Consider the following 72,089-nt stretch of genomic DNA (forward strand, 5'->3'; position numbering starts at 1 on the left):
CGAGGCCCCGCGAAGTATGCTTGGAGTATCAAGTAAATGGATCAAGGAGGAGTGTTAAGAATTGATCCATTCACTAGAAAAATCCAGAAAAATCTTAAAATATCTAGTCCTCATACGGCGGAGGAGTAGTATAGAATAATCTAGAGTGTGTAGAAAAATCTTGGTTGACAAGTCAAAGTGTACATGGTTAGCAATAAAGACACGTGGGCCATGTATTCACCGTATGTTGATTGTAATGTCGGTGGAATCTGCCTATAAATAGGCTTGATAGTGCTCTTGTAAGTATAGAAGAAAAAAAGGAGAAAAGAACTAGTCAAACACCCAAAACCCTTGTAGTTATTTTCCACTCAATAGAAAGTGTTTCATTGTCTACTGATCTTCCCTCCTTGCCGTAAATAGACAAAACAATACACCCTCACCAAATATCAATTTACGCTTCTCCAAAAAACTAACACTAGCAATACATTGTTATCTCATTTCCTAACAGCTATTGGGGGAAAAATGGCAATCTCTCACTTGGAAATCATAGCTAGATTATGTCAAGAGCTTGGATACTATAAGACTTGGTATGATCCTACTTTCAATGCTAAAATTATTTGATTTCTTGTCGTGACTTATTGCTCCCAGCAATGCGGTAAGTGAAAGGAATGGCTCATCCACCCAGTTTAATTAAAACAAGATGAAGTAGTATAACTACCAAGAAGCTAAAGCTAGTCGCAGAAGCAAAGGCAAGCAGCAATGGAAGCACCCGAGAGAGCCAGCTCTCCCGGATGACCCACAAACATCACCGAGATCACCTGCAAACAATGTATCATTAGCTTCACTAGTACCAAAAGCACCGACAATAGCGGTTGCCACCTCATTTCCAAGAAAATGTCTTCTTTGTTAAACCTGTTCCATGATTCAGACGCCTTTTCTTGAGAAACCGCTAAAAGGCCGACTCTACCGTTTACGCCAAAAATAGGGCCAAGAAACTGTGGGACTGTGGACTAGCTGCTTCTTTTGCAAGACCCTACTGAAGTAAATAAAGCTTAACCAGTTAGGATTACCTTATTGCACCACTAAGTCCTAGAGGTATCATGTAAACCAAGGAGCAGTTGTTCTTGTTGGAAATTGTGATCCATTTTCTCTAAACTAAATCTAGAAACTACTAGTTAAATCTTGAACGTGAAAAGGCAAAGTGTGACGCAAACACCAAGTTGAAGAGTCCAAGGGGAGCTTGAAAACTCTCATGTGAAGACAAGCAATGAGAAGTCCAGAAGAGTCTTAGAAAAAAACTTAATACTTGGCGGCATAGAAATGTGTAGAGAGGACTAGAGTTTGTATTAAAAATATTCTCTAATTGCAAATAAAATCTGCCTATGTCGGTGGAATAGCTCTATAAATAGAGCTTGTACTCATTCATGTAATGTGTGTGGGGGGAGTTGAGAATAAACTCCACATCCTTGTACTCCTCCACCAACACCACCAACTCCTCCATTAACTATATTTGTACAACCATCTTCATAAGCTAGTGAAACTATCCTTTATCCCATAAACCTTGCCTATATTCCTCAAAGTATCCGACCCTTGTTCGTTCCTCTACATCAACTAGACTATATGTAACACCCTAAATTTTGGGCGATGAAAGTAGTGAAATTTAGTCTATGGAACGACTAGAAAATTTTAATTTGATGCCCAAGGTTGGATGTTAAGAAATTAGAAATCGGAAATCGGAAATTTCCGGGACCGTTACTCAAATTGGAATAAATTCCGATTAAATGAGTAATTGCATCTTAGAATTAGAAAATTTCATATTAATCCTCGTTCAGGTTATTTGACTCGAGTTCAGATTAAATAACCCTCCGTCGGGTTTCCGGACGCCCGAATTACCTAGGGTGTGAAATTACCAAAATACCCCCAGTCAAAATGCGAAATTACAAAAATGCCCCTACGGTTTTATGAGCTAAGAGACAAGGCTATTAACTCAGTGGACCCCACCTTATCAGCTCAGCCTTAGTCAAAATTTCCAGAACACTCTCTCTCTCTCTTTCCTTCTCACACGTGCACCCCCTCCCCAATGTTAACCGACTTGCTGCTGCCCTTCTTTCTTCCCTTATTTCTTCATTTTCTGGCAACAACTTCCACCATCCTAAGCCACCACGACCAACTACAACACCCACAGAACCTCCTCGAAGTGACCGGACCGCCGCCGCACCACCGGAGACGCTGGAAAGCCCGCTACAAAAGGGCTTCGCGGACTGCCCTGTTTCTCACCAGATTTGTGCTGCAGCCGCTTTTCGCCCCCATTCCGCCGTGTGTAGCCACCACCATCAAGTCCTCCGACCACCTCGACCTCTCTTTGACCTCTAGCCACCACTTTCGACCGCCGGTAGCCGCCGCGAAGCCGCCGGAGGAGCTGGAACAGCCCAAAACCGAACCTGCTCTGTTTTTGGCCCCTGGAGCACCGGTTCTGTGATCAGCCCTCATCCGCCGCCAAGCCCCCCTATTCCGCCCACCTCCAGCCACCATAAACTCCCCCACACCCCCTCGAACCATCCCCACCAGCCCCGCGACCTCCCGCCGCCGCTAGAGCCGCTGGAACAGCCCCGACCTCCTCCCCTGTTTCAGCTTTCCTGCTCTGTTTTGTTGCTGCAGCTGCTGTTTGCTGGTCGTCGACGCCACCTCCGGCCGCCGTGAGCCACCACCAGCCACCAACATCTCCCTCCGACCACCTTGCACCTCCACCACCAATCCCGAAGTCACCCACAGCCCCCAGACTCCTTGGAACACCCCCCAAGCCGTTCCCTGCACTGTTTCTGCAATTGGTTGCCCTGTTTTTGGGCTGGGCCGGGTCTGTTGAGCCCAAATCTGTGGGCCCGCGAGCTGGGCTGAGGCCCAATTAATTTGGGCAGAAAGTTGGGCCTTATATTAGGCCCGTGGACGCATTAAATCAGGAGTTGGGTCCGTAGTTCGAGGTTTTTGGTTCGCGACCCATTCGAGCCCAAAGTTCGCGTCAAGGATTTTTCCGAGGACCGTCATTGACCCAACCTCGTGCAATTAACAGTGAGTAGACCTCTAATCCTTGGCTAAGTCGTTAATTACGTTTGGATTAGTTTAATTAGATTATTGGGGTGTTTTGGTAGATTAATTAGGGCCGGTTTAGGTTAGAGACTCGGTTTAGGTTAAATGGCCCTAATTAATTGGATTAATTTGATTGTAGCTAGTTTGGTCAGAATAATTGATTAATTGATTGACATTGCTTGATCGCGAGCGAACAATAGGTCAAGGATGAGCGTATGATTGATTGATGATCCGAATTTAATTACGTACGATTGGATTGATTGTTTGTCATTGAATTACTTTTCTACGCTCGATTATAATTTATATAGATTAATTGATGAAATGCCTTGGTGGATGGCTAGTCAAATTGATTGATTGGTTGGAGTTTGATCACTCGGTTTATGGATGCGAGGTCGCATGGATAACATGTGCATTTGTGTGATTACTCAAGAGTTTATTTGTGTGAGCATATCGCGTGAGCATTTGACTAAATGAGGATTATAAATCGGCTATTTGCTGAGTATGCTTGAGTGGTCACACGATGGATTATTCCTAGCAAGTTCGTATCGTGCCAGTCGTACGGAATCATACGACTTGTCGGATGCCCGTTAGTCCGTGCCGTGCCCGTCGTACAGATCACATGGATTGTTGGATGCCGGTCGTAGCTTGTGACGGACCGAAGCCCCTACAGGGATTCCCGATAGTGCCGTGTCGTGCCGGTCGTACGAGTCACACCGGCTATCGGATGCCGTCGCCGGAAGTAAGGGACGAAGCCTGGTCCCGCCAGCAGACACCGCCGGTCGTAGTGTAAAGTCACACTGGTCGTGTGCAATTGGGCCGGATGGCCGTTAATAACCGGACCACCCGTGGTGTGTACGTATGCGATTGACATGATGTCTATGGGTTGTTATGTGTGGCATATTATGTTGGGTATTGCATACCGTGTGATTTTCGGCAGGTGAGCTGCATGTGATTGAGATATTTATATATCAATATGTAATTGACTCATAGGACCCTCTGAATGAATCAACGCCTTAGCCGGGCTTAGGCGTTGACTCACCGAGATTTATATCTCATCCCATCGTTGTTAAACTATTTTCAGGCTCTAAGTGATGGAGCTAGTAATGCTTGAAAAGCTATTAAGGACGAGAGTGACGTAGCCCTATTGAAGGAGGTACTAAGTTGATCCTTCCCCGTCCTGAAGTATGGGACCAATTAGCGTGTCATTTCAGTTGACTCACGACGTGATTGTAAATTAAATGATGTTTTTGAATTAATGTGTTTTTCCAACTTGCCTATCCCTATTTTATATTTTTGTCCGGGAATATTATACGTTTCCGCATGCGTAGTTAATCTTATGGGTTGATAGCGTGCCTGGGACGCTATCCTTTTAGCCCGAGGGACGAGATGACAGGGATACCGCGTGCTCGAGGATCGGGGCGTGACACTATACACATATACCCTTGCACCCATCAAAACACAATGAGGACCGGCATCTCAAGTTTTGGTTGGGGAAGAAATCTTGATAATAAGATCATCATTTGAATGACCACATCTCCGAGCTGTTGTAGGCAATGAACCAAACTGAAACATCATAATTGCTTCAAGCTACAGAATCATGAAGACCCATGTTGATACTGTACAAGGAATAGCGTCAGCGCCAATAAATAAGAAAATGTAATCCCTGTGAAGTCGTAAAATCACGTCACCAACATAAAATAGAATTAAATGGTTGACAGCCTATTAATGATTCTGAAGAAGGAATATGACCATCATTTGTCTCGTACACTGTCCCGCAAGTTTTTGATCTTTTATGGATTTTTTTGTGTGTGCCCAAACTGAACTAGGAGAAGCATAAAAGCTTGAGAATTACCAGAGAATAACAGCAGAAGGAATTGCCAGTAACAGCACATTTATCCAGTATGAGATAGCATTTTTCAAAGCAGCACCTTCATTTCCTAGTCCAGACTGGAACACCAGAAACCAGCATATGAAAACATGGAGCAATCTGGTGATTCCTGAACTGACCATCACTGAAACGACATTGTTATGCGTCTATAGAAACCTAACGTGGCACAGCAGGAGCACATTTGCAAAAATGCTAGGGTTCATGAACTGAGCGTTGGATCCTGCCTCTGCCATTATCTGAGGATCTTGCTAGAAGAAGAGAAGGATTTGTCTCATGTTGTCTCAAATGATAGCGAGTAGAATGCTAGATCATGGAAGAACGATCATGGCCGTCTGCTTGTGGATACCAAGCATGTGGTATTGCTTAGCTCCATAAGACTGATCGCAAAATGTATCGAATGCAGTTGCCATTGTTATCTATTATGGACCAAGCATCTATAAGATGGTCTTTGTAGCAATTCATAGATGTCCAAAAATCAAAAGTCAATAAGTTCGTCACTATAACCTAGGAACCCAAATGAGGCTTGCTTAGAGCATCAGGACTATTTTGCCACAGTTCACTCAACCTATATCCAGTGGAAGAATCTGAACATTCGTTTTCAGACTGGTGCCACCGAACAGTCTCTTTGCATTCCTGAACCTAGCTAGAGGGGTGAAAATCCCATTTAGCACACTAAGCTTATCGAGAGATAAAATGTCCAGTAGATCAATCTTTGTCAAAGTGCAATAGTCTGAAAAAGAGCTACGGTTAATAAACAAGCAATCTATTCATTGTACTTGGAAAGCAGGAGCGCAAGCAGTCTTAATTGATCCAACAATCGCTAGACTCTGTTTATTCAACAGGAAATAGAACTCCTACGTTCATGTCAACATTAGCAGTGCCTCTATACATCTTCCAAGATAAATAACAGCCTGGAAGGAGACTTTTATGGGAGTGACATAGAATGATGCTACTTTTTTATTCTTAAAAAAGATCTTTCGTCTCTTAATTGGTCCATCTGAAGATTAGAACAGGAAGAATTGTTGCGTCTTACCAACATGCTAAAGCTAGTCACAGACGCGACGGATGTGGCCATGGAAGCACCGGAAAGTGGCAGCAACAACGAAGATCACCTGCAAAAAATATATCATCAGGTTCACCATTGCTCATGGCCTGGCCAATGACAGTTGCCGCTTCATTTTCGGGAAAATCTAGTCTTTCTTGAATCCATTCCCCGATGCTGACGCCTTCTTCTCATGGGAAACTGCTAACAGGGGTGACTCCAAATGCATGTGAGGGAAGGTGAGATGAAAAAATCTCCTCGAAGTGTATATTCTGTGACGGTAAATAAACTTGCTAATAGACATACAACAACATTGAGGAGGGTGGCGACGAGGATGAGCATCATCTTTTCAAAGCCGATAGCGATAGTCGAGAGGAGCTTTTTGCCGAAAGATGTGATGTTGACCTTCTCGAAAATGCAAGGGTTGTAAACAACGATATTGTTGATGCTAAAGGCTTGTTAGAAGAAGTAGATTCTAACGACGTAAATAAGGATGTGGCAGATGGACAGGGTCGCGTGAAGGATGAAATCCTGCCACACGCCATCCCTAATGCTTCGCTCGGTGACATTAACAAATCCTACGACGACATTGTCAACGTCACCAAGCGAGGAACCGAGGAGGGTGTATGGCGGGATCTCCTCCTCCACCCGACCTCATCCGTGTGTCACATGCTCATCTGCGCCATTGGGATACACTTATACTAAAAAGCCTCCAACATCAACGTCATCGTACTCTGCAGCCCTCGCATTTTCAAGAAGGCCTACGTCACCTCCTCTGACAATAAGCTCCTCTTGATGATCGGAATCGACCTTGTAAAAATGAAGTTCATCATCATCACACTCTTCCTCATTGATCGAGTTGGGAGGCAGTTGTTGCTACGAGAATCAGCGTTGGCAACATGATCTTCTCACTTGCCTCTCTCAGAATGTGTCTAACCATCATCAGCCACCGCAGCCACACTAAACACTTGTGAGCGGTGGCCATGTGCATGGCCTCAATGTTGTCCTACGTGACCTTCTTCATCTAGATGGGGTTGATCATGTAGGTGTATAGATCAAAGATCTTCCCATTGAAGGTGCGTGCAGGGGTATGCAATTGGTGTTGACTTGGATAGGGTGATGAGTGGAGTGTCATCAATGACTTTTTTGTTGTTGCATAAGGTGTTCTTCTTCACGATAATGCCAGAAACGCAGGGGAGGACGCTACAGAAGATGTGGCAATTTTTCAGTAAGTACATCAACTGTAGGTCTGCGGCGAGGGATAGAAATGCAAAGGAATAATGGGGTTGATAATTTTTTTATCTGTCATCAATTTTTACATTTTCACGTTGAACGTGCATTCTTCTTATCACAGAGGTGATCGCTTCTTTATGCGTCTCATGACCCTCCAGAAGCGGTCCACTGTCTGCTGGAGACAAGTTTAGATGTAATGTTGAGTTGGGGATCAACAGTCCTCAATCGGCAGGAATTCTCTCAAACCCTTAACTTGCGCAACGTTGGTACTTCATAATCTTGTGCAAACTTTACATGATAAGAGGTCACCCCTAGCCTATTGCTGTTAGTTAGAAACCAAGTGGGATATGGGAGAAGAACTCACTATGAAACCAGATTTTTTACTACCTAACTTGATTGATTGTTTACTGTCTCATGCAGTGTTTGTCCAATTATGAGTCCTAACCTTTCCAATGTCAACGAACATGAATAAGAACACAAAAAATGATATCAAAGGAATCACAAACAAGCCCATCAAGAACAGTACTGAGGAGCAAATAAATGGTAAAATACAATAAAGTAACTCAATGCAATATTGGGCAAAGAACATTACAATGCCTCATTCTTAAGTACAGGGAGAGCAACCCTGTGAGCTAAAATCCAATAGAATCCTAAGTTTAATTCCAATTCTAATCTCTAATAATGATTCTATTGCTAATAAAGCCTACAAAAGAGGAAAAACAGGTATATAAACTAACCCTTAAATGCACGTCCAATGTTAATGGAATGGGATTTTTATCTTTCAGTTTTATATATTTGCCTACTTTTTTACATTTTCTCTTTTTATTTATTCATCTGGAAAAAGACCAAGTTTGGATTTATTTAACAAATCCAAAGAAAATGTCTCCCTAAACAAATGAGCGTGATCTAAACTAAAAATTCAATTAAGACTTCCACGTAAGATATATACACATATTTTATCATTTCTATTCCCTTTATTTTATTTTTCCCCCTTTTTTAGTCTTATTTGACGCCCAAACACATGTTGCACAGCTAAACTTACTCTTCCTCCTTTCTTATTTTTCACTTTTAATTTTTTTTTAATTTTCTTTCTTTCGGTCTCTTTCCAAACATCCTACAGAAACATGATCAACTCTTTGCTTTGTCCATCATTCACCTAGCTCTGTTCATCGTTGTTCTAGTTTCAAAAGCTAAATATAACGAAAAGTCTTTATCAAACAGGGAAATCATTAAAACTATAATCCATATTCTAATCATCAAATAATGTAATCAAACATGCTCAAATCACAAAAAGGATGCCATGGAAGACAATCATCAGGTAATCGGTAGTTAAGATCCCTCGTCGTTGTTTCTCAAAGAACAGATTAGAGAGGTGCTTAGCTGAAACAGAAAAAGGACAATACTATTGCCTGAAACCAAAAAAAGGAGAGTCAGAGAATGAGAGAGAACTTAGCTTTAATCCCGTCGCCGTAAGCGGATGATGAAGTGCTCGACATGATGAATCGAGTTCAATCGAGTTACGATTGTTCGATGAAGAAGCTCCTATTTATGAGAGTATTTCCTGCACTTCGTAACTGTCAAGATACACCTCCAAATATTCCCTACTTATTCAGTATGAATGTTGAATTCACCTTGATGTTGGAAGTTTTAAACCGATAACAAGTAAAAGTGGTTTGGTTTAAATTATATTTGAGGTTTGTCCAGATATATAAGTTATTGACATGGAGTTCAAATTGAACCAAAATGGACCATGAACGCCCCCGGAGAATCTCCTAGCAACTCAAATTCACATAACATGGAAAGTCCTGTCCAAGAGTACCTTCGAGATGACCGCCGACGAGATGATGCAGATCTGAAGATGTTACTATTCTGGTGCTTGTACCTCGGCTCAGTATAATGTTTCTATCAATGTCCCCCATATTCAACTTCATGATATTTCTTCCTTGCTGGAGACTCACTAATTTCAGTTGAAACCGAGCATCTATTGGCTACTCATGATGAGCTGCGCTTATTGATGGTGAGGTTCCTGAAAATGTAGTATCTTTGCGTTAGCGCAAAATCCAACTTCGAAAGAAACAAAGGCAAGAAAAGTGAGGACACATGCCGGTGTTGGCAGTTGATCCGACATGTGTTGACGGTCGCAAAACTCAACTTCATATGCATAGAATGTGAAGGAAACAATAGAGAAATATGTGCCCCGCCCGCGAGACTCTTGAAAGAGGATAGATATACCCGAACAACCGCACGAGCAAAATGAGTAACCTTGATGTGTTCGATGCCTCAAAGAGGATGGCCGGCGGTGACGATGGTTGGACTTTCACGAACAAACGATGATCGCTTGGGGTGGTGCAGGGCGCTGGAAAACCTGCGAAGGGAAAGGTCAAGTGCCGATATAAGTGGATTCGGCGAGCGATAATAGGATCAGCTAGGGATGAGATGATGATATTGTTAAGATTTCCTGGGGGATGCCAGCGGAGATAATGATGGTGAATTTGATAAGAATTGAACTCAAAAAGAAAAATATTAATAATAATCAGTCGAGTCCTTATCTATTTCACCACCGAATCTTCTCTCTCAATTCTCCAATTTTCGGTTCTTATCTATTTCACACCGAATCTGAATACATAGAACATTGTAAAATCTTCAAGAATACCACCATAACAAAGAAAGGAGGCTGTAGAGATGAGTTTTCGCTTCACAAATTGAAAGCCCAACGAATTCCATCTTCTCACAACAACTTACGAGAAGTTCCCGAGTTCCACAATCTTCTTTTGTGTAATTTATAGTTAAAAAAAATTCTTCTTTTGTGTAATTTTCAAATGTGAAAACCACTATAGGTTCTTGGCCCAGCATCAATCTTGATTCAAATCAAACTCACTCTATATGAGATGGGCATGTGAGTTGCATGACCTAAATGAAATGCGAATGTAAACTATGCATATGGCATTTTTGTTTAGGGATTGGGTTTGGTCCCTAGTTTTTATATACAATAAATGACTAAATAAACTAGACACAATTTTAGGTGTCATATGATTTGACAAGTGATTATTAGCTTATCTGTTGTGTTGTCCTTAAATATCTGTCTTTTATGTAGTCCAGAATTAAAATATATATAAAATGTTCTAGAATGATACAGTTAGTTTCTAACAAATATTTCTTCAATCAAATAATTTTTATTTTAATGAACCAGATTTACTTAACTAATAAATGATGGATCCTCACAAATTCATTTTATGGTAAGCATGTCAAATTTTTCAACGCTTGTTAGTGTTGTCACCATCATGTCCCTTATTACCCTGCTATTCCCTGTGCCTTTTACGGTTTTGACAGAGGCTTATGGCCGTTGGATTAATCAAGAGCTCCATCGTTCCTTGAGAACTTTTTTTATACTTGTAAGTCAAGATATGTCGTATGGAAATTGCAATAAACTGTTCTTCAATATGACCGCATTATAGATCTAGAAATAGTATTACGAGAATGATTTCATAAGCCAGCATTATAGATCTAGAAATAGTATTACGAGAATGATTTCATAAGCCAGATGGACTGAATTGACATATTTAACATTTATCCAACTGGGCAAGCTCGGGAAAAGAAAATGGAGTCAATTGCAATATTGGGTTTTGGGGGAGGGGGAACTATCCTTCCCTTGTCCCAAACACTGATATTGAGAAATGGTATCCTCGTTTCCTAACAGCTTTTGGGGAATAAAAATGGTATTCTCTCACTTGGAAAATAGCTTGGATACTGTAAGACTTGGTATGATCCTACTTTCAATGCTAAAATCCTTTCATTTCTTGGCATGACTTACTGCTCCCAGAAATGCAATCAGTGAACGGACTTGTCTTCTCTATAAATTGTACTCTCTGATGACTGACGATGGATGTGAAGGAAGGATGGACGGACGTCAACAGTGATCAGTGGAAGCGAAGCTTCTCGGAATCATGGACTACCGGAGGATTTTTTTCTTCTATGTCTCAGTTCTGATCTTCAATCTGCGATGGTGCTAGATCCGTCCACTGGAAATACTAAATCGAGATTGAAGGGGATCCAGACTGAATTGTCACTCTGTTCCGTGAAACTGTTGAATATTTTCCAGCGTCAATTGTCCATGAGCTTGAGGCATTTACAGGACTCTCTCCTGGCAATGCCTAAGGTTAAGTATTCATTGCGTTCGCTCCCTATTCCCATTTCTTGCCATGCATATAGTGAAGTTCACTATGTTGCTGAAATGAGTGCTTGCGGTATAGTAGTCGGTTAGGGAAAATGGCCGCCGGCAATTTTTTTAGATAGCCGGATTCAATGGCCTGAATATGTGACCGGCGGTCCATTAACTGTCATGATTGGCGCTTGATGAGGGTGAACTAACAACAGTCGCCAGCGTAGTAAATATTGATGGCAGGTGTTAGAGGAAAAGAAATTATGGTGAGCTCAAGGAAAGGTGTTCCCGATGAAGCTCTCCCTGAAGAATGGAAAATAAAAAGAAATCTGTCCACAACATTTTCCTAGACACACTGAAAATTACCTGTTTCTCCCGGTCAGTACATCCTGTTAGGACCCCAAGTAACAATGCTTGCATGAAGAGTGCAACTATAATCCAAGTCTAGAGGCCCTGCAGCTCGATAAGCTAGCCTCGAGAGAAGGAGGGGGGTTGGGGTTTGGGGGGTGAAATTATTCTCGCAAAAACCAAAGAGAACAAGTTAAAACTTGTTGCAGGGGATATATTCATGCTCTACTAATTGATCAAAAAATTAAGAAGACAAAGTAAGATCCGCTGACACGGATACTTCCTGCAAGTCTAGGAAGTCAAGAGCAAGATTATGCCAAGGAAAACACGAGCGGTGGACCGTGCATCTAACTCTTCCTAAAACTAAACACAAGTAAAATTCAGGCTGCAACATTAGATCCTCATCAAGAGATTTCTGAGATCAACCTTGATGGATTATTAATCTAACATTTGTTTCAGACCTTTGGCGTAAGCTCCATATGTGGCTCTAGCACGTCTTATTTCATCAATTCACACTAGGTTTCAATGCCAGGAACCGGAGTGTTTGCAATCTACTATCTGATTCCAACCGCAATATTTTTTCACCGGAGCTTTACAATAACAATCCAGCGGCAGGACTCATGGCGCTATGTACTCTGTTAGTGGCTTCCTTTGCCTGCAACAATGTCAAATGTCAAGTACCAACCATAGATCGAATAATACTTTACACGGTAACAACGTTCGATTTATCGATTTACTGTAAATTACCTCTTTCTGCCAGTCGATACATCCTATTCGGACTGCAAGTAACAATGCTTGTGCAAAGATGTGCAACTATAATCCTAGTTCAGAGGCCCTATAGCTCGATAAGAAGAACAAGAAATTATAGGAATATCGTACTGGCTACTAGTTACGATGAAAGCAAAGGACGAATTGCAATAGAATGGTGGGGCGACTGTGATTTACAGGTTTGTCTTCAATGAGATCTTTACAAAGCAGGCTTTGTCGGAGAAGACTTGGGGGCAGGGTGATGTGGCATCACGGCAAAGGGATTGGGAAAGGGATTGGGCTCCTGAAAGAAGTGAGAGATCGTGTAAACCACTAATATTAAGAAGAGGGACGATTTTCAGTTTGATTCGGTTTACCTAAAATTAATCAAATCGGAAAAATGAAATGATATTTTTCATTCTCCAAAACGAAAACCGAATCAAACCAAATAAAACATATACACACGAAATTTTCAGTTCGATTAGGTTTTCGTTTCATATTTTTGGTTTGGTTGTGTCATTCCTAGCTGTGATCATGACGTAGGTAATTAGTTCCCAAAATAAGAATATAACATAATAGAAACAATTCAAAATTTTGTAGAATGCTAATAGTAGATTCAATATAGCCAAAACTTTTCTCAAAGCCAAAGTTGCAGGTACAGCCAATGAAAAATGTTTATTTCCCAAACCACCCTAAACGTCTCTTAAATCATCTCCCTGTATTTCTACTTCTCAAAAACAGCAAGCAATTGATATCAAGCGGACCTTATCTCAAAATCTGACGAAAGGGTTTGATGTGAAGCCTTCTAACTTATTTCCATTTTCATCATTAATTCCTTCAGAAGTGCAAACATACTGCACTGCCTGAAGAAGCCTCTCAAACCATTCATCAACAACGCGTTCTCCAGTTAGTTCATTGGACCCGACTAATATGGCATAGTATTCGGAGGCTGTACTTGTACAACTTCCTCTTGATTCAGCTTTGAGTGCCGTTCTAACTTGGCTGTTCAATCTTCCTCTCTGGAGAAACTCAAAGGTGACACATTCCTTATTCCGAAGCTCCTTTTTCTCTTCAACTGATCTTCTTGGTAAGCATGAGCATCCTCTATATCGAAATCTGGGAGATCTCCCAAGCATTGCATGGTTTTCTGAAAGAGAATATATATCTCAAGTTGTTTGTGGCCTTCATAATTCTTGTCGGCCGACTTCCATACCTTCTTTTCAATAATGTCGTAAACCTTTTGCACTACAAAACCAGGATTCTCTTTTCCATTAGGGAGTTGCTTGTGAATTGGAATAAAGTGTACCACACACTCGTGCATCACAAATTCTGTGGGAATCTCATCTCGACGGAAACTATAAAAGAGCTCTTTGGGGTCACACGGCTGCCAACTCCCACCTCCCTTTTTCTCTACCTCGCAGGTCTGTAGAACCATTGCCGAGTAACCATGATGCTTCCATTACTGGTTTGGGCAATATCCTATATATAATAAGATGATGAGTACCTAACTGAATAAATCATAATACCAACAAATGGTACAAACTTTCTACGACAGTTATCAAAGAAACGGAGTTTTCGCAAGGTAATAAAGAGAGAAGGCCAACTTCAAGTGATAAAAAAGTGAAAAATCAAGGAATGAAATGTGGAAATAGTTGCCTTGATAATAGCCACATTTGGTTTTTGATATGTTTCATCGGGGATCACAAGAACAGTATCCTCCCGAATGACAGCCGCAACGGGAAAAGAAGAAAAGTTAAACAAAAATTTGAGGAAGAAGGAAAGTAAAGACTTCCAACTTTGCAAAAAAATACTTACAAGTGCGTATTGAATTCCTTCGGATTCGAAGGCCTCGTAATGGCACCTCCGCCCCCTCCCCTCGCCGTAAAACCTAAATGGCACGCCGATCGGCTTGACATCCTGGTCAGCGTCCTCCACTCTCTCTAGCATCCGATACTTGACCCAAATCCAATGACGAGAGGAAGATCACGACTTATTGATATTAGCACAGCGGAGGCATGTCAATGATACAAGGGGAGATAGACGGGAAGAAGAAACGAGATTGTGGTTCTTGGGTATGTTGCACCGACACGACACGGGACACGATACGACACGACATGACACGCCGACATGTGATTTTTCAAAAAAATAGAGAATTTCGACATGCTGGGACACGTTATATATTAAATATATATTTTTATAAATACATATTAAATTATCATTTTTATGAAGCACAAATAAATAAATAAATAAATAATAAGAGTCCTAGAATGAATTTACATAATAATTTATTTCGACATTGAGTTCTGCTTATGCGTGGATTGCATGACTTCATTGCTTCTTCTTACTCTAAACAAGAGGTGGCCGGTTCCTTGGAATCGCCAATTCCGGTTCCTAAAAAAGGTGGAACCACCAGTTCCGGGCCGGTTCTCGTGCCGGGGTTCCTAGGCCCAAATTGCTCTTTTCCCCCGTGCCTCTTTTTTTTTTTAATAAAAAAAAGCGGGTTGGAACCGGCTCGGAACCGGCCCTTGAGAGCCGCTTCCGGGCCCATGGTTCCATTTGGCCATGTTTACTCTACGCTATCACTAGCATCAAGCATATGTTTACGTAAGTGAAAGAGTACAAAGATTTACTTTGATTGGCCGGTTCCGGGCCCACGATTTCATTTGGCCATGTCTACTCTAAGCTGTCACTAGCATTAAGCATATGTTTACGTAGGTGAAAGAGTACAAAGATTTACTCTGAAGTAATTTCTTTTTGTCATTTTTTGCTTTAAGAGCTAGTCATTTACTTCTTGCCTTGCACATTTCTATTTTCACGCATTAAGTTTTTTCTCTTCTTTTATCTTTCGGCGGTACCTCTCTTCTTCCTCCCTGGTATGGTCCATGTCCCACATTGATTGAGAAATAGAAGAAGAGAGGGACAACTCCTTATAAAATGGGGATCCCAATATCTTAGGTTGGGCACAACGCTAGGCTATCAAGAAGGCCCATGGTGTTTGGGCTGGATTTCAAGTATAAAATTTGTCCGGGACGAGAGTGTATCCCTCTAGGCGTGTCAGACGCGTGTCCGTGTAACATAGGTTCTTGGTTGGCCACTTTCTAGAAATCAAGGAAGCCATATAAAATTGTGGTTCACTTTTCAATTTAATAAAGTAATGGGATATGATGGAGGAAAACCACCTTTTCTGTGAATTTTCAAAAAATCAAAAATAAAAAACTAGTGTCCCCATCCGTTGCTAAATTGTGCATATCTTTTGGATGTAGTTTTCAAGAAATTCAGGATACTAAAATTATAGACAATCCCATGTGAAGAGAATCAAACTCTTTCAAAGTTTTTTTATATTCAGTAAAGTCTGTAATATGTTTTGTCAGCCATACTTCTTTTCCACTTTGCTCATAAAAATGTCTTTACTCAGCTATATAAAGTGCAGTGATGTCTGAGTAAAAGGCAGATTCTAGAGAAGAGAAAATTTTACAAACTTCCACTATGTTCTCTCCGATGTCCTTATAAATCTTTCTCCTTGGAGCGTGGTCATTGGAAAGATGGACTGAATAAGATGAGTGGATTCAAATAGACTTTACATTTGTCACTTGTCGCAACCCTCCCAAAGGGCGAAAAAAAGTATGCCCAAGGAAGGGTTAATGGATTACAATGCCAAAAGGCTTAGCTCGAGCTCTCCCAAACCCATACCAATTCGTAGCCTTAGAAGTGTCTAACGTGCAAAAGCAATCGCCACTAGCCTATTTGGGCCGGCAAGAAACCAAGTAAAGTGTGCAAGCGTTCCTCTAGAACCAAAGATTTATAAGGTCTGAGCACTTGATTACACTAGCCAATCGGCTAATGCTTTTTCGGTACTTAAACTTGATTATTCATTTTTTAAAGTGTTTTCATGCTGTTTTTCTATCAATTTATTTCCAAAATTCTTGTTCGCTAAGTGTCCCTGCAACATCTCTAACTGCTAAAAAAGAACAAACAATATAAGAAATGCACAATCAGGTAAAAATTGAAACATATGTAAAATGCACAATTAACAACCTAGCATTTTTCTAAAAGAAACGATCAAGATCCTAAAGTAAAGCACTAAAGGCTTATTCAATTTTTTGAATCACTAAAATCTAGTAAAACTAGTCTAAATCTAATTTCTAATTTTTTTTTTTTTTGGAATTTTCTAATTTTTAATTTTAATTTTATATGAATATTTTATTATATATTATTTTAATTATTTCTTTTATTTCTTTTTATTTCCTTTCTAGATTTTTTTAATCCTTTTATTCTTTATTTTATCCAAATCGGGTCAGATGACCCGACCCACTCCACTAGCATCCGACCTCGACCTTAAGGGTCCGAGTTGGTCTAAAGCTTGGACCTGCCTTAAGGCCCGGCTCGAAAATGAACCTGTTTTAGCCCCAAATTCATTCAATCTATTCACAATAGGAAGCACAAACTCCGAGGGCCTCCGTGTCTGATTGCTCCACCACGCGATCGACATGTGATGTGCGAGACATCCGACAAACAATGAATGATATTAACAAACGGTAGATTAATGTTTTTAGCGTAAATTCGTTCTAGGCTCTTTCCTTCTTATTAATTTATTTGTGGATTTAAATCAAATTAATATGATTGAAATAATCATAAAGATGATAGTAAAATATATACAGTTAATATACGTGTCTCAACTTATCGGAATTCTCTATTTCTTAAGTCGGCGTGTTGTGTCATGTTGCTATCACGTGTCTATGTTACTTAGTTATTAACTCTTTAGCCCAATTACTACCCGACTCAATTCTTGAGTAGGCGTGCCGTGTCGTGTCGCTATCGCGTGTGGGTGCTACTTAGCTATTAACTCTTTAGCACAATTACTACCCAACCCAATTCTTCAGTAGGCATGCTGTGTCATATCGCTATCGCGTGTGGCCGCTACTTAGCTATTAACTCTTTAGCCCAATTACTCCACTAAATAGACCCCGACCCAATTCTCAGCCTCTTTTATTCCTTTTTATTTCTCTATTTTTTATTTGTTTTTATTTTTTTCTAATTTTTTTTTAATTTTCTGGATCATCTTCTTCCTCGCACACCTTTTTCCTACGTAGCATTTCCGGACTAATTAGCTACAAATCAGTTTCATCGATCAATCTATGAGTACTCGGTTTCCGAGAAAAAGAAGAAAACATATTATAAAGGGAAGCGTTACCTGATTCGATGGCGAGGAAAGGTCGCCGGAATCACTGACGGCGGTGGACCTTGGCTTGGCTACCGTCTCGGTCGCCGACACTCTCTCGCTCGCTTCAGCAACAACAAAAGACCAACCTCTCCTTTCATTCGGGCCTAAAACAAAACAAAACGTTGGAGAAAACCGGCCCAAATGTGGGCAATTCAATGGGCTTACGAGGCTTATATCTTGTTTTTTTGGTAGCATCGCCTAAGTAGATCTTGCCGATAAGAATGCAGGACAAAGAGTCTTAGGAAAAAGCTAATGGTATTTGGAGATAAACAGACAATCCAATTTAACGGTAGCGAAGGGTAGGTGTATGAAGATAACATACTTGTATCGAACATAACTCACTGCCAAATGCAATATGTATACCTGTGCATGCGGTGTATATATAAATAACATGTGATAATTCAGAACATAACCAACCAAGCACAATATACAAAACTTGTCGACGGCTCAACTAGAGAAGCACTGAAAGTGATTGTTTTCTTCTTTTTCTAAAAGCTGAACTTTTTAGGTGAAAAATGCACGAACCTCGACGGACGAATTTGGTGGATCCTATATATAAAAAAAAGGGAAAGGGGGACAAGAGGGCATGTGTTTGACTCAAACTTTCAATCTGCATATACTATTTTTTGAGTCCTCATTTGCGTTAAAGTTGAAGCATACAAAATTATAACGACATAATCAAGTGAAAGTTTAGGAGTGACGATTGAAAGTTCAGAACAAAATACTTATTAATTTCAGAATTTAGAATGTTTATACAATTTTCCCTAAACTGAAAGTAGACATAAAGGATGACTATCGGGAATGTGAGTCCCATGAATATAGGTCCTACCTTGGACTCATCAAATGTGATAAATTCAGTTTAGGACATGTGTAACGTTCACCGGATATTTACAGGTGGAAGATACTGTCATTATTGTTATCATCGATTATTTTTCACAATTAAGGAGGATAAGATACAAGAGAAAAACAAATCAAATCAAACCACTGAAATCCACACGATGAGGCCGCTATTACTATAGTTGCTTTCCTCCAATTTTTTTTTTCAAACTTGTAGAAAACGTTGACTTTTCTTTAATGTCATGAGGCCAGAATTTCCTGTTGATATCGTGTCGTTGAGATTTTATGACAGAGTTTAAATAATACGTGGTTTATGATCTCCAGCAATCTTATAAATAGTCAAATTAGGGTGCCATACACGGAATCTAATAACGCAGTCAGTGGAGTAGAAGAACTAGTCACGAGCGGCTTTAATAGCCATGTAAGCTTCAGTTTTTAAAGCAGGTTAATAGCCATGCATACTCGTAGGATAGTCGAAGGGTTAATTCCCTAAAAAAAAAAACCATCAATTTTAGGTTTAATTCAATTCTATTCCGATTTTTTTTTGTCTAGCAAAATCCACAACCTTCACTTTAGTCCTAAATCTGGATGCGTAAAAAAATCACTACTACTTCTTCTTTTTTTTCTTTTTTTTTTTTCGGTACCTATGTGTATATGCATAAAAGACATGCATCCTCAATCAATCCCAAACCCACAAGCGAGTTGATCAAGGAGATCGAGGAATTCAATCATCATAAATCAAACTATAACTCTCTATAGCAGCTACGTCACTGATTATTTGTACTCTCTTTTCAGGTTTATTTTCAATGAAATCTTTACAAAGCAAGCATTGTCGAGAGAAGAGTTGGGGGCGTGGTGATGTGGCATCACGGCAAAGGGATTGGTATCCTGAAAGTACAGAGAGATCATCTAAATCGCTAATATTACGACGAGGGGCCATTTCAGTTTGGTTTGGTTTAACCAAAATGAGCCGAACCGGAAAAAAGAAATGTTATTTTTTCATTATCTCAATCGAAAACTGAACCGAATCAAACATGTGTTTGGTTTGATTAGGTTTCCATTTCTGATTTTCAATTTGGTTTTGACACCGGTAGCTGTGACAATGATGTAGGTTAATAGTTCATGAAATAAGAATCATAAGATAAACAAAACAATTCGACAATTTGTAGAATGCCAATAGTAAATTTACTCAAGCCAAAGCTTTTCCCAAAGCCAAAGTTACAGGTACAGCCAAGGAAAAAGTGTTTATTTCCTAAACTCTCTTAAATTGATAAAAGTGTTTATTGGATAAGCACCAGAAGCAAACTTCCTCCATAACGAAATCTCCCCATATTTCTACTTGTCAAAAACAGCAAGCGAGCAAACATATCAAGCGGACCTTATCCGACAATCCGGCCAAAGGGTTTGATGTGAAGCCTTCTCCAGTTAGTTCATTATACCCAACTAAAATGGCATAGTGCTTGATCTAATTTGGCTGTTGAATATTCCTCTCTGAGAGTCCCAAAGGTTACACATTCCTTCTTCTACAGCTATTTTTTCTCTTCAACTGATCTTCCTGAACAGGATGAGCATCCTCTATATCTAAATCTTGGAGATCTCCCAAACGTTGAAAATAGGGAATTCCAGCATTATAGGAAAATACCACACGCATGGATGAGGAATAAATTCCAGCTCGCACATTGAATTAGTTATAATGCAGATCTTCTCAAATCTTCTCAAATCAGTCAAGATTGATTGATATTAGCAGCGATGGCACGTCAATGACAGACGGGGAGGAGAAGAGAGATTGGAAGGTGTAAAATCAGTAAGGAGAAGAGGAAGGATTCGAGAAGATTTGAGCTCTAGTGAAGAGGACGGATTTCGTTTTCTCTTTGAACTGATTTGAGAAGATTTGAGAAGATATGCATTATAACTAATTCAACGTGCGAGCTGGAATTTATTCCTCGTCCACGCGTGCGGTATTTTCCTATAATGCTGGAATTTCCTATTTTCAAGCCCAAAGAACCTAACCTTCGAGGCCAGGTCAGTACCTAGAATTGGTTAGTCGAATGCTGCTTCACTGGCCTTTCTCTTTTCTTGGTTGTAGAGCAAACATCGCAGCGTCACACGTTGCACTAACCTCTACTCTAGCTTGAACTCAATCTTTATGATGCAATCCCCAACTACAGATCGGTCGGTGAAGCAACATTCGACTAACCTCTTCTCCGAAATAGAAGAATATCGCGTAGAATTGAAGGCACGATCCCTGTGCTTTGGTTGAGTTACTCAAACATCATAGCGTCAAAATTATTGCTTATTACTCCAATTTGTTTTGTTTCCCTAATCCCTTGGATTCAATTTGGATTAGGAGAATTACCGGAAAATTTAAAAAAAGGGCCATGGTTGTATGGGAACAAAAAGTGGGCTTTTATGGTTGATTTGGTCTATTAATGTGAAAATCACGACAATCATACAGTCTAAGTTCCTCTCACTCAGTGACCTCGTTGTGATGTGACGTTGCCTGCTGTTCAAATCATTTTAGAACTTTCAGTTCTATAAAAAATTTAGCCCCTTTGGGATAGGATGTTGTCCTTGTTAGGTTTATATCTTTCTAGTCAACGAATTTACTTATAATTGTGATCATTTTGATTCTATTAGGAGTTTAAAAAGTTTTTAGCACGGTGGTGGGGATGAACATAAACAAAGAAGGAATCGCGAAACACAATGTGCAGGAAACTACGAGGAAATCATTTTAGCAAAAAGCAAAGCTACTTGAACATAGAAGCGAGACACACCCCTGCGGTCCTTTCCGTCGCAATCAAGTCTCGTAGAGGAGAAAGAGATTCTTCACTGGATCAAACAGATATGTGTGTCTCACTTCGAATTTCGAGCAGCTACGCTTTCCGTGAAAATAATTTCGTCGTAGTTTCCCTCACGTTGCATTTCACAATTCCTTTTTTCTTTATACATATCTTGCTAGTTAACTTCGCCTTTGAAGAGGCCAAAGACCGTGAAGAATCTCCATCTCTCCTCTGCAAGAATTGATTGCGACAAAAAGGACAGCAGGTGTGCGTCTCGCTTCCAAGTCGGGGCAGCTTCGCTTTTCGCCAAAATGATTTCCTTGTAGTCCCCCACACGTCGCGTTTCGCAATTCCTTCTTTGTTTATGTTCATCCTCGCCATTGTGCTAAAAAGTTTTTAAAGTTCTAATAGAATCTAAATGATCACAATTATAAGTAAATTCGTTGCCTTGAAAGCTATAAACCTCACAAGAACAACATTCAATCGCAAAGGAGCTAAACTTGTTAAGATTTTAAAGTTTTAAAATGATTCAAACAGCAGCAACCTCACTTCACCGCGGGGTCACTAAGTTAACAACATATCAGGGACTTAGACCGTCTAATCGTCGTGATTGTCACATTAATAGGCCATGCATCCATAAAAGCACACATTTTTGTTCCCATACAGCTATCACTTTTTTTTCCACAAATTCTCCTAAAGCAAATTCAATCCAAGTAGTTGGGAAACAAATTATGGAGTAACAAGCACTGATTTTGACTCTATGGATGTTCATGTAACTCAACCAAAGCACAGGGGTCGTGCCTTCAATTCTGCGCGATATCTTTATATTTCAAAGAAGAGATTAATCGAATACTACTTTATTGACCTGCCGGTAGTTGAGGATCGCAGCATAAGGATTGAGTTCGAGCTTGGAATAGCGAGTGAGAGCTCCTCAAGAGAACTTCTTGCCATCATTGCACTTCACTATGTACACAGATTTGGTCAGGATCAGATTGAATCTCATCTTGGCCCTATCGACATCGGCATATGCTTGTTCACCACTGTTGTACTAAAAAAAACCTGCAGTTACATAACATCAGGATGAGCAATATCACTTTCTGAATCTACAAAACAAATTTATAGGATCACCTCTCTATGACTGCCGCGGTATAAGACTGCATCTTTTGATAATATAAGCACCTGAATCAAACAATGGATAGAATACCTTCAACTCACTGGGCAACATGTCCAGTGTCTTGGAAGGTTCTCGGTAAAATTTATACAGCAGAAGGCACGGACAAACCGCCGAGCTTTTGGCAAGAATATTTTTCCATAACCCAAACAATTTCTTACCTTCAGATTGAACAATAACTGCCCCCATGAGGCGATCTCTGCGATTTCGATGGCTGGATCAAGTTCACGCTCTCCCTTCCCCTCGTAATCCCTCTGATGCTATCTCTATCTCCTGAGAGCTCAGCTGGTGCTTGCGGAAGCACCGTGTCTGCGGAGAAGGGCGTCAACCGGGAATCAGAAAGCTTGGCGTCCACTTGAAGAAGGGAGGCTCCAGTGGGTGGACATGTTGGGACTCAAAGTTCCTTGGCCACCGGAACTCGCCCATCGTTGCTCACCTCTGCTGATTGTTCCTCTCTTTTCCTCGGTCTGCAACTGCGGAGGTGAGCAACCATGGGCGAGTTCCGGTGGCTGAGGAACTTTGAGTCCCAACATGCCCACCCACTGGCACCGGATAGGCGCTACCGCCAAAGCCACCCTTCTGCACATGGACGCCAAGCTTTCTTGTTTCCCAGATGACTCATCCGGTCTTCTCCCCGAAACACAGCGCTGCTGTAAGCGCTAGCCGAGATCTCAGGAGATGGAGACGGCAGGGAAAGGGAATCGCAGGGATCGCCTCGTTAATCGGATGGTGATGCCCAAGCGCTTCTTTTCCTTTCCAGCAGATGTACGTTGTAGAACCTCGAGCACGTCATCTAGGTCCACATTTCATCATGCGACCTATCGAGTCAAAGCTTAGAATGTCAGGATCATTTTTCTTGTTGAACATTGTTTAAGATTCTGATGTTATCTAGTTCAAAACAGGCAAGAACCGAGACAGGCTTAATGGTCTACGAGAAACACAGATCAAACATGTAGTGATCTATCTTCTATTGGCTTCTAAGAAAACAATAATCAAAGCATTCATTCATCAACGTATGAGCATCTTATCCACCATGATGTCCTATATGTATTTGACTTCATCACAGTTCAAACTACATAAGTTAGAGATGAACTCTTTGACCAAAAAAAAAAAAATTAGAGATGAACTCACCAATCCGACGATTAAACTAGCGATCCGGCCACCATTTCCCACCTTGGGAACTGGACGGATTGGCCAAGGAAACCTCACCACGACTCAGAGGGTGCGCACTCGAGTCAATGATTCCAGATTACATCCTCTCCAGTACCGCCATTGAACATCGACAGATCTTGGTTACCTAATGGAAGCGAAGCGGCGATGATGGTAATGGTGCAAGATGAAGCCGCGATTCCCACCTCTCAGTTGCGAAGCAAGGGACAACAGAGTACCTCGGACGATCCTTCAAGACGGCGTTCAATGGCGAGCGAATACCAGGACCCAGGGAAAACACACCTCCGCATCGTCTAACGACAACCAGTGAGACTTTTATAGGTTTTACTTAGGGTTTCGCGGGATCGTGCCAAATGGCGAGATTTTGAAAGGTAAGTGCTCAAATCCTCCTATGTCAAGCATGATATTCTAAATGATCAATCGGCTCTTGAAATTTAATTTTTTTGATCAAGATCTGATGTCTTTTAAAATTTGTAGTCCCTGAACTTAAAATGATAGTGGAAACCAATGGGATTCTACTTTTAAATTGTCATTTTCCAACCAAAGGTTAAATTCCTCAATTTGGCCAAAAGATTAGGCTTCGACCAATTTTGTGAAAAATGTGTGATTTAAAGGCCTAATTCTATTTGTGCCGTCGAGATACTACGGATTGTAACACCCTTTTTTTTTGGGGGGAGGGGGGGTGTTTGAGAAGTGAGACCGTGATAGGGATCTCGAATCTCGAAGTTTATAATTTTTAACCATTGGAAAAATTCAAGTGTAAACAATCTCAAGAAAAATCTCAGTTCTGTGTATATATCCCTCTTTCCTATCCCTCATTCCACGCGTTTCTGTGCCAAAACTGCGTCAAAAAACCTGTTAGAGTTTTTTTAACCGAATTGATCCCCTTTTATTTGCATATTATTTTTTTATTTACTTACTTTTTTAATTATCTATCTTTTTTCTCTATTTTACAATAACAAAAATTTATTTTTTATTTTTATATTATATATTTTTCGACTAACTAGTGACACATGCACTGTTGGTCAAGTTGTATTCGCAATTTTGTGTTTCTTATAAAAAAATTTTATTATCTTATATTGTATCAATTTTTTTTTATTAATTTCTCTTGAGTTGCACAAAGTGTAAAATTTGGTCAAAACTCGTGATCAGTAATATAATATGGACATATCATGAAAGTATTGGAGAAGAGATACGGCACAACAACATTAGTCTCAAATTTCATCTAATTAGCTAAGAAGATTGAATATGGTAGGTCATTTGCTCTCTCACTCTAATAAATGAAGAGGCTTATAATAGAATTTTTTATGGTCCCCCACCTACCTCCAAAACTATTTTTCACGGCCTTTTGATGTACTTCTATCTTGTGTTGAATTTGTGTGCACAACTATTTAGACTAAAAGTTTAAGAGAATATAATATAACCAGAATTAAGATTAATATACATGCATGTCATACAAAGAAAACTGTAATTTGTATGAGCAAACCAGGACATTTCTGTTTACAAGGTAGTTTTAATCATTGTAATGTAATTAGGAATTTTGATTGATCACATTAGAATAATAATCTGTTTCTTTTAAACTTAGATATTCAGTTCTCCGCATGCAAGGCGACATTTTTGAGCTTTGACTTTTAAGGGCGTCCGATTTGTTAGACCTCGAGGACTTTCTCAAGAAAATCTATTGCTGTTGGTAAATTTTTTTAATGAACTTCGTAAAATCCTGGTTAGAACAGTAACTTCCAATAAATGAAGTAAGTAACATCTACTTAGCACCCGTAAATCTCAGTGTTCGCATTTCATTTTCTCTAACTGCATTATTGATTTCAATTCAAGTATAGCTTCCCTATTCTATTTTCACCTGTTGCCAATGGTGAAAAATTTAATGTAATTCGGGAAAAAATCGATCACGCTGCTAATGTCATTATCATGTTAATTTTCCCCAATCAGTCTCATTGAATTTGTATAGAAAATAAAATTGGAAATCTCACCATGCTCCCTTTATTTGGAGTTGTCCCTTCCACTCTTCCACAAGGTGATATGCTTCAATTGCTTCCTTCATTGTTGCACTCAATGCATCCTTCATTGTTGCACTCAATCCATCATCAAACTCAGCAAAAATGGTGACTAAAATTCATATGTCAACAAAGACCGATAAAAGCTTCATGATTTCATCCTCATTTTTTCTTTTTCTCTGTTTTTTTGACAAGTTGCATTGTCTAGAGAAAGCGACAGGACTTCAAGACTAGCCTTTTGAACCGGGCTCAGCCGAACTTTTAGATCAGAAGCCGCATTGCTCGCGGCCATGGCTCCAGATGTGGAACTCATGGCCAAAAGCTGCTGGAGTGCCGCGAGCAACATGGCTCGTTAGTCGCCAACGACCGTGGACGACCAGATCTTAAGAAACGGTCAAAAAGACGTCTGAACATGGGGACCGATGGGCAAGATCCGGAGAAAAGAGTGGGTGGAGATGAATAAGAGAAAAGTCAGATTTTTATCTTTTAAATCCAACTCAGTAATCAAATTTCAACCAAAAAAATGCACGCCACCTCAGCAATTAACGTGCCCCTTTGCACTCTACAAATTTAAGGAGGGGGTGGTTATAACTGATGACCTATTAATTCGTGGGTCCTTCAAATGCGTAGAAGGGATTAGCACCTCACTTTGGACTTGGGAAATATTTGGGCACTTGCATTTGGATAAGAAGAAATTATAAAGACAGGAGGATTCACTTGACCGACACCTTTACACAGTAATTTTTTAAAAAAAGGCGGGTCTATTCGAATTATGTCGAGAAAGAAAGTTGTGCAATAGAAAAAATTAGAAGAAATTCTTAGTATGTTATATTAAAACCAGTTGGATTACAACAAAAGTATAATTGCCATTTACAAAACTATTCCCCACATTTCCGTTCGGAAACATAACTTTTGGCAAAGCAATGGCGGTGATTATTTAACTGAATAATGAATAATTGCCAAGTCGATAATATCAACAAAGCTTGCATGTGGAAGTACAAAAATATATTCTTTAGCAATTGTTTTCAATTTTAAGTTTGCACCAAATGAAAATATTTAAATATCTAATAGATAATAAGAATTTCTCCTAATAAGTAGTGCCTGAACTTTGACTCAATATGCATTATCATGTATGAACTTTTAATTTGTTCAATACGATCCTAAAGTTTTGTTATAATTCAATGTAGTGTCTACTCAATCAATATTATCCTTCCATTAAACCAAGTTGACGGATTTTATTGATTTGGCTTCCAATATGGTTCGTTTGAATGGTGAATACGTAAATAATGTTACGTGTAATGTAATATTCAACTCAAATCAGGAAATAATAATCCACGTCATCAAAAACATGGATAATGTAGAATATTTTAATAATTTACATGTAATGTTATTTTTTTGTTCACCGTCCAAACTTATCCGATTAAAAGCCAAGTCAACAAATTCTTTTGACTTGAAATAATGGATGGATAATTTCGACTAAAAAACAAAGATAATGGATGGATAACATTAGATAAATTATAGCTTAGGGACTAGATCGAATAAACATTTACCTCGCCATGTTGAACAAATAAAAAGTTCAGAGATAATTTTGCACATTAGTTTAAAGTTCGTAGACCACATTGAATAAACTTAAAGTTCAGGTACTATATTATACATTGGTTCAAAGATCACTTGTGTCATTTTCCCTTCTCTAATTAGATTTGCATGAAAGAAATATTTATTGCAAAACAATGTCTATGTTTGCAAAATCGGAATAATTAAGAAGTTCCCATAATTCGGCTCTCGAAGTTAATAAGTAATTATAATGTTTCATCTCTGACATGAATTATTATTGTTAACAGCAATTTAGGATCATGCTAGTGTTGTAATTACTTATATTACCAATAAAAATATGGTGTAATCTGCACCAATAAACTTAAACTCATAGTATTATTTTATGGTGTTTGTTCTTTGGTAATAATATTACTATCGCAATTCAGAACATATGCACTTCAATCCCGACATCCACGTCATTGTCTTAGCAAATGAACATCAGCACGATGGGAAACAAAAAGGAGAGAGAGAGAGAGAGAGAGAGAGAGAGAGAGAGAGAGAGAGATTTGGGTGCTGCCCCCCTTATTCTTTACCTTCTTGTTGAATCTCCTTTTTGGGTGCAAATCTTCTTTGTTCAGTTTTTTGTTTTGTCAAATGTCAAAGAGAGTAGTTCAAAACCCTTACAAGAATTTTCTCTTTTAGGTCGTCTTCAATGTCGAGAAACCAGTTGAATTTATCTAGAACCAAAAACGCACACCAATGTAAGGCAATGCAGTGCATTTTTTTTTGCAGAAACGAAGGTGTCGCTCGTGTCGGTTGTCCGCTCGCTTAAAAGAGTTCGATGAAGCCCCACAATAAATGGCGATAATAACTTATGATGATTCTTGATATTTATTTTTACATATCAATATGCAATATGTTATATGAGAGAATCAATATGAATTAATCGAAGATTAATTCGAAATGTAGGATGAAATTTCAAAAAGTAACTACGTAATTATTTGACTTAAATGAAAAAAATTGGGAAGAACAATTGTTCCTGGGAACATAAATTTGTGCAATCATTAAACGCATTTATTTTTGGATAGTTATTAAACGCGTTCTGATTCTCTAAAACTCATCTAAATAACAGAATAAAAAAATCATTTTAATCAGAATCACTTTTTTTGAATCGGAATGGTTACCATACCGGCCTTAAATGCTCCGGGCTCATTTCCTGTGCTGACATTCTTGCAATCGCTGCCGGGGACTTCATCCACTTGGTACTTCAATCAACCTCTCTTCCTTAGCTTGTGTTTTTTTTTTAAATAATTTTATTTTGGGATTTACTCGTCTTTAAATTGTGAATATGTGATGATTCATGTCCAAGATATTCATGGTATGGAAATGAGAATCAGTGCCCCCCACATGCTCGTCCCAGTCGGACTATCCATTTGGTGGTATTTCGGATCCAGTTTCCTAAAGTACAGGTCCCCCCCAAGTATTATTTATTTTATAATGACAATCAATATCTCCAGAATATTTTGACTATTATGAATTATTTAACATTTTTATTTAAACATACGACATATTAAGAAAATTTAGAGAAGGCTCCCTTTTGGGTCGTTGGCAATATTTATTGATAGTGCGAAGAACAAGGTTGTAATAGAACATAGTTTGAGCAATACTTTATTAATATGAACATAACTTTGCCTTTATTAATCTGCGATTTGCTTTAACAGCCGAGACTATCGTAATAGGTTGTCGTCTTGTTGACTTTGTTTTTCTGTCCAAGTTGGAGCGAACCAAGAGCTTAGAAGCAAGACAAAAGGTTTTCTCTTTTCATTTTAATTTAAGAAAGAAAAAATTAAGGCATCATAAGGACAAGACCAATGAATTTTTGTAAGTTACCCCATATGGCATCATAAAGACAAGGCCAATCAATTTTGTTTTATTTTTGTTTAGCTTTTAGCAAATCTTAAATCTTATATAAAGTAAATATGCATTTCACATCATTTTCTAACAATTTAAACTTTTAGACAATATGACTGTGCATTCAACTTTAATACGAGATTAGCCATTAGAGCCAATAAACTTTTAGAGAAGCTTGTTGCGCAGAGCCCATGTTAACTCGACATAATAGAGGTTTCTTCATGATCGAAAGAATAGTTTAGGAGGAATCGAATTAAAACATTTTATTTACTTGCTCAATTTTAGACTAATGTATCTAAGAAGATGATTTGATGTCGAGTGATACTGCACGGAATGCAGTATGGCGGTCCATATTACCAAGTGAAGAAAGGGAGGTGGGAGGGGAGGATCTCAATAGCCGCCTGAGTGCCACCTAATATCCCGCGAGCAAACTCGACCGTCAATAAGCTCCTCAAGCCCTGCAACTCCAATGGCCTAACCCTAGAGGACATGGTGGTCCTCTCCAGCGCGCACACGATCGGGTTCGCGCACTGCAAGCAGTTCTTGAGCCGCCTTTACAACTACAATGGCATGAAGCAGCCCAACCCGATGATTGACCCGAGGCTCTGAAGGCCCTGAAGATGTCATGCTCGCACTTCGGGGGGAACAAGGACATTGTCGCGCCTTTCGACGTGACCGCGCCGTTCTTGTTCGACCATGCATAGTATGCGAATCTGGAGGCCAAGCTGGCCTCGGACCAGGCCTTGTTCGCGGATGCGAGGACGAGGCCCGCGGTGCAGGACTTGGCAAAGGATAAGCAGAAGTTCTTTCAAGCTTTTGGAGCTGCGATGGAGAAGATGGGGTTGACTGGGGTCAAGAGGGGGAGGAAGCATGGGGAGAGGAGGAAAGATTGGAGCTTCCATGAGTGAACGTGAATGCTTTTCTTTCTTGGTTTTTCAAATTTCATATTGTTTTATTTTGTCATTGGATTTGGGTTTTGCATATGTTGAGTTTGACGGGTTGAAGTTTGATGTAGAGTTGTAGGCGAGGCCTTGCGAATGGATGAGAGTTGCAGGAACTTAGTCTGGAGAGTTTGTGCATACTTTATGCACATTCACTTGTTAACTCCAAGGACAAGATCATGCACTTGTTAACTTCCCACTTATTTCAAGTTTAGATTTCAGACCACACAAATTTAACATCTACATTCAGTTTTCGTTTAGATGAATATTAACCTCGTTTTTTCATACTGAATATGCATTACAAATGGAGTAGTTCCGTGAATATAGTAAAACCAACCGTATATTTTATACAAGCTTTGTATAAGATAAAGAGTGTTGCAAAAATAGAAAACGATCCAAAATACCGAAAAAAAAAATAGAGATTGAGTGGACTAATGTATGTCACGACCTAAAAATCAGGTTAACGGATTACCGGGTTAATTAAATCAACTAACCTAATTCGGACCCTCCCAAGTCCTACCGAATCGCAACTTAGGTTTATTCATGAGAAAATATTTAATCGGAGCCGCCACTAATCATTTACGGTAGGTTGATTAGAAACCTATATAAAATAGCGGGAGAACTATTTTATCTCTACGAACGGGAGAGAATAAGTCCGAGGACTTGGTTACGCTAATTGAAAAAAATTAATGCCCTTTCGGTACCAATTTCATGAAAAAAGTCTTTCCGATTGATCGATGTGAATTTGATTAATTGGAAAAATGTGACATGAAGACCATATATTAAGCGCCCAGAGGATGATTTTTTTTTGGTATTTTCGGCAATAAAAGAAAGCATTCAAAAGCATTCAAAAATCTGAACAAAAATAAACAAAAATGCCCATAATATACCTTTAATTTCCGATTTTTTTCGAAAATCCTTTCATTCCCAAAGATCTGGGCTAGAGCGAGATTTTATCCGCTACATCCTCAAGGATTCGAGCTAGTATGCGGATACGCGTATAGAAAAACAACATCCCTTTTGCCAAAGGGTAGAACACGAATTTCTATACTAAATCACCATCCCATTCCACGAGATCGTGGCTAAAGCGTGTGATTTATTTTTCCGACGGGTCTAGGCACAAAGGGGAGCATATATTATGGGCATGTTTGTTTAAAGATGTGCAAATTTTATAACAATCAAAAGCAAACAATCAGCACGACAAAAATAAAATAAAAATGAGTCAATTGAGATTGAATTTTCGAAAATTAAAAGAGGGGCGGCCGAAATTATGACATTGGGGTCCACCTTTCCTCATCCAAATTACAAATGTTAATTTGAGGAAATTATCTTTAAGGATCAGAGAAATTATTTCAGATAATTCTCAAAATTTAAGACGTTATCCAATGAATTCAAATCTTATCGCTAACCAAATAATTTGAGAAAAATTCAGGAGAGATAAGATAAGATAATAGCCAAAAACCAATCAACCAACTCGATGATCATGAGATAACAATTTCAACATAAAGTTCAAGTTACTATCTAGTTAAGCACGATTCTTATCCGTAACATGAAATTATCATCGGATAATCAAAGATAGTGTAACTCAACCAACCAAAGATCAAAATTCAAGGCAATGCTCATCCACATCATGCATAATTCGGCCAAGGTGACTCATAAGCACTGAAAATCAATTTTTTAATTCAACAAAATCCACGATTTTTTCAACCAATTCAATTTGATCTTTGGAAATTGTTCGAATAAATTTTACTTTGAGAAAAGATAAATTTCCAATCAAATTTCAATCTATTCCCAAAAGAATCACAATTTGACCAAATTCGTGAACAAGTTTAGAAAAGTCAGAATTTTGTTTCAAATACTCAATTTTCTACACTTGTGGTTGAAATTGACAAAAATATGCAATTTTTCAACTTTGATTGCAAATCAGCATACCTTCATTGGCGTTTATGAACGTATATGCATGTTACCAATTTAAACAAGCATAGATAGCAACCAAAAAAGTTGAGAAAATTACCTTTTTCCGAGCTAAATTGCAGCACACGTGCAGCCTTGAAATTGCGCCTTTTCGAGCTCAATTCGTCGCCAAACCTCTTCCGAATGATCAAGCAGCAATAATAAGGAGATTAGAGCCTTAAATAATGATGAAACAAAGACTAAACGACCTTGAATAAGGGCTGATCAGCGGCGAAACAGTAGTGGGCAGCAGCTCTTGGTCAGCAATTTTGGTGGTTCGGGTGCGCCGGCGGCGAGACGGATTGGCGAGCGGATGAGTGGGGCTAGCGGCAACCGATCAAGGCTGAATGTTGGACTATGGTGGATGCACAACAGCTGCTGGACGGGGGTTACGGCAGCTGTGATGAATAGGGGCAATAGGACCCGGCGATGAGGAGGGGTCGCTCGGCTTGGGGCACCTTCGGCTAGGGGATTATCTCAAGCACGGGGAGACAATCATCTCACAAGAAAGCTCTGAATTTTCTGCTCTCAAGGCTCTCTCTCTTAGGTGCCGAAAATTTGATAATGGCCTCCTCCTTTGAACGTGAATGAGCTCTTGTTTATATAGAGTCCTGAGCCAGAGTCCTAGTAGGAGTAGGAGTTGTCGGAAACCGTCGGATTATCAACCCTAGTTAGAATAGGATTTATTATGAACCGTTAGATTTAGGTTTCTGAATCCGATAAAACTCTAGCTAGATAGGATTCCCAAATCATTAGAACTCTTGAATTATTTGAACTTCGAGGAGTCCTAATCCACTAGGACTCTATGAATCTCGGCCAAAGGGGGTAATGATGAAAGAAATGGCTGAAAATGGCCTCTTTTGTGGGTTTAGAATGCAATTTTAGGCCTAATTGGGTTCTAGATGATTAATGGCTAATTAACTGGGGGCTTCACTTCACGATGGGCTAATTTGGAGTCAAATTAAGGACCGAACCCATCATGGAATTTCAGCCAGCCTTTGTAATGCCTCATTCGAATTTTCTAATCAATCCATGGGCTCGTCTCGCATTCTTGAACTCAACTAAGGCTTTTCTAAATAACGGACATTTAACCGAAAGCCTTATTTGGATAATTTAAGCTTGAACCAAATAAAATTGGCTTGAAGTTAAGTTCAATTAGCTTAATAAATTCGGCACACCCTCTGCCTGAACAAAAATTTTCAAACTGAATATGATCTTGGTGAACGCTAAAACTAAGCTCAATTGACTTACCTCCGATTCTAAATGTAATGACTGACAAAAATTGAATATGCAATGCATGAGAAATCATTTTTGTGAGAACAATATCTAATTCTCATTTTATACTTATGTGAATGATTTTCTAAAAATCAAAATTTAGGTGTTAACAATGTAGAATAATTAGGATTTTCTAACACAAATTAGGAAATAATAGGACGACTAATGTGTCGAAATATTTAATCTTTAAGAGACTATAAAGTGAAATTCATAATAAGTGGTGGAATGATTTAATTGCAAATATCAACATTTGCCAGAAAAATAGGATGATATTATATTGAAAGAAGCACAAAATTTATAGAATTGCAATCAACCAATAACATATAGAAAATTTAACATGAAAAAAGAAAAAGAAAAGAATTGTAAAAGGGAAGCAAAGTACTCTCTCCCCGCGCTCACCCTCCACTCTTCCGGCACTCTCCCCGGTTGCGTGCGGTTCACTCAGCCGCTGCGTTCCGCAACCACGAAACGGCGGTGCCTTCCAATCAGAGCCATGAGAGCCGCCGTTCAGAGGGTTGCCTCCGCCAGCGTCGAGGTCTCTCTCCCTCTCTCCACCCCCCAACCACACACAACGGAACACATCATCTTAACGCTTCATCGGCTCATGTGAGCTGCTGCATCGCGGGTCGAAGGCCGTATAGTGTCGGAGATTGGCCCTGGCCTCCTTGTTCTCGTCGGAATCCGACACCGACTCCAATGCCGATTATATGTACGGAATTCTCGTCTTCTTATCCAAAATCCTTTCTTTTTACTTCGCTGATCATCATTTCTCTTGCTCTGTTTCGTGGTTGAAACGTTAACTCTTAGAGATACGAGTACGAGAGAAAACAACTTGAGGGTCTTTTCTGTTTTTCGAAATTGGTTGCAGATGTCGGAAGGTCTTGAACATGATGAGATTGTTCACGAACGAAAGTACAGGGAGAGGGTGGGACCAAAATGTAGTTTCTTCCCTCAAGTTGCTCTTGCGTGCACCATAGAGAAACGAATTTTGCTGTGCTTCCTTCTAATTTGTGCTTCATCTGCTGTTGCATCGCAGGTAATGCAGAAGAATTATGGGGTTCTTTTAGGTAAGCAATTGGTGGATTTCGTTGTTCTCTGTTCAACCGTTGTCATATCTCGTTGCAGATAAATTCTGAGGTTTCAGGGGTTTTCTGCAACCGAGGTAGAATTAGCAAGTAATCTCATGTTGGTTAACTTGTGGATGCTACAGTCAGTCAATTTACATGTTGCGATGCCACCTCAGAAGGGGAAGCCCTTCTACGAGTCTCTGGTTGAGAGATTACGAAAGGCTTACAGCCCTGATGCCATTAAAGGTAAAACCTTTTTGATTCTTTGGTTGTCTTGCTTAGCTTGGATGTACCATTTCATAATTCAGATCAATGAAAAGCATGAAAGTAGATTCGAGATCCGGTAAACGTACATCTCGGTGTCATCAAGAAAACAGTTAGTGTTAGCAGTTGTCAATGTTAATGACCTCTGCCTCAGAATGCCAAATTTGTATGTCTCCGAGTCTCCAATGTTACACCGTGGAAATGACTCGTGGTCGTTGCTCTGGGTTTTCTATGACTTTCTTTGGGACTATTGTGGGTCAACCTAGTTAACGATGGACCAGTCACCATGCAGCTCGATTCATTGCAATCAACCAGGTGATGCGATGTAATTATTGGTGATTTAAACGGCATTAGTAGAGAACCCTTCAAAGTATGTGCTGTTAAAGCTGACAAGACATTGTCATCATCAATCATTTTCAGGAATGCTCAGTCTGCAGCCGAAGAGTAGGGAAAGTTGTTATGGTGTATGATATCCACGAACCTCACAAATCTCAAATTGTAGAATTCTTTGGACGTAATGCCAGTAACGATGTGATCAGTGAAAATATACCCTCACTGAACTTACTGGGTTTTGTCTGGCATTGCCTGAACTCTTTCTGTATGATCTAGTAGAATAGGTGAAGTGTATGACGCACTCGATAATACAATAAGCTTCATTCGTGGCAATGGGCTGTACCGGGTGACTTCTGTCCTCAGTAGCTTTCTCGACTCAAAAGTTTAAGACCCTTGCCCGGGCACTAAAGTTATGCCCCTTGGTTTTCCAAAAAAAAGGACTAAAGATGTATGCAATAATAGGTCATGCACCCCCATAATATTGTATGGTGGCCGCCGTCCAGTTTACCAGGATTTGGTTCCTCTGAGCCTGGGGTCCTGGCCCCCGGTCCAAGGTGGCCCCAATTGCGGACTCCTCGAAATGTAATTTATATCTTCTGTAGTATACTCGTTTGTCGACTCAAAAGGTTTGAGAAGGGACAAACTGAAGCATCAAAGTGATGCTTTTCATTTCTTGAAACAGGACTTCACAAGTGCGTGACCACTCATAGATCATAACAAGGTACAATATCTGCATGTACCAGTTGCCTGACCATGCATGGGCCCCCCATGGCCAGACCTGGGTCTTGGCTCCTGGACCAAAATTGCCTGACGGCTGGACCTGGGTCACTGCTTGCCGGACCGGAGACTTGCCTGTGGACCTGTGCACGTAAGGTTGATCCCACTTTAAAAGCATATCATGAAATTTCTCCGCTACATATGCCGACGAACAGACTCATGCTGGGACTTATTTTCTGTAAAAAATTTGTTCGATGAGAATGTTTTTCATTGGAAAGCAATTTTATGGGTACAAGAAGGCAATATCACCAAGATTCCATTTCAATTTTGTACACCTATTTCAGGACTTTTAGACTTTTAGAACATGGGATGGAAGGACCAAATTAGGTGGAAAAGAAAGAAAAATTAATAAGCTTGAACGAGGGAACACAATTTAGTATGAGGACCATATTCCAAATTGTTGCTAGATAAGGGACAAATTTGTTACTTCATCCTTAAACCTGTCAACTGAAAAAATGTATAGACTGAAACGCAAAAACCATCGTTTGAGATTCTTCTCTAAACTGCAACAATAAGGCAATTCAAAGGGAAAGAGACTGTTCAGGCAAAATGCCAACATGAGAGGTAATTTGTATGAATTTGTCCAAGTTGAGAATATAGTAAAAATGACGAGATCACCTGTTGATAGAACTCTTCAGAAAGTCTTGAGGAGTGATACAGGGCAATTCTGTTCATTGCTACGACTTGATTGACAGGATGGCAGTGGCTACAAACAAGGCTTCTTTTCCAGTTGGTAAGATGTCCATCTGCCTGTCCACGAAAGTTGCGCAGTTGACAATGAGGATGACTGTAGCATTTAGAGAGCGATAACTGTGGTGCTATAGTCATTTCACTTTGACTGTTCATTTATAATGAGATGCATGCAGATGAAAATTGAAATGGTAGCTATTTCAGCTAAACCTAAGGAGATGCTTACTCATCCATTTTTTTTAAGCCATCAAAAGCAGAGATCATATGCTTGCATATTTCCATCAAGGAGCAGTCTACAACATCTCTGTTGGACTTCGAAACATCCTCAGCAGAATGAGACTTGCATGAAAGAGCCAACTGGGCCTGAAGGATATCCATGAAAAGAAAGAAAAATAATCAATATAATGCAAGACCTCAAGACATCTGTAGTGCGTATTTAGATCATATCCTTCACCTGGAAAGCATGAGCTAGGAGCAACTGGACTGTTTCTGCACCAATCTTCTTCATAATGCTTCTCAAGCTACTCCCGTTTGAGAGGCACTTCAAAACTCCACCAAATGTTGGATCATCAGTATAATCGCTTGCTCTTCGAGTACGAACAGAAGGCTGTTGATCAGGGGAAAGAAAAAGGGCATGCAGCTACCATGGATGACAGGAGTAATTCATCCCTTAATTTGCCCATGTATAAAGCATGTCTAAATGAAAATTTCCATTGAGGAAAGATAGAAACACTTCATCAAAGAATTGGCAGCAATCCTATGGTCTAAATCAAACCTTGGCAGTGTACTTAGAGAGATACTGCAAGATAAGCTCCAGCTTCCATTTTGGTTGATTAAAAACCTGAAATCAATTTTGTGAAATTAAACTCAATCTTCTAACAACCACTAAATTTAAAACGTCGCAATAGAGACATATGGACTGTCGTAATATCAGAACACAAAATATTGGGATATTCAGATAAACCATCCTCAAGTTTCTTCTAACCATACTTTGCATCCTCTAGTTTTGAGATTTACATTTCGCACCTTAGTTTCAATATCCTAAACTTTGCATTTCAATGTTTCAGCAAACCTACTCTGCACCTCACATTTGCCTATGGTGTTAAGACCACAAGGTGTCAAGTATTAGGTCCTTTCAAAACTCTAGTGTGCAAAGAGTAAATATTGAAACTAGAGGGTGCAACATGTAGATTTAAAATTAGGAAGTTCATAATTGTTTTTTCAATTGTCCTTAGAACTTTTCATGAATGTGAGTCAATATACATCCACTAAAGAAGAAATATAACAATATTTGCCTCACTGCAAGCTTTATGATTTTCCTTTTACCAGATAAGAAAAGTTCGGATGGTTTTTTCGAAGGTCTTGCTAACGAGTGCCCCCAAACACTTATTAAACATGCTCAATAAGGAAAAAGTCGATTCTCAGGACATTGATTGTGCATATCATGAGGATAGTCACTGCATCGGAAAGTGAAATATTTCTATATCTAATTGCTTTCTGACAAAATCCTTCTTCAGAAAGTTTGAGAGCTCTAGCATCCCAACTCTGCACACACCCCACCCCCTCCCCCAACCAAAAGAAAGAAAAGAACAAGCAACACCCACAATACCACCCCAAATATGTCCATCCCTATGTGAGAGGTAGAGACAGTCCTATATTGGTACCTGAAGATATGGAGACAGGATCTCATTATTGTATACCAGTTCATCTAGTATTATCTCCAGCAATGGAGTTCTGCACTGAATCCAACTGTTAATGCATTCTTAAAGGGTAAATGGAATTACCATACCAAGGTGGTTTATAAGGTGATTAAAACTAGGAAACATGTACCTAAAACCATCAGCTCTTGTCGTACAGCCATTCTTATCTGCTTGGTTTTTCAACACGTCAAGCTCCATAATCTAAAAGAACACAAGTCAGCACCTCATGTAGAAAGCATTTCTCTAAGTCCCCATACAGTAAAAAACAATTACCATTGTCATAAGTTTCTGCATAGCCGTGCAAGTGTTGTCCACAGCTTCAAGTGATGCAATTACCAACGAATTGTCACAAACTTTGGATGACTTGGCCTCTGAAAACTCTGGAAGCATAAGATCATTACCAAATCCAGTGCAAAGTTGCCGCAACTCGCACAAAACAGATGGGCAATCCTTCATCAAGTTCCTGTAGCTGAATCTTCTTGAGCACTACACAGACGGCAATGCATAATAATTGACTGTCCTTGCACAAGATTTTACGAGATAATATCCCTTCCCCTACCAATACTGCATTGTCGAACAGAGGATTTTTTTCTCTCTCTAAAAGACAAATTAGAACATGCGCAAATGAAGACATTGCTATTGTTGCCATAAGAAGAAGTAATTTAGCAGATCTAGAAAATACCAAAAGCATGCTCAGCAAAGACTCCCTTATGACAGTCCAATCCATGGTTTCTGCAATAGCGTCTAGTCTCTTAAGCCTTCACTGTGGGGCACAAATGCACAAATTATCGGGATTACGATGAGACAGGACATCTTACCTCTATAAAAATAGCTGCGAGATGAAAAATCTCCTTCAAGAAAATTGATGAGATACTGGAGCAATAACATATTTCTCAGAGACTGCAGTCAAAAAGACAAGGAAAACCAATATTTTTAAAGCTATAGAGAACCTGTTATCGCATTAGACACAAAAATTACACTTGGAGTAGAGCCATAGAGAACAACAATAAATTGGTCTCTGGCATAAACAGCAAAGAGGACTGAGGAGTCAGGATACTGGAACAGATATAAGTATTTAAGATCAGATAACAGTGAAGTGTGACTGTTATCAAATAAATTCTAGAGTAGGAGACATTAACCAGAAAGAGTATACTGTGTCATTAAAGATCGTGTTGGACTAATTACCTCCATTTTCCCTTTTTAACCAGAGTTTCTAAATAGTGACTAGCATAATTTTCCGACGATAGAAGAGGAAAGAACTTCTTGATCATTTGTAAATTTATCTTTAGCTCAACTTACAGCTTCAGCTTTTAATTTTGTACAAAAAAAGTTCCACCAGAAAGAGGGTTTCAAGAAGATGCCTAAAGAATTAACAAGTAAGATACATGATGTGAAATAGATCAAGCTTTTCCTTTTTGTTCCTTTTGTTTTCCAGCTTTATGGAACTAAACCAATTTATTATGAGCAGCAGATGGTTATACTTCACAGTTCACACTCTTCCCAGGATGGATTGGTTGGTAGACATATTACTAAATGCAACTTTGTAAGCATGATTTACCAACATGGCATACCATCTATTCACCAAAGCAAGAGAGTTCGGTTTAGTTGACATAGCACTGAAAATAAAACAGATAAGCAGACCTCCATGTCAACTACTTGATGATTTGTCCCCTCCACCAGTGTAAATAGGCCTCGTATCAGAAGCTCAAAACCCTGCAGTGATGGATCGAAGAGCTTTGATTAACTATGGCAAGGTTTATGGACCACTTAAGAAGGAAAAACACCAGAAGGTTAACCAAGAACAAGGTCAATCACCAACAAGAGCCGTGAGAAAAGAACTCACATTTGCAATCATGAAAGTGCAAAGAACTCACATTTGCGATCATGCAGCACTTTCTATCATCTACATGAAGTATGAAAAAAATGCTTTATTCTACTTAGTTTGTCCTACGATATAGAAAGAGTAAAAGAAAAACAGAAGGAGAGATTGCCACTATGTCCATCCAACCAGAACCTGGTTTTTTTGAGAAATTGGAACATAATCATATATCTGTAGCCGGCTAGCATTTTTAATCTATCACATTCATATGCATGTTTACATGATTCAAGGTCTAGATATATCTACCGTTAAATGCATTTCAGTTCACAACTATCAGCGCCTCAAACCTACGGAAAGTGTTGAGAGCAACAAAACAAAAGGAATGTTACTACTGCAACAGAAGATATCGCATAACTTTCAAATCAATCAATTCCAAAGAAATGAAAACGGAACAGATTAGCCAGCATACACAAATTCAATCAGTTTAAAGTACTATAAAATGAATGTCACGAAGCATGTCTTAAATTCAACTCACGGAGGGGTCAAGAGGGCCACAAGGGTTTTTGTTAACTGCTGCTCTCCCACTAGTAGCACTGTCTGAAGCGAGAGACAATGGAGACCAAGCCTGTTACAGAGGTGTTGCTTTAGCAATTGAGGGGAGAGAGACAGAGAGACAGAGAGACAGAGAGACAGAGTACTAATACCTCCTTTAGCACTTCAAGCTCAGGTTGAGCAGCTGAAGATGATTCAGATGTGCGTCCAACAGATGAGAACACGCGAGGATAGCGCTTCAAACAGAGCAAATTCAGAACTTTGGTCATCCAAAATGAGTACGTCAATATACAGAGAAGCCATTTACCTTTTCCAACTCGTTAAGAAGTTGGAAACTCGCCATGATAGATTGCAGTGATTCTCCGGTCCTGAGAATCCGAAAGATAGCCTCCAGCATTTTGCTGTCGCCACCAAATGAAAAGAAACTCACAATCAACTTAATGGGCAGCCAAAAACAAAGCATTAAATCGACAGAAAACCTCTGGTACTCATGAAAGGTAACAAGCGACGCAAATGTAGTGAAAGAAAGAAACCAAGCTGAACGACACACCAGACAGAATCAACAGGTGATTGCAAAGCACTAAAGTCTTGACAGCCGAGCTTAGCTTAAGATTAACACGTTCGAGATCTCAATTTCAACATCCAGCACAACGACAATCACAGAGAGAGAGAGAGAGAGAGAGAGAGAGAGAGAGAGAGAGAGAGAGAGAGAGAGAGATCAATGGGGGATTACTTGGTCGGAGGAGTTCCATTTTCTGCAACGACTGAGGCACCGCGAACTGCTTCGAGGAAAGCAATGCCTAAAATTTTTCAATTTCCCAGAAACGACCAATCACAATCATCAATACTCAAGCTCGCACGCCAAGTCGAAAAAAAAACGCCGCCGATTTTCAAAGCATGCAGGTGGAATCGTCAATCCAACGAAAGAAAGGCGTGAACTTTTCGGGAAGAGAACACACGTACGATCGTCGTGAGAGTAGCGAGGGTCGCTGGACTCGAAAGCATCGAGGATCGCCAAGGTGTTCTCTTCGACGCCCGCTTTTAGTCTGACCCCCCCTTTGACGCTACCATCAGTGGCCTCGTCTCTCGCCATTGCCCGTTTCCCCGAAGCTTCTGGTCTTCTTGCTTGCAGAGAACTTTCAAACCCTAAAAATTGCCGAGAGATGGGGACTGGAACTGATGACTGAAGCTTTTATGGTTCTCCCGCCATTGTTGTGTTGGACGTAGGAGAGGGCGGAATCGGATCGACCCGATCCAACCAGATTGGTGCCCCGAATTTAAAAATAATAAAAAAAAAAAAAAAGAAAGGAAATTTCGCCTGTCGAATGCCCCCTGATCTCAAGCTTGTATTAAGACACACGTACCTATGATTCGGTCGTCACGAATATTCAGTACCAACAGGCACGACGAGTTCTTGTGTCTTAGGTGAGTCTGTACTCCGATAGGCATCGCACGTAAGAAACGATTTCATTTGTGACAGATTCATGTCAATGCATGGAAATTTTGAAATCTGATGTACAAGGTTATTATGTGAATAGCGCGATACGACCCACAAAATTAATAATGGAGATGGACTCGATCTATTTGTTTCTAGATCATGCAATAATTTCTCGTTATCCTACCTTGCTCTTCTTCTTATTTTCTATTTGCATAATCCCATGCCAATCCCTAGGCTATTAGTCCAAGAGAGGAGTCCACTAGGCCATTGGGCCTAAGACTTATTTCATGATCATTTAGTGCTAATTGAAGTTGAAAGAACATTTGCTATGAGATGGCACTAGTTGTTATTTCGAACAAATGTCAATTGTTGAAGATAAGTAAAATTTTTCAGAAGGTACATTCCTCATGTGAGGTTGAGTAAGGACCAAATCCTCTCGGTTTGGCATTTGATAATATAGAAAATCCAATCTTTCGCACCGAGCGTAATCCACATTTCAATACAAGCTCCTTAACCACTAAGCCAACCCCGGGTTACGACTCCAAAACTTCTCCAACTTGCGAGAATCTGATCTCATCCTGGCACTTAAGCATAAGTCGAACACGTGAAAGTCCACAAACTTTTTACGGCCGTGATGGCGACATGTTTCAATACAGATGATAATATTTGGATTGATGGTCACACACTTCCCTTCATCCCGATCCGTTATACATTGAATATGTGTCGCCACATACATGGATTGTGATGACTTCTTGAGCAACAAGCAAATCGGCTCCATCCATTTCTCTCAGCGATTCTATCGTTTAAGGTTTCATAAAGCGTGTACGCTTATTCTATGTGCCAGGAAGATACCTCAGCTTAACAGCAATTAACTTCCTTGAATGTTGAAATTACAAAACACAAAAATAAGCTAGAATGTCTGTTCCATTAAATGTTAAAGGAAGATGCATAATAAGATATTGGAACCTTAAGAAGGAAAGCATCATTTAAGAAACCGCAAAACATGCTTATCACTCATCTCTCGGCCGTGTACTTCCCCCACGGGTGGCGCCAGACCCTTCGATAGTGCTTCTTCGCGATGCCACGAGACAGCTCGAGGGTGCCACTGCCGCCCGACGCGGAACCGGACCGGTTCGGGTGCAGGAGGGACGAGTTGCTTTGGGACGTGGCCTCGTTTAGGACGTGGTAGATGACCATGTCCTGGGAATCATTCTTGTTGAGAGGGAGTTCTTCAATCTGGAATGGCGGAACCATGGAAGTCAGCGAAAGCTGTTAGAGTGAGTTCGTGTGTGTGTGTGTCCAATATGTTGCTGAGGATTGAAAGTTGTTGTAACAAAAATATCTCGAAATTTAATTTTTTTTAATCGGATTTGAGATCTTTTAAAATTTATGATCCCTAAAATCAAACGCTTATTAAAATGAGAGTGGAAACTAACAGGATTCTAATTTTAAAATTTTTATTTTTCCGATCAAAGGCTAAATTCTTCGGTTTGGCACAACTCACTCTTACCTCATTATTGAACATTCGTACGAGTCTAACTTTTATTCTTTGGCTTTTGCTGTCCGTCCCTCATATCGATCGAAGTTCTTGTCCCATTCTTGCCATTCTCCCCTCAAAACATATTAAGGTACACATGCACCTCAAAATTCAGGCAAAAAAATTTCCCCAAACTTATCAGTTTCAGCTTTGCGTTTGACACCAAACCGTCATGTGGCCAAAGTTCTCCACTCGATACTGTATGTAGTGAGTATGAGCCAAAGTTTTTTAGCGGTTCATATTATTACACTGGAAAAATTACCAAAAAATCATAAACCTATTGCAATTATGCCAATTCATTTATTTATTTTTTCAATTAAGTCCTAAACCTTTTGCATTTGTGCCAACACAGTCCTTCCACCCAGTCTTGACGTGGCACTTTTAATAATAGTTAAGTATTTTTTTATAAAAAATATTATTTTTTTTTCCTTTTTTCTTTTCTTTTTCTTTCCTTCTCCTTCTCTTAGAGGCCTCGCCTCTGGCTGGTCGCCGAACAAAATAACTAATAATTCGAATATATATTAGAATATATTGTTAAAAATTGTTCACGTAAGCATCAACAAGCCCACTGAATTGGCACAAAAATAAAAGGTTTATGACTAAATTGGTTAAAACAGTTTGTGATTAAATTGACACAATTGCAGTAGATTTATGAATTTTTTTTATAATTTTTCTTATTGCACTACTAAACTTGATAAGAAGCTGGTTGCTCTCTATCGGGATCGCCATATTTTGCGTTCTATATAGTAACCAATTATAAATCGGGGCAAAAGATTAGTCTTGTAGAGGGAGCAATACATAGTAATATGATAAGGTTCTCTAATAAATATGATTGCTGAAAAGAATGCATGACTGTACACAATAGCAAACAAAAGGAGGATCGGCTAGTCAGTTTCAAGAGAGAATCCAAAGCATCTGCAAATAATTTTGCCAGAGAGATAGCGAGCGTGATCTTTTTTTTTTTTTTTTCAAAACGACCAACTTCGTTTCATAAAGAGAAAGTAGTACATAACTTCAAGATAGATGCAAATCCTACAAAGCAAGTGAAACAAATCTGAAAAATGAATCAACTTGCTACTGCCTGCAAAGACTAGCTCATTCCTCAAAGATGGATCTGTTGTAGCATCAGAGCTCGTACGGCCCGAATCTCGCACCATCATTGATGAGCACACACCAAGAATTTCTCTCTAGCAACAATGGCTATGCCAAAAGACAAAGCGTGCCAAAATTTGGTGTTCCCAGCACCATCACCATATATATAACACAATAATACTAATAAGTTGTATGAATACGGAACACGTCTTGAAAATCCCAGATCTATCTCAAGATTAGGATAGAAGAGCGTCCAAATCTAGACCTAGCTCTAGATCGGGAGAGAAAAGCTGCAAACTATATAGCAGTTGATCACAAAATCAGATAAGCCGTCCACGAAATCGACGGAGAACCCAACATAAACAAACAGCTCCTGCTCGCGTCAAGCAAAGCTGGTGAGGCTAAGTAGATCGCGGGAGCAGCTGTAGGCAGCACCGGTGGAAAAATAGGGACCATTGAGGCTGGCGTCAGGACTGCAACAGGCTGTACCGGGAGGAAAACCAGGGACAAGAGAAACCCTGAGAGAAAATCGGAGACTGAAACCCTGAAAAGAGAGCACCCCATTCTCTAGATGCTTCTCGAAGGTAGGGGGAATGGAGAGAGAAGGAGAACATCATATGAGGGGAAGGAGGGGGGAGGAAGAGAGAGGGAGAGCCCTCTCTATCTCCCTCAATAGTATGCTTCATATGTGTTGTATCCTAAACCGAATCAGAAGAATCACATAGAAAATAGAAGAAACAGATGACGCACGAGTTTATTCAGGTTCACCCCGGAATAGGGCTACGTCCTACAAAGAGATTTCACTATGATGTTTAGGTTTATAGCCGTAAAAACCGGTTATAATGATCTTTCATACGAGCACAATATATATGATTTAAAATGGGTCCAAAACCTAGGCCTATCCGAAACCCCTTTAATCCCACAACGAACGAGCCAGCTTAAACACAAGCCCAAAACACAAGTGGAACCCCTACTCGCTGACCGGGTAGCGGGACCCTCGTCATTCCAAGCGTAGATGTCATATGTCGTCGGTTCATACTTCAGTTTTTCTAAGTTTACGTGGGCGTGTCCGATATGAGAAACAAGGGTCCCTGGAGTATTCGCCAATTCCAACAAAAAAGCGGGGAAGGTTGGGCGGTGGGTTGCAGTGAGAAACCCTAGCGAACTTTCAATTCAAAAAAGAGTTAAAGTTTCAAAGTTGACAGTCGAGGAAAACGTTCCATCATGATCTTCATATGTCATGTTTTTTCCGTGTTCTTTTGTTGAAATGACCCATGAAATTCACCTCCTCCGGCCGCACGGCCGTTAATTACCATCTTAACTACAATTAGTTTTTCACCATTGAAGACGGTTATAGTGGTAAAAACCAAAAAACAGCCATAATTACTATCTTAACTACAATTAGTCAATCTGAATTATGGTGGTCATTGAACAAAGGACTTGTATCGTATATGTTCATCTCATGAGACTTAGTCAAGGACTCAAAAGTACATTAAGAAGGATATCCATATGGAGATAAATGTGCTATATGTTTTAAGAAAGCGTACTCTTGCAAAATAATGTGGTGGACATCTCATCTCTACTGCCTTTTTCCTCATGGAATCCCACGATGATATAGATGCGAATGGGTTCTTGGACGTACCCGATGAGCAGAAGCTTGAAGTGGCCAATAAATCAACGCAAAGTGATGAATACGAGTGTAATCGAGTCAAGCCCAGTCCATACACTGTCAAGTTCGAGCTGGAAGTGCATATGCGACGCGGAAACTCAACTCGAGCTTGGTCGACTGTTATAATTTATGCTCGAGCTCTACTCGACTATAATTAAATTGAGATACACGTGAAAGTCAAACTCAAGCTCGAGCTCGGTCTCAATCTTTTAGAGACTCTGATAATGTGGGTATTGTTATGTAATCTTGAGGAAATATATGCTTACTTTGACTAATTAAAAAAAAATTAAAGAGAACAATAGAAACTCGATTGGTCATGTGGACCTATCAAGCTAAGAACCAGTAGGCTCGAACTCGATAGGGAAGCTCAAGTTATTACCTAACTCAGTTTCTGGTCTCTCATCTGTTGAACCCTCCTCCGTGCCAGTGCACGTGCATGGCGGAGGATATCTCCTCATCCAGTTGATGATTTTCTTTTTTGATTTTTTTTTTTGGGTTTAAATGCTGTCTTGTTCGTTTCTTCTCACTGGGGTAAGCCAAGAAAATCATTCACGTTAAAAAAAAAAAACTTTGAAATGCTAAATGAGTGTATTTAGCGCCTAGTGGTTAATGCATTGCGAAATGGAAAACGTTAATGAAAGCATCTACTGGGAAAATTAAGAGAAGTGTGGATTCCTTAATTATTGGTAAAATCATCACCCAAATAAACCAATTCAGATATGTTTCGCAACTTCTTATTCCATTCTGTTTCTCACAAATCAAGCACCATCCCAAAACTCATTTATATATGCCGTTGATATATACACACACAAAGATAGAATTCGTGGCAAACGTACATGCATGATCACAAGATGTGTGACATCAATGGCCACCATCTTGCTGTTGCGGTCATTGTCAGCCACAACGGAAGAATGTGTGCATAGAGCTCCACCTTTCTAAAATCTAACCCTTGCACGTTGCAATTTCTGGTCTAGATTCGATTGCCTTTTACTGGCAAAGGACTTGATCGTGTTTAACCGGTTCACCGATTATGAAAGCCTGAGCAATGAGATCTAGATGCGTTCGTGGTCCGATCTCATGTTGACGGCGCTCTCAAATTGGGTTGATCCATACATATGTGTCATTTTGGTCAACAAGTGGAAGCAACGTTTTATCGCCATTTACGTTTGATCTCGACAATTTTGCTTCATTGCGAGATTATTGGATGACTCGATGCTTGTTATACTCCCTTTTTAGCTGGGGTTAACAGAAGAGGAGCATTTGGCTTCTTTATCGTACAAACGTAATAGACAGAAAAGGGTTCAGCGCAGCTTAATTTCTTGTTGCAGAAAAGGAGTTCTTAAGTCGCCTAGATAATGCGACTGAACTAAGTAATTTCTCTAAATCGAGATGTCGGGTCATCCCTCTTTCTTGTTTCTTCCGGTTTCAAGCCGGAAGAGATTTTGCTGCCATGAAAAGCTTTTGATGAGCCTGGCTCGCTTGCTCCAAAGGGGCAACACCTTGGTAGCACAAAACATGTGGTTATCCACGGAAAGCCCGGAACTGTTATTAGCAGGAATAAGGTATGTAGTAGGTGTCTTTTTGTTTATATAACAATAGGATAATTTGAGAATGCAAGTAGTGTTTGTCTCAAAAATTAAACTGAACAAGGGATAATGCCTGGAATTGAAGGAAATTGATCCGTCATGCTATAACTTGTTATTGGATAAGGGGGGCATCACGCCTATTGATTTATTCCGCATGGTACTTCAAACCCTGTTCCACTTCTAAACCATTCGTTCACTGTGTTGAACAATTCATTCATCGTCGATACTTGAAAACCAAAGTAAAGTTTGAAATAGAAGATATGCATGGCCAGAAAACGATCTCAAGTGCATTTCGACGACCCATTGTTGCCAACTTCAAGTTAAAGTTGAAAATTAATTTGTAAATTTTGATGCTTATTTTACTAGAGGACTTGTACTTGAGAAGTGTAAATATGCAAACGCCTTGCTTCGAGCAGTGAGGACCGAAGTGATCGTGGGCATATTCCTTCTCGACAATCTCTGCCCTTCGTTCTCCACTCATGATTTGCTTCTTCTTGGCCTTGACCACTTCTTCTGAATCCGAGGTTATATCATCAATTGAACCTTGGGTTTCCGCTTAACGACAGCAGCTTTCGCCGCTGCCGCTACTCTGCTTCGCTCTTTTGCCTAATCGAGGTCTAGCAAGAATGAAATGCACGGCACTCAACTCACGTTAATTATAGCTTGTTTCTGCAGAATTTTATTAAAGAAAGTAGGTCAGTCATAGGTCTAAATTATGAAGAACAAGAACATCCTGTTTAAAGAGGTAACCTTGTTGTTTTCGGCAGCGGCAGCAACTTGTGCATTTGGCAGTAAATGTGCACTGGACTTCTGAGGTAAAGAATCACAATAATGCCATTTGGCAGTAAATGGCAGTAAATGTGCACTGGACTGCTCATGTGCACACTGGATCTGACATTTGAGAGAAAGAGGAGAGAGAGCAACCTCGTAATGGGGAGAGAAATCTAAGGCTGAACCTTGCCTTCGACTCCTCGAACAGTAACAAGATTGCTGATGTCTCCGAGGGCTTTGCGATTTCTTCCTTAGGGTGCGCTCTTGCTACTTTTGTCCTCCTCCTATCAAGGCCTCGCCTGTATCATGTTCACACTAAGAATGTAATCAGAAAGAACATCCAGCGTTAATTGGATGGAGTACATGCATGAAACAAAAATTATAAACGCCTCATGCTGTTTCCTAGAAAATCTTTTGCCCGCTCCTCAGTTTGGTCTCGACTCTCGGCCAGAGAAAGATGCGACTCCTTGTTTTACAGTCACAGATTTGTGACCTGATGATTGGATGCTTCATTTCCTCTTATCTGAGGTTTATTTTAGGAGTGAGCAAACTGGACCGGACTGATGGTCCGATTCCTAGATCTTGGCTCTTAATATTGGAATCAGTGGCTGGGCGGTTCGGTTTCTGGTTCTAGGGATATAAGACCTATCGGATCCGTCGAATTTAAAAAAAAAAAAACCATAATGTAACTTCGCACTTCGCAGCCCTTTTTTTCAAAAGAAGAAAGAAGAAGCAGTAATATGGTCTTGGCCTTTTTTCCAAACGTATTCCTGCAAGCAATCTAAGTAGAGGTTAATATGTACCCTGTTTGATACGTTGCCTTAGTTTTCCCTTTTAGTGTGATGGGCATAACAGTTGATAGCTTGCAGAGGATGTATAGGATAGAGATGATGAGGCTATTTTATATCTGACTAGTCACATTAAGTCCTTATTTGTTCATTCATTGTATCCACTGATGTTAATACAAACTGCATATGGAAGAGGGCAAGTTGATGCTAGGAATTTTTTTTTTCCTGGATACGTGCAGAAATTTGAAATATTATTGGTTCCTCAGAACGGACCGGAAATCGGACCGGACTCTAGGACGGCCAGTCCGGTCCCCGATTCCAGAAAATGGAAACCAGGACTACCGGTCCGGTCTTCGGTTCTTGAGGGGAACCGGACCGGGAACCTATCACCTCTAGTTTATTTTATTCGTTGGCGGAAAGATGGAATGATGCTATTGTACAATTTGGGAACCAATAGATTGAGTTCCAATAGCACTAAGTTTGGCCTGCAGGTTCTTGAGTAAATGTTGCTTTTTTTTTTTTTTGTATCTTCATTTCTCTATTGAAAGGGGAACTCTAACTAGGTTAAGTTGGGTGTCTAGCTTTTATTTCGAGCAACTAAAACTGAACCTCGAACAGAGATAAATCAACCTCTAGGGTTTGACAAACCAAGAGAAATTTTGGAAGCATAACCATACTATGGATTATGGGAAAAGATCACTTACAATAGCTTTTGAGGACTACTTATAATGACTCAAAGCAACCCTCATAATCTGACCCCCTAATCTAATTTAAGATCCCTTAATCTGAACAATCAAATGTCTATCACGATCTCTTAATCTCTAAAAGACATTAAATATTGAAATTAAACAAACGATTCACTCCAACAACACAAAAAAAGAGAAAAAAAAAAATTTGATTAGCCTGGTTAAACTTCAAGTAACTCGATGTTCCTGCATCACTAAACCTAATAAACTTATTCAATCTTGACTAGGGTCTAAATTCGCTAGAAACTTTAAAGCATTCTAAGATTGATTGATCTCATGATCGCTACAAACTGAAAGAATATCGTGATAAGTACAACTGGGTGCCATTAAGTGATTGAAATGACAGAATCTCATCTTCAGTGCAACCGTAATGATATAAAGTGATTTGACTTCCTTTTATGATAAGTTACCTTAACTAACCAAGGGGGACAAAGCCTGATACAAGCCCTAGATAACCATGAAATCCCCTGCACACCCCCAAAAAGGCTGCGTTTGGAAAAGCTTTTGGGAAAACCTTTGAGAAAATGCAAGTGTCTTTGGACTAAAGACATTTGGTGAAATGCAAATGTTGTTTGGTAAACTAAAATTGAAAAGTGCATTGAGATGTGACTTTGGGAAAAATGCTGTTTGATGAACTCACATTTAGAAAATCCTTTGATGTGCTCATTTATTTTTTTTAACTTTAAATCGTTTAAAATTATGAAAAAATAATAACGGCAATTTTTATATGTTCACGTTGAGAGTAACTTGCGTGCCATGATATGAAAAAAAAAATAAAAGGCACATATTAGCAAATTAATAAGATACAAAAGTTAAAATATAATTACTTGCGTGCATGATATGAAAAGATCATAATAATGAATACGATCACGTGAATCATGAGGATGGAAATAAGTTCGCCTTAATATTACAAACTTCCTTAAATATTAATTTAACCCATAAATCATGATCAACTGAATATCCACACTTACAAGCATCCTTAACTATTTACTAAACTCATTGCTATTTGATCACGTAAACATTCCATGTCAAAAGATAAATTATCAGTTGAAGCACTAGTCCCCTCATTTGCATCGTTAAGGTTAAGTGAATATCCATAATCGAGATCCAAATCAGCTCTTGCAAAATGTCTATCATTGACGGCGTATCTCCGTATATAATTGTGCAAAGTCATTGCCGCTATCACAATTTTCACTCGCTTTTCAAACGGGTAACTTGACATTTGCTTTAGAATCTTCCATTTCTTTTTCAACACACCAAAGGCTCGCTCAATTTCTGATTGTAGCGAGGAATGAGCACGATTGAATACCTCCCGATAACCTGTAGGTCCGGGACCTTGTTGAAATTCTGGCAAATGATATCTAGCTTCTTTGTATGGCCCCAAATAACCTGTTCGATTTGGATATCCGGCATCTACTAAATAATATTTACCTACACAAATATAATGTAAATTCAATCAACATAGACACATGTATACGCATTACTCTACAAAAATCAATAATTCATGAACTTGGAAGAGGATGAGGAAATTGTAAATCATGTCTCCCAATGGCTTCATAGAAGATACGAGTGTCATGAGCTTGTCCTTTCCAACCAGCCCAAACATAAATAAATTCCATGTTAAAATTACACACCGCCAATACATTTTGAGTCGTTGTTCCTTTTCAACCAATAAAACGAATCTGATCGTGCGTACGTACCACTGCTGGAATATGTGTGCCATCAATAGCCCCAATACAATCCCGACACGAAAATGAAAATATTATTGTGCAATCAAAATATATATTTAGTGCTACATTTATATTGTATAAGCGGAACATACCTTAAAATAAGGATAAAATCTTTGATTATTCCTGATCTTCTCTGGAACTTCCCTAAATTGCCGATCAGATGGTTGGATCAAATCTTTTCCCATTGCACATACTTTGTCTAATACTAAGCTAAAGTACCTACTTATGGTTTCCCCGGAGCGCTGAAAGCGCTCTTGTACTAATCTATTACCCACACCATGTCCTAAAATAAGAAGAAATATTGCAAGCATTTCTATTATATTAATATTCCTACTTTCTTGAAGACCGTAGCTTGCCACTAAATCATGCATTAAACTATTGAATACATTTTTATCCATTCTGAACATTTGATAGCACCTTATCGGATTAGCATTTTCGCCCATCAATTCTTTCAACCATTCATTTCCTGTATATGAAGATGTCATAAAAGGTTCTTTGTAATCGTATATTGCATGATAAGCCACTGCGGCCCGAGCGACTCCCACTATTTGCCAATATTCTTCTTCCTCTTCGTCGTGATTTCCTCCTTCGGGAGAATCATCCATAACTGGTTAAAGTAACAAATATAGAGTTACGGTCAAAAGATAGATGAATAATTTAAATCATCCATAAATAAAAATCATCCATCATATGTATATGCGCAAACTCCACCCAATCAAAAGAATATCAAATGAAAATAGATCTCACATTAGAACATAAATAGGAATAGAGTTCATACATAGTGCGAATAGAGTACGAATAGAGTGCAAATCATACCAACTGCATATAGGTCTCACATTACAACAATATAGCACACGAAAGAGCTCAAACAAGTAGCTAACATCCTAGTGACGACTATTGTGCTCTTCCAACTTATATTTGAGCCACTCGAGTTTTTCTTCATCTCCATCCAAGTTCATGAAGATCTGCCGATTATCTTTCTTTTCAGCAAAGTGGGAGAGTGCAAAAAAGTATAACTTTCGATCTTGCTTAATCTCGGGTATGGCTCTCAATGTTTGCATAATTTCCTTGTAAGGATCAAACTCCCTTGCAAGAGATGATACATTGCTCTTACTTTCAACAGCTGAAACAAGTCCGTTAATCTGCGATGCTAACTTAGAAGGTCCAGTCAACTTTTTTCGTTTCTTTCCTCCATCTTGCCTTTGCGCTGCTCTTTTGTGGCTCTTACTTGGACTTGGGTGAACATCTTTTACCGCATTACCCTCTAAATTATCATTAGTAGATCCTGCACCATCACCCATATCATCTTGTGGGGCCTCAATATCATCATTATTGATTAAACCTTCTGCGGGGTTCCATGTGACACTTCCAGTTGCAACCGTGCCCCCGAACATTCTATCCAATAAAACTTCAAGATCCGAATGTATGCCTTTCGTTCGAAAAGCCTTAAACTTAGGATCCTCCTGTTATAATGGAACATTTTTGTGAGTTCTATCATAAAAAGATGAATCTAGAAAAAAAGTAACAAGAAAAGAGATAAACACCTTAATTTTTCTCTCCCACCATTCATCATTTTCATCGATGGTCTTCTTCCTTGCATCCCAACCCAATCCTGTTTCATGTAGAAGCAATTTCCTCCATCTTTTGTATTCTTCCTTAAGATTATCCCATTTACTCTTCATTTGATTTTTGTCATACTTTTTTCCTCTCAGTTCCTCAAACTTGTTAATTATGACAGTCCACCCAACCTTTTTGTTATTTCCAGGACGATTGCCTAGTTCAATTTGTTCATTGCACAATTTACAAAACGTTTCTACATCTTCTGGGCCCCAATATGCCTTTTCCTTCGATGAACTTGCCGCCATCTTCCAATAAAATGAAGACAAACATTTCAAAGATGCAAACAAATTACATTTCTAGTAGTGTGCTTTAAAAAATAAACACAAAAATTAGCACCGAAATGCATCGATTGAAATGTACATTAAACATTGCAATATCCAAGATATACCAACTGCATATAGGTCTATGAAGTACTATTCTAATCACCACCAACATTCACAACAACTAAAAGCAACATGAGTCAGCCTTGGACTTAAGAGGGACAATTGGCCTGAAATTAATCTAGCATAAATTTGGTCTAAATAAACTTTAAAATATCCCGAAGGAAAAAGGCACTCAATTACTTTTCCCTTTCATTCATCTAAATTTCTCACTTCTCGAATGCTACCATGTACAACAAGACTTTCAATAACAAAATGAAACTAGTCCTTCCACAAATAGAAAAGGACAGAATCCTATTGCCATGGAAGCACCTTCCAGAATGCATATCCTCTTAAAATAAGCTTAACAACAATTTGTCGTCGGTTGAAGACCATTATCAATATTCCTACTTAACGGATAACCCAATGAACTAAAATTACGAAACTAAGTACATTCAAGTTCAACAATGTGCTTGACAAATCTCACATAGATAAGGTTTCTGAAGCATTTCCATCAGCAAGATCGAAGCTGCAATCAGAGCAGCCTATGCAATATGAATAGTTATGACCGTATTCACTAAAGAGTGGCAATCGCCTAAAGTTAGACCATCTCCAAAACCACAACTCCCAACACTTCCATCCTTAAAGAGTCGCCACTGACCTAAACCCTCCCAAAGCTAAATCGAAATGGGTCGAACGGCCAAACGACAAAAATACGAAAAAAGCTCACGCTCATTTCGACGGAACAAAAGCTTCTCCGACAAAAAAAAAAAAAAAAAAATCGACCTTGGCGAAATCGGGCTGGTGCCCGAGGTTGTGCTGCCACTCGAGCCGAATCTCGATGTTGGCCGACTCGTTGATGATTTCTTGCATCATGTTCTGGATGAACTTGTCGAAGGAGTTCAAGCTCGAGAGCGAGCTTCGGGATTCCAGAGAAAATCCAGCCAAAATGACACTAATAAAGGCCTAAAAGTGAAGTATTTCGCTGATTGTGCCAGGAAATTGAAGGAATCTACTTCGAACGCTAAAGGGAAACAGTGGCGACATGAGAGAAGATGAAAGTCCTAAAACTTTTTTTGGTGCCTGTTCAGTCCTAAAACTTTTTCATTTATGTCAATTAAGTCCTAAACCTTTTATTGATGCTAATTCAGTCATAAAACTTTTGCATTAGTACCAATTTAATCCTAAATCTTTGTATTTATACCACTTGATTCGGTTCGGCCAATTTTGACAGAAAATCACTTACGTGAACATCGATTGTCCTACATGGCACTGTTGGCACCGACGTGGATATTTTTTAAATATTTTTATATTTTAAATAATTTTAAAAAATATTTTCTACAATAACCAAAAATTGCTTAAAAATTATTTAAAATATTAGAATAATATGAAAAAATGTCCAAGTCAACGCCAACCATGCCACGTAGGACAATCAATGTCCACGTTAATAGATTTTCGGCCAAAATTAGCCGGATTAAAGCAATTGGCATAAATACAAAAGATTTAGAACTAAATTGGCACCAATAAAAGGTTTAGGACTTAATTGGCACTAATGCAAAAATTTTAGGACTGAATTGGTACCAAAAAAAGGTTTAAGACTCCTTACCAAAAAAAAAAAAAAAAGGTTTAAAACTTAATTGGCACTAATGCAATAGGTTTAGGACTTTTTGATACTTCTCCCTTTAATTGCCATCGGAATCATCATTTATTTGTACGACTATTATCATAATTTTAGGGCATCGCATTAAGAGAGTTTGAGTTTTTTTTTTTTAAGGATATTCCTCGGTTAAATATACTTATAAAATGTTTATCTTTATTCTTCGTATCTTCCCAGATTGGACATATATATCTTTTTGATTGTGCATAACTTTGATTGATACAATATCTTAGATAGCCATTTAATTACGTTTATAAGAAATACGATCTACTCTTTATCAAGATGCAAAAATATATAAAAATTTCATTTTTGCCTCATATTTTCTTATCCTAGAAATGGTTAAATATCTCATCTCGTTAATTACAGGATTATATGCTCTTTATATACGTGAGGCTTCTACCTCTCAATTTTAAATACATTTTGTTCAACTTTCAAATATAGTATCAAAATCAGGATTTGTCCCAGCTCACTTGGCGTGGGTCGACGATTTTTTGAGCCATTTTAGTCAATGCCAAATAAGATGATACAAGAAGAACACGAATTGGATATACGTCGTTCGAGAAGATTCAACAAAAATGAAATGTCTATGTGATACCTTGGAGAAGATAGTTGATGCTTAAACATATACATCGGATCATGTCGATGGAGAAGATTTAGAATAAGAAAAAGAGATGTAGAACTTTCTTGGAGAGGATATCTCGAAGTTTTAACGCCACTTTACAACGCTCGGAAAAGGCCTCTTTCTAGTCTAAGGGCAAGCCTTCCCAAGACTTCCTCCTAGGCAATGTGGGACTCACGCGGTCGAAGGTCCTGCGACACTTTGCAAGATATTGTCCGCTTTGGACACACAGTCCTCATGGTTTTGTTCCTCCGAGCGTCGCTCATACAACACTCGGAAAATGCCTCTTGCAAGTCTAAGGGGCACCCAAGTCCTTATAAACCAACCCAAGGCTCTCATCCTAGGCGATGTGGGATGGGGATGTCACATTTAAGACAAAAACGAGATGTATGCGTGGTACCTTGGAGAAGATAGCTCGAGGTTTTGAAGTACTCACCGAAACATATTGTGGGAAAAGATTTAGACAAAAAAAGATGTAGGACTTTCTCAGAGAGTATATCTCGAAGTTTTAACGAGTGCTCAAGTAGAAGATACCTCGTCGGGGAAAATTAAGGTAAAAACAAAATGTCTACGTGATACCTCGAAGAAAATTGTTCAAGCTTTTAACGTACACACCGAAACACATATCGTGAGAAAAGATTTACACAAAAAAAAAAGATGTATAACTTTCTCGGTGAGGATATCTCGAAGGTTTAACACGTGCTCGAACAGAAGATACATTGTTGGGGAAAATTCAAGCAAAAATGAAATATCTACATAATACCTAAGGGAAGATAGCTCGAGGTTTTAACTATCATCGTTGACATGATTTTTTGGGGAAGCTGCTCTGCTACACTTTTGAGGTTGACATGATTTTTGTAAGGCTAAGGCTATGTACCATTTAATTTCAATCGCACTTTAATTCCTCGCAATAGAGAGCTCAAGGATTTATGAACTGAGAACTTGATGGGATAATTATCAAAATAGTCATCCCTGCTATTCCTATGAAAACGTAGGGCTTGCTCCGAAGGGAGTTTGGTACACCATTTCTCAGATTTTACATGACGTTGAATCGAAATTTGTAGATTCATAGTACTTCTGTGCTGGTGCATGAAAAAAGGGCCGTGTCCATGACCTACCTATCAATAACAGGTTTCCTATTCTTTCACTCCCCCATGCACGATTCAAGAAGCATTGCCGTGGACGAGGAAGTGGTGGCCTTCATGGGATACGACGATGAAGCTGAATTGCTTACAAACATGCATTGGCAGTGCAAAGCTTACAGAGAGGATCCAGAAGGCCCTTGAACCTAATGATGGTGAGTTGCAGCCTCCTCTGAAGATCCAAAAATATGTGCTTCATGAATGCCGCAAGTGGAAGCTCGTCTGGGTGGGAACGAAAATGTTGGCTCCGTTGGAGCTGATGAACTGCAAACGAGTTTATTTTTCCCGAAAAATCACGCCAAAGGAGGTGGGATAAGCAGATCCCATAGATAGAAATCGCTCAAGATTTAACAGGTCTTATTCGTAGGGATGGGTTGGAAGAGGCAACCCGAGAAAGGGGACTTGTTTCTTAGTTTCTTTGTGAGATGACAGTAAATCATTTCTTGCTTATTCTACAAGCAATGTGCAGCATCTTAACAAAAATGACAGCACTCAATAGTGAATAAATCAAACTACATATAAAATAGTAACCCTGTAGAATACGTACACAAGCAGAATTATTCAAATTTGATGAAAATCAAAATTTCCCACGCTCTACTAAAGATAATATCTCCAATGAGATCCCTCATGGTGTAAGGCTCCCTTACAGGCTCGAAACACTCGTGCATCACATCAACGGCAACATTCAGCTTGGAGTTAGTATCTATCGAATTAATTGGTATCAGTAGACTTTTATAGGGTCCATGTCAAGTTCCCCACGCCCACGAGAATTGGCTTCCTCAAGAGTTTATTGAGCCAAAGAAAGATCTGCAAAAGTGGTTCCTTATTCAGTAGATGCTATAGCTAAGACTCCATCCTACAACTGCCATACAATTGTGTAGCATGGTTTTCTAAATTAAAATTTGTAAAATAATTCTTAGTTTCCCATATAGGAAATCAAATTTTGACTTTCTTGTTCCAAAGGAAAACAAACGGCTCTACCCTTCGTTTAGCCATCCCTACGAATAATAAGGCTGCGCATGGCTAAGTTCAAAGCGTTCCACAACATGACATTACCAAGACAAGTCGGTCATACATTTGGGACAACTTGTGCTCTTCGTGATAAAGATATGGCCATCAAACGGAAAAAGCAACCCATAAAGAGAGAGTAGGTGAATTAAAAGAGGAATTGTATGATGAACAAGTCAACAGCCCCCCTCAACCTCAGCTAGACTCGTGCAAAGAAGTCGGATTCGGTTCCGCAAAGAGTGGGGTCTTCCGAGGCTCCTCCAACAACCCCTACTCATTCAAATCAAAGCTTATCTTACCTTAACCGATTCTGTTAAATCCGCGAAGATCAAGCGGAATAGGCTGCGAGGTTCTCTCTCCCTATTTCCCTTTGCTCCTTGCTGCTCGCTTGACATTAAATCATAGTAGAGAGCCAATTCGTTCACGCGTGCGTTTCAGAACAATTCAGGCTCTTCTCTCTTGCGTTCTCTGACCCACCGATGCCTTCCTCTCCTCCCTTCGCCGCGACAACCTCGACACTTACTGGCAGTACTCTCTCTCTCTCGCTCTCTCTCTCTCTCTGCTTTGGGAAGAATTTCGAGAATTGATCATCAGGTTTGTTTTTTTGGTGCTTTTCTTAGGAGGACTCAAATCCGACGGCGCACAACCTCATCTTGTGAACATTCAGTTCCAGAAGAAAGTGAAGCTCCAGGTTTGATTCTTCATCAATTTCTGATTTTTATTGATTGAAATTTTCTGCTCGTTGTCATTGGCGATACATTGCTTTTGAAGGTTACAAGTGTAAATTGTGCTCTTTGGATCCGTGGATTTTAAGCTTGATGAGATTTATACGCCCAGCAAATTCCAAAATCTGAATTTTTTTTTTTTTTTGTGGGAGAGGAGATTTTGAGCTTGTCATAATTGATTATGGGTAGTTACTTCGATGAGATGTTATTTTGATTATGAATATGCTTTGCTGGTAAATATTTTCGCTCTATCCGGCAGTTAGTTCCGAAAGCACTGTCATGTTCCTCTAATTATGCAATGCTAGTCAATAATTCACTACTTTTTATGTATGATTTGATATTAGTACGACATCATGAGACGAAAGCATTTTCAAATAAATTTTATATTGGAAGATAGGGTGTAATGTCCTGGAACACCTTTCTGCTGGTGGTTGTTGTTGGTGCCAATCGTTGCCATGTAGAACTATTTGACCATAGTCTCTTTTACTGGCATGTGATGTACAACTATCCCATGATGAGCCTGGCTGCACATAATAGTCATGAACTTGTGGAAGCTTAGATACTTACAACGCCGATGATGAATGTGACCGATTCGGGTGAATTATGATGCCATTTTCTCGTGTTTTAAATTCTGATATCGCGTGCCATTTACTCATGGTGCCTAAATTCGAAACTCATCATTTCATTGCCATCCCTATTATATATTGAATTTGGTGTTTGACATGTATGCTATCTTCTCATTGAATTTTGAATTTATCAATGCCGTTCTCTCGTCATGTGTGCATTATTGCCATGCCATTTTAGTGTCACGTTTTTTCCTTATCATATTGAACCTGAATTTGCTATGTCCTTGCCACATTTGGACATACTTAGATTGAATTTCTATGTTGCATCTGGAGTTGACATTTTATTTGCATCAACAGTCTCTCACGCACAAATCCAACACCACAAACTAGAAAATGGCCTTGTGATCGACAACGATGTTAAATAAGTGTTTTGGCAACGCCTGAAAATTTAGAACAAAATCGATGCCTGCTTGGGAAATTACATCATGAATAAATTTAGTACATTAGAGAAAATAGAGCTTCGATACTTAAAGAACGCCATGAAGTACATCTTACAGTTAACCAAATCCTCAATTTACAATATCTAGTTCTTTTTTTTAGAGATATCTGACTTGTCAATTATCGCCTAAGCATGGTCATGTCTTTTATGATTACCTAATGGTTATAGGTAGCCAGGGCAGTTAGGAATTAGTTCTCCGAACAGCCCGACTTCGACTAAACCATCTCGAACATGTTCTTCCATATTTATCTCTTTCAATTTTGATCTTTCATTGATTTTGAATTATAGAAAGGGGGGCGATGTTTCTACTATTAAACGGTTTCATCCACCCCTAAACATTTAAAAGGACAGAATTACCCAAATAATGGGTCCCACTGGCCTCACCCCGGCTTCATGTTTTTCTTCCTCGTGACGTCTCTCTATCTCTGTCCTCACTACTGTCTTCTATAGTCAAATATCACTCTTGCCACATCTTTTTCTTTAACCTCAACTTAAAGAACAACATGTGCGGTTCTAGGATTGTCCTATTTTTGGCACAAATAGGGACAAAATGTGTGGTTTCCAAATTGTCCTATTTTGGCAGAAAAATGTGAGGTTGCCATGTCATGATGCTTGCATTAAATAGGAAACCTAACTTTTTCAATTTAGCTAAAGAGAGAGGGAGGCAGGGCTGTTTTAGCCTGAAACAAAGCGAAATGAATCCCAATACAGCTTCTCTGCTTGTTCATCGGGATGATCCTCGTGCTGGCGAGATCCTGAACTAGTGGAAAAAACCTATATAAACTCTTTTCTCAAAATTTCCTCACATCACGTCCCACCTGGATGTTGACCACATGTTGAGGAGGAAATAAAGGGGGGCTGGTAGAATTGGAGGCTGCTGTTAACATAAAAAACCCTGAATTTCAGGAGAAATACGAAGAGTTCAAATTTCTCTTCGATCGTAGCCCACGAACCTTTAGGTCCAACATTGAGCAAATCGCCTCCATTTCTAGTCTTACACGGGAAGCAAGAAATGCAAAAGTCTAAAATTGTGGGTGATAGGTCGGTGAAGCTTGCTTATAAATAGTAGCTCTTCCTTCCATTTTTAAGAACGATTGATGTCTCCAAACTCAAATAAAGAGGTGTCAAATCTAAAATAAGTACATGAAGAAGTCGTAAATACGAACTAACATAGATTATTAAAGGCGAGTTGCGCAATACATCGATCATCCTTAGGGACAATGCCAAATTAAGTTGTCTTGAAAATTTGCTCCTAATAGTAGACAATGTTCATGTCGCTAGCAAAGCTCTGTGCTTTTCACACGTGTAGAGCCGTAGCTGTAGTGTTGTAGCTGACACTTTCTAATTTCATAACTATTAAGTCATGTAAGATGGCATTTGTTCCCGGCTTAGTGTTCACTGCTATCATTAGAGCTACCCTTAGATTCGGAAATGCAGTATTCTCCGAAGATTTCAATGTTTAGAATCTTGTTCTTGTGGGCATTCTAGTACGTTCTCTCAATTAGGTCAACATCTTACTGTAAAAATTTTCTTGCATAAATAGAGTAATCTTAATTTGCATAACAATCAAGATGATTACTCTATTTATGCAAGAAATTTTTACTACAAGATGTTGAGCTACTTGAGAGTGCATACCAGAATGCCCACAAAAAGAACATGCTAAACATGGACATCTTCTGATAATACTGCACTTCCGAATTTGAGGGCAACTTGAACGATTGTAGCGAGCACCTGGCCGAGAACAAACCCCATCTACATGATTTAATAGTTGTGAAAATTAGAATGCCTAGCAACCAGCAAGTGTTAGCTACGATACTGTAGCTATGGCACTGCATATGTGAAAAGCATAGCGCTAATGATCTGAACATTGTGTCCACCGACCACTATGCCCGAAGAGGAGCAAGTCCGATATTATTAGAAATTGTAAGCTTGAACTACCCCACTTGCAGCCATATCTCATGAACATTCATGAGAGACAGCTCACTGCTTCCCTTTCAACAATCTAAAATATTGATCTCAAAGTGGCGTGACTTCTAATAAAAGAACAGTCGATTCAATTAATTCCGATGAAAGAATTCAGTACTAACTATTGAGGACAAACCATACAAACCTGCTAAGAATTTCATTATCTACTTTGCCTAGCGTGGCAACTACGCCGATGACAACCTTGGATTAATGCAAGAACGGGAGCCTGAGTGCCGTCCGCAGATTTATCATGCTTCGGGATTCGCTCCTTTGTTTCCTCCTCACCTCCATTGGAAAGGCTATTAGCTTCAGTGCTAGATGTTGCAGAAGAATGATACTACCCAAGAATGACTGAGAAATGACTAGTCAGCAATAAGCATGTTGGAGGATGACATGACAAATCAAAGAAGTGGGCACTGTGCTTGCTATTCCTTTGAGAAAATCTAAGATCTCCACCTCATGATGTGCATATTATGCTAACTGCCACGGATGAGGCTGCCTTCAAGGTCTAGCCTTCTGATTTATTTTTACTTGTATACTGTGCCATAAATGACCATGTTGCAAGGAAAGACGCCCAGATTTCAACCTCCGTTTAAAAAGCTCTGCAAGGTGTCATAGGCATTCACGGGCAAGACTCTGATTCCAGATAACATACCTTGCTTATCAATAATAGAGTCCTCTAACATGCTTTTCAGAGCCTTCAGAAATCCTGTCTTGTCCGCATGCCATCTGATGTTTAGACCAAGAAAATGTAGATAACCTTGAAGTTTCTACAGAAATACAGGGGAATGTCAGTTGGATTGCCCAGTCCAATCTAAAATAAGATCTCATCCCTGTATTGATATGTTCAGAAAGAGATCTCTATAACCTCCTCTGCCCTTTTTTGTCGACGTCCACAAACATTTTTGGACCAAAGCGAAGGACGCCCTCCATCTCCCCTCTCTTGCCTTGCAGCCGCCAGCCCCTTTTCTTCTTCTTGCCCAAAAGTTAGAAAACCTAGGATTTACTCGGGTTTTGTGTGGTCACGCCAAGTGGCACGATCTTGAATGGCAAAAGCTCAAATCCTACGATATCAAGCATTTAAATGATCGATCGACTTTTGAAATGAAATTTTTTTAGTTGGACCCCGGATTCTAATTTAAATTTTTATTTTACAACCAAAGGTTGAATTCTTCGGTTTGGCCAAAAGATTAGCCTTCGACCAATTTTGTGAAAAATACGATATTAAAGGCCTGATTCTTATACCTATACTAAATCGACACATTCATGCAGTTGAGATGCTAAGTATGCTAACCTAATTTTTTTGGGTCAAGAAGCGAGATCGTGATCAAGGATCTTGAAGTTGCTAATTTTGAACCATTTGGAAAATTTAGGTGTCTAACGGTTTCAAGAGAAAAATCTCAGTTCTGTGTGTATATCCTCCTCTCCCGTCGTTCATCTCAGGCTTTATGCAAAAGGAATTTTTTTCGACTATGGATTGACTTTTCAGTCAAAATCGGCCATAAAAGTCAACTCAAAAGACAATATTTTAGATTTTCTTGAAATTTAAATGCAAAAGAAGTGCCAAAGATAATTTTAAAGCTAAATGACACCTTTTGGCAAGAAAACATTTTGGATTTTCTTGAATTTAAATGCAAATGAGATGCAAAAGAAGTGCTAAGGCTAATTTTAAAGCTAAGTGACAATTTTTGGCAAGAAATGGGTTCTGCGCCCCAACTGCATCGAAAAACCAATTCTGTTAGAGTCTCCTTGACCGAATTGATCCCGTTTTATTTGCTTATTACTTGTTTATTTATTTATTTCTTATTTTTACAATAGCAAAAAATTGCTTTGTTGTTTTTCTATTATTTATTTTTTGACTAACTAGTTACACACGGATCGTCGATCAAGTCGTATTCCCGATTTTGTGTTTCTTATAAAAAAAAATTGTCATTATCTTATGTTGTATCTATTTCTTCTTTTATTGATCTATCTTTAGTTGGACAAAGTATAAAATTTGGTCAAAACCGGTGATCGGTAAAATAATGTCGACATATCATGAAAATATTGGAGAAGAGGTACACAACAAGTCAATATCGACATATAATATGATTTATGATGGTCTCTCCCCTACCTCCAAAGCGTATTGTCACGGCCCTTTGATGTACTTCTAACTTGTGTTCAAATTGCTTGAACAACTATTTAGACTAAAAGTTTAAGAGACTATGATATAACGGGAATTAAGATTAATATACATGCATGTCATACAAAGAAAAACGTAATTTGTATGATGAAACCAGCACATTTTTGTTTTTTGTTCTTTTATTTTGGTCGTGAGGAAATTTTCATTTCACATAAAAGAAAGGTACATAACATATCAAGACGCAACGTATCACAAAGCGTTATAATCCAATGCAAATCTAAAAAATAGATCAACTTGGTATAAGTTGCAGCAACTCCCTCCTTTTACAAGAATGTATTTGTCATAGTATCATAGCAGAATCGGTAGCCGATCATGAAACTCACATCGTCAAAACCAGGACATTGTAGTTTTAGTCCTAGTAATGTAAGTAGGAATTTTAATTGACCGTATTAAAATAATAATCTGTTTCTTTTAAAGTTAGTCATTCAGTTCTCCTCATGCATGGTGATATTTTCGAGCTTTGACTGTCAAGCGCAGTCGATTTTGTTATACCTCAAGGTTTTTCCCGAGAAAATCGTTTGTTGTTGGCAATTTTTTTTTAATGGACTTGGTAAAATCTTAGTTAGAACAATAACTTCAAATAAATGAAGTAAGTAAATTCTACTTAGCATTCATAAATCTCAGTGTTCACCTTTCGTTTTCTCTAACTACATTGTTGATTGCAATTGAAGTCTAGCTTCCCTATTCGATTTCTACCGTTTGCGGTTGGTGAAAAATTTCATTTAATTTTGCAAAAAAAAAAATCATGCAGCTAATGTCTTGATCATGTTAATTTTCCCTAATTATTTTCGTTGAATTTGTATAAAAAATCAAATTAGAATTCTTAACTTGCTCCCTTTTTTCGGAGTTGTCCCTTCACATTTTTCCATCAGGTTATATGTTTCGATTGCTTCATTCACTATTCACTCAATGTATCATCAAACTCAGAAAAAATGGTGACTACAATTGCTATGTCAACAAAGCTGCTGGAGTGCCGCGAGCAACATGGCTCGTTGCTCGCCAGCTGCCGTGGACGGCCAGATCTCAAGAGCCGGTCAAAAAGACGTCTGAACACGAGACCGCCGGGCAGATCCGGAGAAAAGAGTGGTTGGAGAGGAAGAAGAGAAAAATTAGATTTTTATTTTTTTAAGGCCAACTCAGTAAACACATGTCACTCAAATATTGGACTTGAGCAAAAAATGTAGTCCACGTCAATTACTGTGTGGCTTTGCATTCTACAAATTTAAGGAGAGGGGTGGTTATGACTGATGACCGTTTAATTCATGGGTCCTTCACTTGCGTTGAAGGGATCAGCACCTCATTTTGGACTTGGGAAATATTTGGACCCTTGAAGTTCCACATTATATACGGAATTCGAACTTCGAACTCTATTTACAATTCATTATTTTTATCTCATTGGCCCTTTTGGACAAGAAGAAATTATAAAAACAGGAGGATTCACTCGGCCGACACCTTTGCACAGTAATTTTTTTCAAAAAAAGCGAGTCAATTGGAATTATGTCGAGAAAGAAGAGTTGTGCAATCGAAAATATTAGAAAAAATTTGTAGTATCTTATACTGAAACAGATTGGATTACAATGGAAATATAATAAATATTTGCAAACTTTTTATAATCAATTTTTCCAAAATTATTCCCCATATTTCCGTTCAGTTCAAATGTCAAAGAGAGTAGTTCAAAGCCTTTACAAGGATTTTCTCTTTTAGGTTGTTTTCAATGTCGAGAAACCAGCTCAATTTGTCCCATAATGAAGCCGTAATGATAAATTTATGATACTAGCCACAATTTTCAATAGAGGAAAATGGGAGATTGATTTGACCGGATTCAAAATTTTCTTTTTTTCACTTAGCATTCTTTCTTTGGGATTCAAAACACCACCTCCACGACCAAAAATAAAATTTTTGCAAGATTTAGCAAAGCTCCAACAAAATCAAGAGCCCATAAAAATCAAGAATCTAGCAAACAAATTAAAAAAAAAAAAAACAAAATTCAAGTGCACCCGAAGAGTTCTAGAAGGTTTGAAAGCAACAGTGGAGGATAGAGTGTAAGCCATGGTGGAATAGAGGCGATCGGCAACAGCTCGTCTTGGCAGCTCGGTCGGCTTCTTCACTGAGGAAGATCTTAGTCATGAAACGCCCACAACTGAGGCATTGTTAACACCGCCATCGAGTTGCGGGTGCCTCGAGATATTTGTTGACGGGGGCTGAAGAAGGAGAACATGAATGCGCTTTGTTGGAAAAATTGTAGAGAAAGTTCTAAACTTATTATGTGGCGACCAATTCAATTTTATACGTTTCAATTCAGCCAACTAAATTCAAATTTTTTCTTTTACAATTTTTCAATATAGTCATTTCGACAAATTTTACCCGAAAATCGCTACCATTACAGTCTAGTTAGCGATGACTATCCAATGTGGTATGGTTGGAGCTGAAGTGGATGATTTTTGCAATTTCTGAAAAAAAAAAATCCGAGATATCTTCTTTTTTTCCTTTTATTAGAAAATAATTATCGGCCGATTGTAAAGGCTGGCCTTGACAATGATTGGCGACTAGCCATAGTCGAAAAGGAAAAGATTAAGAGAAAAAATATAAAAATAAAATAAAAGAATGAAAATGGAAGGGAAACGAAAGAAAAATGAATCAATAAAATAACTTAAAGAATTACAAAAATTTTACACATCAGCGCCTTTAGTCGTGTTATGTATTGGACAATGCCCGCATTAGTGATTTTCAGCCTAAATTTTACACATCAGCTCCTTCGGTCCCGTCGGAACCCTCATTCGGTCGAAGCCCTAATTCACATGAACCCTAAATCAATTAGATGCAGACACGGAGGAGATGCATACCTTCTCAGGAAGCGTTGATGACGATCGACCAATGACTAATGATGGCGAAGGAGCGACGGCGACTAAGCTCGCGGGAGCGATCGAGCGAGGAGAGCGGATCGAGTGACTATCTTCGCACGAGAGAGGCACACCGACGAACGAAGAAGAAAGTGCCTGATCGGTGTTGTTTTGGGAACTCACTATTACCCAACGTCATCATTTTCCCCATTCTTTCCATTCACAAGCCACGTCGGATGTCCATCGTGGCATCCGCTCTACAAAATTTTGCACATTAGATAACAAATTTAATTGTAAAATCTACGTAATTTTTTTTGCCGGATTTTGGCCGGATTGGCACTTAAATGAACGATTTTCTCCGAACTTAGCATTAAAGTGATCGTTTTGAAAGTTTTGGCACTAAAGTAAGCGCCGTACACAAGTTTTGGCACTTGCGATGTACTTTAGCCTCAAACTACAGATAAAATAGTAACATTGTAGTATATGTACACAAGCAGAATTATTCAAATTTGATGAAAATGAAAATTTCCCACGCTCTACTAAAGATAATATCTCCAATGAGATCCCTCATGGCGTAAGGCTCCCTTACGGGCTCGAAACACTCGTGCATCACATCAATGGCAACATTCAGCTTGGAGTTAGTATCTATCGAATTAATCGGTATCGGTAGACCTTTATAGGGGTCCATGTCAAGTTCTCTACGCCCACCTGAATTGGCTTCCTCAAGAGTTTATTAAGCCAAAGAAAGATCTGCAAAAGTGATTCCTTATTTAGTAGACGCTATAGCTGAGACTCCATCCTGCAACCGCCATATAATTGTGTAGCATGGTTTTCTAAATTAAAATTTGTAAAATAATTCTTAGTTTCCCATATAGGAAATCAAATTTTGACTTTCTTGTTCCAAAGGAAAACAAACGGCTCTGCCCTTCGTTTAGCCATTTACTTAAACCTTGCTTTTAAAAAGAAAAAAATAACAAAAAGTAATCGGTTTTTAATGCTGGAAATAAACGGCTCTAAACCCATATTTTCGCCATTAGCAATAGTTAAAACCTCAGTTTTTCATCAACATATTAAAGACTTCAATTAATGAAAGAAAAGAATGGAGAAATTGTCTAAACCCACTCTAACCTTGCCCCTCTTGCAAGGATTATTGTCATATTGTGGAAACACTATCATATATTATTTGCGTACACATTTTAAGATATTTCCACTACTCCCCATAAATTGCGAGAGTATATTTTTTAACTGACTGCTTTTTTTCTTTTTAATCCTAATGGAGATAACAAAAGAGAATTTTGCTGGAATAAGTGAACGAGGATGTTCCAAACTTCCAGAATAATATCCCAATTTAATTGGCTTTCTTGAGCTGGTTCTTTTTTTCTCTAATAAAAAGTATTAGTATGATTTTAGTTTTAGTATGAAGATTAACAACACACGTCTTCTTGAGTATTATATACTGTCGTCTGTATAGAAAAAGATTATGGTGAGGCTCACGCAACCCTTTATTTCATAATTAGCTCCAGCCCAAGACGAGGGAGAGAATGGTGATCCGATTCCTAGGGAGTCTATCAAAAGAGGAATATATGATGAACGAGTAAACAGCCCCTCATCAACTTCAGCTAGACTCATGCAAATAAGTCGAATTCGGTCCCGCGAATAAAATAAGAATAAAATAAATTTGATGTAATTTCATCCCGACTCAATTCGTAAGTGCAAATGTAATGAATAATCTAATGTTCAGAATCCCGTGGATTGAATCTCTCTCTCAGGATATAAAGCTTCTTTTTTTAAGTCAAACCCCGGAGGACTAAAGCAAGACTAGTTTACAAACACACGAATACTAGGCAACTTCTTCTTTTTCTTTTTTCTTGAAACTAGTGTATTAACTGATGTGGTAGAGTGTAAGCAATCCTTCAAATAAGTTTGTCGTATTTAACGTCCAATAAAATATGATTTACTTTATCAATGTATTGAATAAAGTGCCAGTGCAACTTCAATTTAACAAATGAGAGATATTTGATGTTTAGGAATGTCTATCGTGTCATAGAAATTACAGATAGAGTGGATCGATATTTGTACATGACAATAATTCGATAAAATTTGATGCACATTAAATCGAGAAGGACTATGATTGAGTTTCGAAACATTATTATTTAGTTTGGAGCCTAGCTAGCCAGACAATGGGGCTTTTGCGACGCTAGGAACGGTCAAACTGAAAGGTTAGCTCCACCGATTAATAAGGCTACGATGGCTAAGTTCAAAGCTTTCCACAACGTGACATTACCAAGACAAGTCGGTCACACATTTGGGACAACTTGTGCTCCTCGCGACAAAGATATGGCCATCAAACGAAAAAAGCAACCCGCAAAGAAGAGAAAGCAGGTAAATTAAAAGAGGAATTGTATGATGAACAAGTCAACAACCCTCCTCAACTTCAGCCAGACTCGTGCAAATAAGTGGGATTCGGTTCCGCAAAGAATGGGGTCTTCCGAGGCTCCTCCAACAGAACAGGCCCTACTCATTCAAATCAAAGCTTATCTTACCTTAACCAATTCTGTTAAATCCGCAAAGATCAAGCGGAATAGGCCGCGAGGTTCTCTCTCTCCCTATTACCCTTTGCTCCTTGCTGCTCACTTGACATTAAATCATAGTAGAGAGCCAATTCGTTCACGTGTGCGTTTGAGAACAATTCAGGCTCTTCTCTCTTGCGTTCTCTGACCCACCGATGCCTCCCTCTCCTCCCTTCGCGACGACAACCTCGACACTTACTGGCAGTAGTCTCCCTCACTCTCACTCTCTCTCTCTCTCTCTCTCTCTCTCTCTCTCTCTCTCTCTCTCTCTCTCTCTCTAAATTCTCTGCTTCAGGAAGAATTTCGAGAACGTTAGGTTTGTTTCTTTGGTGCTTTTCTTGGGAGGACTCAGATCCGACGGCGTGCAACCTCATCTGTTGAACATTCAATTCCAGAAGAAAGTGAAGCTCCAGGTTTGATTCTTCATCAATTTCTGGTTTTTATTGACCAAAATTTTCTGCTCGTTGTCATTGGCGATACGTTGCTTTTGAAAGTTACAAGTGTAAATTGTGCCCTTTGGGTCCGTGGATATTAAGCTTGGTCAGATTTATACGCCCAGCAAATTCCAAAATCTGATTTTTTTTTTTGTGGGAGAGGAGATTTTGAGCTTGTCATAATTGATTATGGGTAGTTACTTCGATGAGATGTTATTTTGATTATGAATATGCTTTGCCAGTAAATATTTTTGCTCTATCTGGCAGTGAGTTCCGAAAGCACATGTCATGTTCCTCTAATTATGCAATGCTAGTCAATAATTCACTGCTTTTATGTATGATTTGATATTAATAGGACATCATGAGACGGAAGCATTTTCAAATAAATTTTAGATTGGAAGATAGGGTGTAATATCCTGGAACACCTTTCTGCTGGTGGTTGTTGTTGGTGCCAAGCATTGCCATGCAGAACTATTTGACCATGGTCTCTTTTACTGTCATGTGATGTAGAACTATCTAACTATGAGCCTAGCTATACATAATCGCCATGAACTTGTGGAAGCTCAGATACTTACAATGCCAATGATGAATGTGACCAATTCAAGTGAATTCCGATGCCATTTTCTCGCGTTTTAAATTCTGATATTGCGCGTTGTTTACTCGTGACGCCTAAATTCGAAACTCGTCATTTCATTGCCATCCCTATTATATTTGAATTTGGTGTTTGACATGTATGCTATCTTCTCATTGAATTTTGAATTTGTCAATGTCGTTCTCTCGTTATGTGTGCATTCTTGCCACGCCATTTTAGTGTCATGTTTTTTCCTTATCATATTGAACCTGAATTTGCTGTGTCCTTTCGACATGTGGACATACTTAGATTGATTTCTATGTTGCATATGGAGTTGACATTTTATTTGCATCAACAGTCTCTCAAGCACAAATCCAACACCACAAACTAGAAAATGGCCTTGTGACCGACAACGATGTTAAATAAGTGTTTTGGCAGTGCCTGAAAATTTGGAACAAAATTGATGCCTGCTTGGGAAATTAGATCATAAATAAATTTAGCACATTAGAGAAAATAGAGCTTCGATACTTAAAGAATGCCATGAAGTACATCTTACAGTTAACCAAATCCTCGGATTTATAATATTTAGTTTTTTTTTTTCACACTAACACTTGGAGGTAGCTGACTTTCAATTATCGCCTAAGCATGGTCATGTCTTATATGATTACCTAATGGTTATAGGTAGCCATGGCAGTTAGGAATTAGTTCTCCATACAGCCCGAGTTCGACTAAACCATCTCAAAAATATGTTCTTCCATATTTATCTCTTTCAATTTTGATCTTTCATTGATTTTGAATTATAGAAAGGGGGCGATGTTTCTACTATTAAATGGTTTCATCCACCCCTAAACATTTAAAAGGACATAATTACCCAAATAATGGGTCCCACTGGCCTCACCCTGGCATCATGTTTTTCTTCCTCGTGACCTCTCTCTATCTCTGTCTTCACTACTCTCTTCTACGGTCAAAAATCACTCTTGCCACCTCTTTTTCTTTAACCTCAACTTAAAGAAAAAAAATGTGCGGTTCTAGGAATGTCCTATTTTTGGCAGAAAAATGTGAGGTTGCCATGTCATGATGCTTGCATTAAAGAGGAAACCTAATTTTTTCAATTTATATAAAGAGAGAGGGAGGCGGGGCCGTTTTAGCCCGAGACAAAGCGAAATGAATCCCAATACAGCTTCTCTGCTTGTTCATCGGGATGATCCTCGTGCTGGTGAGATCCTGTCCTAGTGGAAAAGAACTATATAGACTCTTTTCTTAAAATTTCCTCACATCACGTCCCACCTGGATGTTGACCATAAGTTGAGGAGGAAAAAAGGGGGCTGGCAGCATTGGAGGCTCTTGTTAACATTAAAAACCTTGAATTTCAGGAAAAATACGAAGAGTTCAAATTTCTCTTCGACTATAGCTCACGAACCTTCAAGTCCAACATTGAGCAAATCGCCTCCATCTAGTCTTACACAGGAAGCAAGAAATGCAAAAGTCT

At 39.1% G+C, this 72,089-nt stretch overlaps 3 protein-coding genes, 2 long non-coding RNA genes and 2 pseudogenes across 5 annotated transcripts; 4 read left to right on the plus strand and 3 right to left on the minus strand.

Moving 5' to 3' along the window:
* Positions 1-710: 710 nt before the first annotated feature.
* On the minus strand, positions 711-6,343 carry LOC125315269 (annotated as a pseudogene).
* Positions 6,344-25,961: 19,618 nt separating this feature from the next.
* LOC115729831 lies at positions 25,962-30,035 on the plus strand (annotated as a pseudogene).
* Positions 30,036-33,674: 3,639 nt separating this feature from the next.
* LOC115729833 (D-aminoacyl-tRNA deacylase-like) lies at positions 33,675-34,513 on the plus strand (the record flags this gene model as incomplete). Its single annotated transcript, XM_048279721.1, has 5 exons — positions 33,675-33,819; positions 33,910-33,993; positions 34,153-34,222; positions 34,321-34,351; positions 34,495-34,513. Coding segments are annotated over exons 1-5 (246 nt in total), but the record flags the coding sequence as incomplete, so codon positions are not given.
* A 22-nt stretch (positions 34,514-34,535) lies between these two features.
* On the plus strand, positions 34,536-44,595 carry LOC125315113. The gene is made up of 3 exons (XR_007198478.1): positions 34,536-34,871; positions 35,642-35,644; positions 44,585-44,595. It is a non-coding gene; the product is annotated as an uncharacterized LOC125315113 (long non-coding RNA).
* Positions 34,871-35,278, plus strand: LOC125312541. The gene is made up of 2 exons (XR_007198476.1): positions 34,871-34,930; positions 35,036-35,278. It is a non-coding gene; the product is annotated as an uncharacterized LOC125312541 (long non-coding RNA).
* On the minus strand, positions 36,265-41,681 carry LOC115729830 (negative regulator of systemic acquired resistance SNI1-like). Its single transcript, XM_030660464.2, has 15 exons — positions 41,450-41,681; positions 41,220-41,286; positions 40,794-40,887; positions 40,639-40,722; positions 40,470-40,559; positions 39,757-39,828; positions 38,934-39,015; positions 38,798-38,847; positions 38,389-38,601; positions 38,246-38,316; positions 38,080-38,149; positions 37,191-37,256; positions 36,870-37,022; positions 36,642-36,778; positions 36,265-36,475 (listed from the first exon to the last, which is right to left on the minus strand). The coding sequence occupies exons 1-15, from the start codon at positions 41,577-41,579 to the stop codon at positions 36,403-36,405; spliced, it is 1,452 nt and encodes a 483-aa protein (XP_030516324.2). The 5' UTR covers positions 41,580-41,681; the 3' UTR covers positions 36,265-36,402.
* An 8,132-nt stretch (positions 44,596-52,727) lies between the features above and the next one.
* Positions 52,728-53,708, minus strand: LOC125315270 (L10-interacting MYB domain-containing protein-like). Its single transcript, XM_048279722.1, has 2 exons — positions 53,388-53,708; positions 52,728-53,306 (listed from the first exon to the last, which is right to left on the minus strand). Exons 1-2 carry the CDS (start codon positions 53,706-53,708, stop codon positions 52,728-52,730), a joined length of 900 nt encoding a protein of 299 aa, XP_048135679.1.
* Positions 53,709-72,089: the final 18,381 nt, after the last annotated feature.

The sequence above is a fragment of the Rhodamnia argentea genome, chromosome 5, assembly GCF_020921035.1.
Source record: "Rhodamnia argentea isolate NSW1041297 chromosome 5, ASM2092103v1, whole genome shotgun sequence".
NCBI lineage: Eukaryota > Viridiplantae > Streptophyta > Magnoliopsida > Myrtales > Myrtaceae > Rhodamnia > Rhodamnia argentea.

What these genes read in the sequence shown, in the direction of transcription:
- LOC115729830 (XM_030660464.2), bottom strand. Translation starts at nt 41,579, where the DNA reads ATGGCGAGAGACGAGGCCACTGATGGTAGCGTCAAAGGGGGGGTCAGA. An exon ending in ATCAAGTAGTTGACATGGAG is followed by an intron (nt 39,016 to 39,756) that starts GTCTGCTTATCT and finishes TTTTGACTGCAG; the next exon opens with TCTCTGAGAAATATGTTATT. An exon ending in TGCAGAAACTTATGACAATG is followed by an intron (nt 38,317 to 38,388) that starts GTAATTGTTTTT and finishes GTGTTCTTTTAG; the next exon opens with ATTATGGAGCTTGACGTGTT.
- LOC125315270 (XM_048279722.1), bottom strand. Translation starts at nt 53,708, where the DNA reads ATGGCGGCAAGTTCATCGAAGGAAAAGGCATATTGGGGCCCAGAAGAT. An exon ending in GGTGGGAGAGAAAAATTAAG is followed by an intron (nt 53,307 to 53,387) that starts GTGTTTATCTCT and finishes CCATTATAACAG; the next exon opens with GAGGATCCTAAGTTTAAGGC.